Source organism: Lichenostomus cassidix, chromosome 9 (assembly GCF_008360975.1).
Source record: "Lichenostomus cassidix isolate B80296 chromosome 9, HeHo_3.0, whole genome shotgun sequence".
In the NCBI taxonomy this organism is placed as follows: domain Eukaryota; kingdom Metazoa; phylum Chordata; class Aves; order Passeriformes; family Meliphagidae; genus Lichenostomus; species Lichenostomus cassidix.
This window is the reverse complement of record NC_139490.1, coordinates 2,652,769-2,724,857: the sequence shown is the minus strand read 5'-3', so window position 1 is coordinate 2,724,857 and position 72,089 is coordinate 2,652,769. Positions and strand designations below refer to the sequence as shown.

Below are 72,089 nucleotides of genomic sequence, written 5' to 3'. Positions count from 1 at the left end.
ATTAAAAAAAAAAAAAGGATTTTAAACTGTCAATAAAACAAAAAAAAGAGATTTTGCTGTGTCTTCTGATGTAAACAGGTTGATAGAAATAAAACTGATTCCAGTTTTATTTCTCCAAGCAGAAAACAGCAATAAACTGCTACTTTTCGTGTTATAACAAATTCAAGGTTTAATGACATCAGTTTAAAGTAAATAAAAAAATCTAGCAGCAAAGCACTAAACCCAAAGAAGAACCTGCCACCTTCTTTTCAAAACTGCTCTCGTTATGATTCAAAGCCAATTAAACCTCAGTAGATGTGCTAATTTCAGAAACAAGGAAAAGTTCCTTCCCGTTGCTCATTGCTGCTTGTTCACATTGCTTCTGTCAGAAGTTAATTTGCAATTATTGTGAATTTCAGAGCAGTTTGGAGGGAAGAAGCAGAGGCAGCTCTGTACCTCTCTGTAAACTCCTTTTTCCAGGCACAGCATCTGTTGCTGAGCTCTAAATACACAAAAGATTTTCAGGTAATATTTTCTCATCCGTGGCAATTCTTCATTTGCTCTCACGTTCCAGAATCTCTCCTATCATTTAAAATATTATTTATAATATTAAAATATTATTTAAAATATTAAAATGCTAATCTTGCTGCCTCCTCTCCCTGTGTGAATGCAAAAGTCTTCTTGTGAGCAGCCTGGTGTCACCCAAGCTTCTCAAAGGTGGGAGTTGTGCTGCTTGTTCTGCTCTTAAATAAATGAATAAAGCAAAAGGACCTTTAAAAAACAAAATAATAAAGCAATGGGACTTTAAATAAATAAATAAAGCAGTAGGACCTTCAATGAGTAAATAAAGCAATGGGACCTTAAATAAACAAATGAAATAAAAACAATGGGACCTTAAATAAATAAATAAATAACAAAGCAATGGGACTTTAAATAAATAACTAATGCAATTGGACCTTAAATAGGTAAAAAAATAAATATATCAAGCAATGGGAGATTAGATAAATAAATAAAGCAATAGGACTTCAAATAAATAAATAAACAAAGCACTTGGACCTTACATAGATAAATAAAGCAATTGGACTTTAAATAAATAAATAAAGCAACAGGACCTTTAAATAAATAAATAAATCAATCAAGCAATGGGACCTTTAACTAAATAAATAAATAAAGCAATGGGGCCTTAAATAAGTAAAGAAAGCAAGAGGACCTTACAGTCTGATCATTAGCACTTAATAGCCTCAAAATGTATTTCAGTGCAGTGGAAAAGGAGCAGCCAATGTAAAAGTCTCTCTGTGATGTACAACAAAGGCAGTGTAACCGAAGCCCAGTGAGCAAGGAGCTTCCAGAGGCAGTTGGTATCTGCAGCAGAGATCTCGATTGGGTGGCTAATTGCTAATTGGGTGGCTAATTGCCCAGGTCCCATTGTGTCCCTGCCTGCTGCAGTCCCTGGGTGGAGCTCCTCAGTGGCACTGCTCTTCCATGCTGTCCCCATCCCAGCTGCCACCAGCAGCACCCACCAGCTGCAGAGCTCAGCTGCTGCCCCAGCACCTTCCCAGCCCCTGGGGCCACCAGGACCCCAAAGCCACCAGGAGAATCCATCCCCTGAGCTCACCTGTGCTCCCCTGAGCTCACCTGAGCTCACCTGTGCTCCCCTGAGCTCACCTGAGCTCACCTAGCGAGGAGGATGAGGCAAAGCCACCCTTGTTCCCTCCCGGGTGGCACTTGGGGACAGCAGCACTCGGTGCCACCCCCCCTGACCTGCTGCTCTCCCATACAACTTTAATAAGTGCTATTTTCTCTCCATTATCGTGGGCAGAACATTGTGTCCTCATAAAAAATTGCAGTGTGATGCTCAGGTTCAGCCAATTTGCTTTGTAAATTAGCGAGGCTAAAGCCCTGCACAGCTCTGAGAGTTCTGGGGCTGCTTCAAGGAGAACTCTGCCACTCCCCACAACCTTTCCAAGCTTTGTGTTGTACCTCCCAAACATTAAAAAACATTTAAAGGGGGCAACAGACTGCGGGCATTGCAGGTAGAAAAGGAAAAAAGGGAAAAAAACCCAAAAACAAAAAAAAGAAAGGAAAACAAACCCCAAAAACCAAAAAAAACCTTCCCAACTCGCTGAGCATCAGTGTGTTTAGATAAATCTGGGAGTCTCTGTGTAGCAATTTATGCTCCAGCAGCCACTGCATAGAAACAGCTTTTGTATCCAATTTAAAAACATGAATGTTCCGTCCTTACCCTAGAGCTTAAAGACAATTTACAGAAGTAGGGCACTATGAAGTATTGCCACAATAAACTGTTGTTTTACTTCCCTTTTACAGCAAAAATTAGGGGAACACTGCAACTGTTGTCAAGCCTTAAAATATGTTTGCAATAAAACAGAAGCCATTGGCTTTCTTTAATTTCAATGGGTTTCTTCATTATTCAAAAGCCTCTTTAAATCTTTCATCGATTCAAATTTGGTTTTTTGAGAAGAAATACATAATCCTTCAGTAATTAATCTAAGTGTCTGGCTACTGGAAAACTGGGCATTGATGGTCTTTTTGTATTTTTCTCATGGGAGGAGAAAGCATTTTAATTCTTCAAAACTTGGTTATTGGTTCCTTTCTGTTGGCAGGAGTTTGAATATATTAGAAAATGCTTTTCTGGTAATACTCTTCTAGAATTAATGAAGGAACACCTTATAACGAGTTACTCTGAATTAATTTGAAATTCATCCTGCTGGTTGGAGATTTACTTGGGCATGAATGGTAGGAAGTTCATAGAAAGTTGCTGTTCATTTAACCACATAAAAGTTCATTTAACCACATAGAAGTTGCTTAGCAAAGAGTGAGGATGCAGTGCATTCATACAGACAAGAACAATTCTTTTCATGGCTGTTTTCAGTGAATGAAAGGAATCAACTAAATGTTAAATAATATCTAAACACAACACAGAGTAGCTCCAAAATGTCCAGGCTGGATTATTTTAATTAACAATAAGCAGCACTTCTCTGCATGATTAGTCCCTCTGAAAGCACCAGAAATAGAGGATTAATGTACAGCAGTGAGATTGTCAAGACTGAAATCCTTGGACCCTTTGAGGAAGAGCCCCTGGATTTAGGAAGCCTGGATTTGGTGTTTTGGGCACACCATGGGTGCCAGGTGATGGCTGGAGATGGAGAGAAATTTCCCTCATTGGCATGAAAATCAGTGAGTGGAATTACAGCTTCATCTGCTGCTTTTTGTCTGCTGATAAGGAATGGACAGAAGGTGTTTCTAGCTGTGTAAATTAAAATAATGGAGGGACTGGGGAGTGTGAGAGTGGATTCAGTCAGAAAATCCTCCTTCAGCTCCTCATGCTCTGCAAAGCTGAGCTGGGTGGGCTTTGGACAAGCAGGGAGCTCAAATCCACCTTTGACAAGCACAATTCCAAAGTGATCCAGACATGGAATAGCTGTTGATGTCTTTGTGTGAAAAATTAGCTAAAAAGAGGGAGTAAGGGGAAAAAAATGGGAAATAAAACCAGAAAAAAAATCTCAGTATGGGAGTTGACAGATATTTGGATTTTAGTAAAGCATTTGACGCTGTCTCATGAAATCTTAATAGTAAAAATTAATTCAATTCGGCTTGGCTGCAGACAATGGTGTGTGGGTTGAATGTTGGCTAGAGCACAAATGGAAATAATGCTGATAAACAGCTGGTAACAAGAGGGGTGGAAATGTCCAGTGGGGTAACACACACTGATTGTTTGAGTTTATATCTTTATTAATGCCTTAGAAAAAAAAGACATAATCAAGGTCTTAATTAAGTACACAGATTATGCTCATCCTAGAAGGTTGGAAATGTCAATAAGGAGAGTGAAATTAAAAAAGGATTGATGAGAAACATGGATAAAACATGGCCAAGCTAGATCCATCAGGGGAACAAAATTATTTCACTGCAAACACAAAACTAGCATAAACCAGGGCAACTCAAAAGACAAAACCAAAGATTTATCTTTTAGGAAATGGAACAGTAGCGACGAATAAGAGTTGGAGGGTGATAAAGAAATTATGAAAAGCAAAATGCAAGTTCAGATGGAGTGTCCTTTGCATGCAGTGGAAGTTCAGCCATGGACTTCAAAGGATTCTGGCCAAGGCTGGCAATCCCAAAGCAGGATTATCTGCAGCCTTGCTCTGGGCACTGCATGCAGCTCCAAGAGATGCTCTCCCACAAAGATGGGGAGCTGGCAGCGAATCAGAGAGGAGCCAGAATAAAAAATGCAGGGGCTTTGTGAGGACTGAAGTGGGAAGAAAAATGGAGAGAATTAAGCAGTTATAATTTGGCCAAATAAGGAATAAGCAGGAGCACAATAACAGCTTTCAAATGTCTGAGGACATGAGCTGCACAAAGGATAATGATTATTCACTCTCTTCTATGGCAGAGAGATTTGAACAGGTGAAGGGAATATATTATGAGGGAAGAAAGACATTTGATGTAAATATCAGGAAATGCTGCATATTAAACTGTTGAATAATAGAGGAGGTGGAAGTCCTGTGGTCTGGGATTTCTGAGGCGCAGATTGAATGTCAGCTATTGAAATGCAGAGAGGAATCTTTTCCATTCCCCAGGACACCAGGAACTACATCTGCCTTGAAAAGATTGGGATCTTCTCCCTGCCTCTTCCTGGGCCAAGCTCCATTTGTGTTAAATCCCACGGCAGGAGGTGCAGAAATATCATAGGATAAACTGTTCCTAATGATGAGTAAACACTCCTCATATCTCCTGGGTGTGGAATCTCCTCTCTGCTCTCACCCCTCTCTGGCTGAGATCACAGCCTTTGCTCAGATGTGCTGCTCAAGTCGGTATCTTCAAGCTGGTTTGGTCCACTCAGGCAAAAAAAGGCTTTGCTGGGGTGGAAATTGGGGATATTTGTAGCAGTAACCCAAAGATTGGTTAGTAGAGGACATTTTTTACCTTGATTTGTCTCAGGCTACTCTTGTTTTCTGATAGAAACATTGTGCAGAGGTGGTGTAAGACTTCTTTTCAGGGGTTTTTCCTCTCTGGAAAACATCTAAGAAAATAAAAACATTATTTTCTTAGATATTTAGATAATAAAATTACTGACAACACTAAAGACCATCAGTAAATTTGTTGATTTACATGTGCCCACTCATTGCCATAGCAAAGAGTTTGGCTAAAAAGCATCATGCAAAGAGAAAAACGTGAAAATCTGACTTTTATTCCATCACACAGTTCATGATAGGAGAGGGAGCTATTTCTATCCAGCAATTCCTGCCTTTTTCCACACTCTGCATTTTGGTTCCCAGCTCTCCACCAAATGTAGGAAGCACAGAGACATTTCAGATGATAAATAAGGAAAGCTTTTTTGTTATTTTTCCTTTCAGCGCGAAAAAGTCAATTTTAAACACAGCTAAATATTTGTAAACACAGGAAATGCCAATTCTCACTCGGTGTAAATGATCCTGGATTTATTAATTTTGATTTCAGCAGGACTGTTTACACCAATGGAGGATCCATACCCTGGAATATTGCAGGGTGTGTTAAAGTGCAGGGCTTGATTCACTTTAGCACCAGTTTGAATGATCAATAACGAGCTTAGGCAATATTAAATCAGTTTTTAGACATTAGACGCTGCTACAGTCTATAGTAGAACACTCTGAAAAATATTTTTTTGGCCTTTTCTGTCTTGATTTAATGCTAATGCCCAATGAATTGTGGCTTAAAGTATTACTAGGGAAGGTTTTCCACGTCGAAGTGTAAATCAAGATAATTTACTACAGATAAAACACGTTTTGCACATCTGCAATGCCATAAATTGATGCCTGGAAAATCAACATGTTCTGCTCTGCAGGAATCAGAGCTGAGGAGCTGAATATTCCCTGTCAGTCCTGTGCTGCAGGAAAGGCAAGGACTCAACACCTGAAGCAGAACAGGATGGAGCAAAAGCAGGGAAATGGTGCCATCAGCCCATGGAGCATTGCTGAGACCTTTATTGGAACAATCTGTGAATTCTGCAGCCTAACTTCCAGAGTGAAACCCTGAAAATAGGAAATATTCCGAAAAAGGAAGGGAGGATGCCTGGAAATGGTATTTTATGGAGAGAAAGTTGTGAAGCTGAATGCGTTTGGTTTATATGAGAGTGACTTCCCTGAAGTCAGGGGAGCACTGATGTGAGAAATCAGGTAATAATCAGTTATTAAAAGCAGTAACTCTTCTGATCCTCACACAAGCTCTGAGAGCACCAGTGGAGCCCCACAATTCTGTGAGTTCTACTGGGGGTTCTGTGCTGGTGGTTTATCCTCAACAAATTCAATCATTTCTCTGATTTGCACTTCCTGAAAAGACATTCAGGATCAATCCCAATTCGGACTCCAATTGAATTCAATCTTGGATTGATGCACACATTATAAATACCTGGAAATAAACAGATTAAGGATTAAGGCTAGTGAAATAAAGAATTAGCTCAAAATTAAAGGGAAAACAATACATAAACCATAGGCTGTAAAATGCCCTGACATCCTTGAAAACCAAAATTCTGTATTTCTGCACACTTGTTTTGTGAACCCAAAAGCATGAATGTGTTTTATTCCTTGCCAGGTTTGCTCCTCTACTTGGGAAACATTTATTCTGCTTCTTGTTTACACTGAATTTAGAATTAATGTGGCTGTTCTGGTTGAGCAAAAACAACCTTGACTTGTATCAGACATCACTTTATCATGCCAAGATATCTTGTGTAAAAACATAACATGAACAGAGTTCTCAGAATTAAGCTGGTTAATAATTGCTATATAAACAGGTCAAGGATCAAGAGAGACAGTAAATTCTTGTGAAGCGCGTGTAGATTTTATTTCCAAATTACAATGCTGAAAGCCAGAGCTGTCTTAATGGGAACAAAATAAGTCTGATACGCAGAGGTGAAATATCGTGTCTCAGGGACCATTTTTCACGGAATAATAATCAAAATAAAAATGCCAGCAGTTACTTGTATAAAATAATGCACTGTTGGCAGCAGTGAAGTATTTCTGAGGTGCAATAATATTGACTGAAAACATTACATAATCCTGGCCCCATTTAGTTGAAAACTGTAGAAATACAGAGAAACTCCAACAGAGAGGCTCCAGCCCTGTTTCCTGATGAGTTTTTCACCCTAAACTCTATTTTCCAGGTCCAGCTTTGCTCCCAGATCTTTGCTCAGATGCTGCTCTCACCACCTTCCCCAGGATTTCCACAGGGAACATCCTTTGGCTCTTTTATCTCCTCCAGCCTGGCCCTAAACCCTCCCTGGATGTTTCTCCTCCGTCCAGTTTAGGTCATAACCACCTTTGAACCCTTTAAAGTGTTTAATGTTTCATTTCATGGAATCAAGAGCACAATAATAACAAGCTCCATGAACTGGGAGGGATGGTGGGAGCAGCTGCAGCCAGCCAAGGGCTGTCTCCAGCTGAACTTCCCTGGGTTGTTTGAGATGGCCAAAATTCAGGATGTAAATGGCTCAGCCTCCAGATTTGGTGATGCAGATGGGAAATCCACACAGGGCTGAGGATACAGCCAAGTGACAACGTGAGAGTGACAGAGTGACAGAGTGACAGCACTTCAGGTCTGCTGAGAGCTGAACGGTGGAGTTTCTTCAGCTGGAATTATTCTTCAGATGTTTTCTGGAGCAAAATTTGGAGATTTTATATTCAATTTTTTTACTCACAGAACACAGAAAATAGTACTTAAAAACAAACAAACGAACAAAAAAACCCCTATTTTCTTTTCATCAGAATATGGGAAGTGGAAAAGAAAATCGTTCAGTGCTCCAGCAGCTCCCTGAGCTGAACCAACCCTTTCTCCCTGAGCTGATGTCCCACACTTGGACAGCCAAGCACTGCCAGACATGAAAATTGAAAAACTGAATTATTCTAGACCTTAATACTTCTTTATTTCTAATGAAAGCAATGTGGGATTCTAAATTCCATTCGAATGACAAGCCGACCTTGTGAGTTAAAGCTGCAAACAGTTCTATTAAACAATTAAATTAACACAAATGTACTTTTTCAGGACCTTGGCAAGGATTTCAAAGCAAACCAAAAACTCTAGTCCTATCGGTAACGACAAAAAATATGCAATATGGAATAAACAGGGAAAGGTCTCAGCAAAGTGGGAAAAGCACAGATGTGTAAACACAGCTGAGCAGAAACGTGTGTGTGATTCACTCCCTTGTTTGCCCAAGTCAGGACATTATTTACAGATAAAAAATAGCACATCCTCAAAGTCATGTGGTGCTGCTGGCTCCTTCACCTCCTGCTTATCTGACAGGTTAACCAGCAGTTCTGGGCAGAAATAAATTGGCTACTGTGGTAGTGAGCTGTTGGCCCAGGAAAAGTCTTTTATTCAAAGAAAGAAGGAGCCGGACGGGAAAATCAAGGTTGGTCTTTTCTGCTTCTTTTTCAGATCCAAGAGTGTGAAAAGTGGGAGGGGTGAAAGTAAATCAACACAGCCCTGCTGTTTTCTGGGTTAATTTGGTGTAAATCATGGTTACACCATGGTGTCACCACCATGGGTTTGACATTTCTGTGAGCACAGGATGAGAGCAGCACAGCTGGAGGAGCTCTGGGTGCCTCCGTGGTGTCCTTTGAACTCTGCACTGTCCCCTCAAAGGTCCCCCAGGGCTTGTGGCAGTGCTGGAGCAGAGCAGCTGGAGGTGTTCAGAGCTGCAGTGAGCCAGGGAATCCAGGAAAAGGGATGGAATTGCTCCCAGAGCCTGGAGCAGCCCTGAAAAGCAGGGAAACCTGGAGGTTCCTGCTCTGTAGGAGCCCCAAATGACAATGAACTGATTGCTGATGGGGAAAATGTCATGGTGTTAGTCCTTTTTTTGATGTAAAATATAGAAAGGAATCCTAGGAAGGTTTGGGGTGAAAGGGAACCCCAGGATGATCTGATTCCAAACCCTGCCAGGGGTATGGGGTGACACTCACTGGCTCAGGCTGGTCAGGGAATGCTCTGGAGAATGGATGAGCACTTAATATATTGCAACACTTTACGGTTCTGTCTTGATATTGAGAAATGTCACCTCAGGCAACCACAGGAAGGATGTATGAACACCTCTGTCATACTGAGAGACTCCCCAAAATGCAGAGGCACAGGGAAAGCCCAGCTCATGGGGTGTCACCCCTGAGCAAAGGGCACTGGGGGAGCAACCAGCAGGGCTGCAGAGGAGAAAAGACATAATCTAAATCCATCATGGTCCAAAAACCCCAATGTAAAACCTAAAATTGCACAGGAATATTGGAGGGAGAATTAGCATTAGGTGGTGTAAACTAAAAAAGATAAATAAACTGCTCATATTCCTTTCTCTTTAAAGTGTTAGTGGGCCATAAAGGTAGAATTAAAATACACCCCAGAGCTTTCACAGTTAAAAATTCCAATAATTAATCCATCATGCCTGATAGCACTGAGGAGTGGCTCCTGCTTCTTCCCCACCTTCCTCAGGGCACAGGAACTGTGCTCAGCTTTTCCCTTCTCCCCTCCCTTTCCTCTCCCAGTGACCCCAGGGCGCTGCAGCAGCCAGGGTTGGCACAATTAAGTTAATCAAAGTTAATCATTACCTCTGCAGCCCCGAGCTCCATGCTGCAGGGAGCTCAGCTCATGGACACATGTGGTCCTGGAGTGGCTGAGAGTGAAATCTTTGCTTTCTTCCTCCCATTTTATAGTTTTGTGGAGCCTGGAGAAGCCAAGCTGCTCCAGCATCCCAGAGCTCCTCATCTTCTCGATTTTTTCCCTAAAAAACCCACTTTTCCCTAACCACCACTCTTGTTTCAGCAACAGCAGCAAAGCATTGCATTTCTAAGAATTTTGGAAAATAAAGTCCCCAGGCTTTCCCAGCTGTAAAACCCTTCAAAAGGCTTCTCTTCCCTTCTCTGCACTCGGCTTGCTCTGGCAGGAGTGGGGATGTTGCACAGCAATTTCCTTTCCATGTTTTTAAAGTGGCTGATTTTAATTTGGATGTATTCCCCCCCCTGCAAATCCTTTCAGTCAATATGGAATTACATCAAGCAGCTTTTTGAAGAGAAATTATATCTGGAGAAGTTTCCACCGAGTGTGTGTGTATTTTACACGATTTTTTTTTTTTTTAAAGTCTTTGCACTATCATTTTTGATGGCCTGAACTCTACCAGCCTGACCTCAAAGGAATAAAATGAAACAACAATATAACATTTTTGATCTCTCCACATGAAAAGGGATGTCTTCAAATAGGGACAGAGTGGGCAAAGTTTGGATGACGGAGGGAAAGTAAATTTTTTCTTATCCCCAACAAGCTGAAAGTAGGTTGGAGTGGCTTAGAAATGTGTTTCCTTCATATGAGCTCAACATAAAGAAAGAAAAAAAACCATAAGAAATTGTAAAATTTATAATAAAAAGAGGTTTATATATATTTATGTGGAAAGGGGAGGAAAGTTTCTAATAATGAGTGACTGTCAAATGCTCTTCCATGAGATCATCAAAACTTCCCAACTGCTAATCTTGAGTAGAAGGTGAATTCTTTGCTTTTGCTACCTAAAACCTGAAATAAAATACAATTATTGACTTTAGTTCCATGTTATCCTCAAAAGGGCAAAAGTACTGTGTAAGTTGGGAGAGTTCCCAAACACATTTTTAGAAAAATGAGATATTTTAGGTGTCCTGCACCAGGCAGCATTATTCCTACTGTAAATGAAAATATTCCAGAGTCCCATATATCAGTGCAGCTTGGCTTAGGGCAGCTGATTTTCTGACATCATGACTTCATCAGCTGACAATGGAAATTAAATGTTCAGCTTTGTTTTCTGCCAATTCCTGCTGCTGTGGCGTCCAGGAAATAACACCTCCAAGAGAACTTTTTGGCTGGACTGACCATTAATCAATTGATGTTCTGAATCATGAGTATTCATCATATGCAGTATTTTTACCTTGATCTTTGTGCCCAGAATATTTAAGTCAGGTTTTACTTTTACACTTTTCAGAGCTCTCGCTGTCTGGAAGATATTTCTATTTGCTCCTTCGGAATTTTTTCATGATTTTCTCTCTCCTGACTGAAACTGAATGCAAAATCAAGAGGATGTGCAAGAACAGCAAACTTTTATTTGGGGTTTAATTTTTTTACCATGAAACACATTAACCATTTCTGGGTGGTTTTGAAGAATAAGATGACACTTTTACTCTGATGTTTAATTTTTTTTTTAACAGTCAAACATCCATCTCTGCATCCACTACTATCTCTGTTGGTAGATTCATAAATCTTCATCTGGATGAAAGTTCCACTCCTATTTTTTCCAGTTGGATATTTCTGCTGGATTATTTTCATGCTCAACATCTGCACAGATGAATGGTATCACTTAAACCTTCAAGCTTATTTCAGATGTAAAGAATTTTTTTGGTGCTGATGCCATTCACTAAGACATAACAGCAACATTTCCCACAGCACAGCATGGTCCCAAATTGGGATTTTTTTTTTAATATATACACAAAGGAAAAATATGTTTTATCTACCTTGCAGAGCTTCAGACTGGCAGGAGGTTTAAAAGAAAAAATCGTCTTTGTTCTGATTTATGAGAAATCACTAGAAACACAGATTCCCCCCGTGGGGATATTTCTAACGAAGTGGAACCACATGGAGATTGAGCTCCCTCCCCATTGTCCTGTGGGTGCTTTTACAACCTGAGGAGCCTCAGCTAAAGCAAGATGAGGATTTATTGCAGGAGAGAAGTGCAGAATATTTGCTGAGTCAGCCAGGACTTTTTGCTTTATGCCAGGGATTGAAAGGGACAAAAAACCCATCCCAGCAGCAAATCTCAGGGCACTTCACATTAACCTCTCTATATGCTAAGAATTAGATCTTTTTTTCTTCCTCCTTTGTTTTCCCTGTCTCATCAATGGGTTTTAATCCATGGCAGAAATTTACCTTTTGCCCTGCAGTTTTCAAATTTCCCTCATAGGCTGTGGGGATGGATTGGGTCAGAAGCCTTTTAAAACCACCACTGGATGATTTCCCTGGGTTTGCTTTTACTCTGTGAACCTTCCTGATGGCACTCAGCGGGTCTGGGGGGCAAGATTTTGTACCATTCCAAAGGCAGGGGAGGATTTCCCCCTCTCTCACCACTCTGTCAGCATTCTGGGGTTTAATATTCCCATTTTTCAGCCCATCTGAGACGTTGAGCTCAGCCTTGTCGATAATTCAGGCAGGAGGAAATCCGAGGATGTCCAACATGGGATTACCCTCTTTGTGAAAGGACAGATTCTCAGCGAAACAAACAGACAGCAGCAGCCTGTAAAGCACTGCTGTGATTTTCAGGAGCTAAAAATCTGGTTGGTATCCTTTGGGAGACTATTTTAGGAGAGAAAGGCACAGTGCAGCACATAATCTGTCACTGCAGTGCTCCAGCAGCCAGGACAGCCCCAGGTCCCAGCTGGGAGCTGAATAACCTGAGCTGTGTTCCTCGTGTTAGAACAACTCCTGATCTGCTGTATTCCCACTGAGCTGCAGGAAAGAAAAGGAGATTCTTTTTTTTTTTTTTTTCCCTTCTTCTTTCTGAGCTGAGCTAAAAGCTTTTTTGTTTCTTGGAGTGCTTTGAGGGAAGGCAGGGGATGGTGTGTGTTGCAGCAGTTGAGGAGGGAAACACTCAGTGGGGAAAAGATGCTCAGAATGAGGGGAAAAGTTGAAGGGGAGTTGAGGAAGAATCCCAAATTCTTTGGGAATATTACAAGGAGATTAAAAAAATCAAATGCTTGATGACGTAAAAATTCACCCAAATCCCCTCCAAATAGGACTGGGAGTGATTTGATCTAAATGTAAAGATTTGGGGTTGAGGAAAAGATGCTCATAATGAGGGGAAAAGTTGAAGGGAAGTTCTTCTTTTAGGGAATTCTTCTTTTAGGAAGAATCCCAAAATCCTTGGGAATGTTAAGAGGAGAATAAACAATCAAATGCTTGGTGATGTAAAAATTCACCCGAATCACCTCCAAACGTGACTGTGAGTGATTTGATCTAAACCTAAAGATTTGGGGTTGTAGAAAAGATGCTCATAATGAGGGGAAAAGTTGAAGGGGAGTTGAGGAAGAATCCCAAAATCTTTTGTAATATTAGGAGGTTATTAAAAAATCAAATGCTTGGTGACATAAAAATTCACCTAAATCACCTCCAAATGGGACTGGGAGTGATTTGATCTAATTGTAAAGATTTGGGGTTGTGGTTTGGGTTGGTGTGGTGGGATGGTCTCATCCCTCATGCCACAAACCCATAAAACTGCATTTATCCAACTTTTCTGAGGGAAAGGATCAGGATCCAGCTGTGAATCTTAGCCAGGTTTGCCTTTTCCTCCCTCACCTGGAAGGCTGGCAGGAGGTGGGCTCAAAAGAGACCCAAAAGGAGCAGTTTTTCATGGCTCATGGAATTTTTCACTAATGCCAGATGTTCCTGACACTGAATGTTCACAAGTTTGGGAAAAGAGCTCAGGTGAATTCAAGGAAGGAAAAGCTCTGTGTGGCAATAGGAAGTAAAAATATCACTTCTTACCGAGATGCAGGTTTTGTGGACGGAAAGTTTTACTTTTGTAATTCTAGGCTTGTCTTGCTATCCTACTGTCGCTGTTGAGCCGCTAGCAGAGAAAAGGACCTGGGTTCTCAGTGTGACAAGAAAAAGAGGACTTTATTATTTTGATTTCAGCTTATATAGACTTTTCAGAGGTCACCCAGATTGGTCAGTCAGAAACCTCCCCCAGGCCTGATTGGCCAGGCCTGAACTGTCCAAATCCCAAGACACTGTTTTTATTAACATCCAAACTTTATCTTTGTTTATAAAACACAGGATAAATTCTCATGGGAAAGTCCTGTGCTAGCCACATCCTACTTCACTTTTGCAAATTTCCTTGGCATTTGGAGAGAGCCCAGAGGAGGAGCCAAGATGATCAGAGGGAGGGAGCAGCTCTGCTCTGAGGCTGGGAGAGTTGGGATTGTTCAGCCTGGAGAACAGAAGGCTCTGGAGAGACTTTCTGTGGCCTTTCAGTAGCTGAAGGAAGGCAGAAAGTAAGGCTGGAGAGGGAATTTTTATAAGGATGTGTAGTGGCAGGACAAGGGGAAATGGCTTTAAACCTAAAGGTGGGAGATTTAGATGGGATGTTGGGAAAAAATTCCTTTCTGTGAGGATGGGGAAGAGCTGGGATGGAATTCCCAGAGAAGCTGTGGCTGCCCCTGGATCCCTGGAATGTCCAAAGCCAGGCTGGACAGGGCTTGGAGCAACCTGAGACACTGGAAGGTGTCCCTGCCATGGCAGGGGTGGCACTGGATGATCCTTAATGTCCCTTCCAACCCAAACCATTCTGATTCTATGATTCTATGATTTGTTGATTTTACTTTTGCTCAGATTCTGCATGGCCATCCTTGCACATTCTTCATTTAATTAAAACAATTATTATTCCTCTGCAATTAATACATCTCTTTCGCCAGATGTAGTGGAAAAGTAATTTTGGGTCACTCCACTGTCTGAGGTGTTCAGTCCTGCAGGAAAAAGTCTGCTCAGTTTAGCTGTGGTTTACCAAGAAAACGTGCAGTGGGGAACCTGAAAAGTTTGCATTTGTTTAGAAGTTAGGAAGAAAAAAATAAATAAATAGGTTGGGTATAAACTATCAAAAAAATTATCAATTTTTGGCTGAGCTGTGCAGTGTTTACAGCCTAAGGCTGTGCTGATAGATAATTTATTTTTAATTTTTTTTTAATAGTTTTATTTTCATTTTTTTAAATTCTTTTATTTTTACAGTGTATTTTTATTATTATTTCTACCTGAATTTTGTGGCCACCGAACACTGCTGGTGGGTTTCAAAGTGAGCCAAAATGCACCGAAAAATGAGATTTATAATCAAGAGGCAAAATGATTCTGAGGGATTGGTTTTCCAGGATTTCGGGGTCTTCCCAGCCAAACTGCAGCCAGGAGCTGAGCGCAGCTCAGTGGTGATTTCATTGCTTCAGGGCAACAGCACAACCTGGTGGTTTATGGTTATTCCAAAGCATCAGGAGCTGCACGGGAATTTCCCTTTCTCAGATCCCAGCCTGGGCTCATCAGCTCGTTTGTGAGATTCCATTTTACCCGAGGTTTTCAGGGTGAATAGAAAAGAGCAGACTGCAAGGACATATGTAAAAAAGATAAACTAACAGGTCCTTCACAGCATCCCTGATTCAGAAACCTCAAGGTGCTGGATATGTCTGATTTTTTCTTTCAAGATAAGATCTGGAGGGATATAACTGAAAAGAAAATCTTGCACTATGCACTAGGCAAAATTCTGAAGAAAAAAAAAAAAGAGACAAAGGGAAAGTGTGAGCAGAAAAAAAACCTCTGAATTTTGCCTTTCTTTTTCTATTATGACAAAGCCAAGCGAAGTATATAATGTGTTTACACAGACTGAATATTCAGACACCAATAATCATATTTATTCTCTATCTTGTGCGTCTTCAGGGTAAGTGGTGCTGGTCAGAGTGCAACTTCTGACGTGGCAGTGAAATGAAACGGGTGGCAAATGTGCTCAGCCTGAATTTTCAAACAAAATTAATTACATTTTCTGTTTTGCTGGGTGGTGAAGCCCAGGCTGTGGGATTGCCAGCCCTGCAGCTGGCACTGCTGTGGGTGCTGAAATGATATCCTGCAAAGTACATATTCAGGTCATTTCTTGATCATACAGGAGGGGACAAAAGCCACTGTGACTAGAAGGGTTTGTGGTCCTGACACTGTGCAAGGCTTTTTCATGGAATAATGGAGTTATGGAATGGTTTGGGTTGGAAGGAACCTCAAATTCCATGTTGTTCCACCCCTGCCATGGACAGGGATTTTCCTCTATCCCAGGGTGCTCAGAGCTCCATCCAGCCTGGCTTTGGACACTTCCAGGAGTCCACAACCTGTCTGGGTTATTCATCCAAACCAGACTGCTCAGTCCTGCTCCACCTGTGCAAAGAACATTTGATTTCCCCTGCATGGCTTTGGAGCTGAGAGCAAAGGGATTTTCAAAGGTGTCCATCAAGGCACTGAAGGACTGAAGTGGTTTGGGGCAAAATGATATTTTTTGCAGTGAGTATTCCTGTAGGATTGTCTGCAGAAGGAAATGCTGAGGTGTCTCATCGCTTCATCTTTGTCCTTTAGCCCAAACCGTGGCTGAGGAATGACTCACAAGCATTCTCCAGAAAGCACTGCAGTCCACGTGGGCTGTGACTCACGAATTTAAACTGACTCTTAAGCTTCCTTTTAAGTTTCATTTATCTCGTTGTGATCCAATGGACATGAATTCTGCTGAAATTCGTGAAAATGCTGATTTTATTCTGTTTTCGTTTCTTAGAGAGGAAACACTTTGTTACATAAATAGGACAAAATACCCTGAAGACCAGAGAGGATGTTTCTGAAAAACTGTACGAAGAGCTTTGGAAAAGTGTAGAATGGGGATGAGGAAAAAAAAAAAAAGAGAGAAAGAATTGTCTAATTTTCCTTGAGTGCTGAATTAGAGGACAAACTGATCAAAGACCTAGTGCTGCTGCTCACAACCTTCCCCTGCATCCTGCTGGAGCACAGGGAGGTGGTGCAGCTCCTGAATCCCTCTGGAGCAGACGTGGGAATCATGTTGAGTTCACCAGAGCTCACCCCAGCCATGGACAGAAACCAAACCCCTGGGATGGGAGCTGTGCCAGCTTCCCACACATCCTGCTCCAGGCTGGAGAAACCTGAGGCTTTTCCAGCTCTCCAAACACCTTTGGTGAGCACAGGGATGCCAGCTCTGCCTGCCTGACAGGCTTTGATCACTCTGTAATTATCAGCCATCAGCTCAGACACTGATTTGTGCTTTGCTCAGGAGCAGCAGCAGGGTTGATGAGTGGATGGAGAAACTCAGATCTGCTGGGCTGAGCTGACATCTCCAGCAGCCTGGGATGTCTGGGGCAGCACTGACAGGGTTAATGCTCCACTCTCCTTCCCCTGCTGCTTCCCAAAGTTATTCCATGTTTTCGTGTTAGCAGAAAGGATTTGTCAGCAATAATTTAATTTATTCGTGGGGACGAGTAAATTAAATTATTGGAAAAGCCCTCCAAGATCCTGGATGCAACCATTCCCCAGCACTAAACCATCTCCCCAAGGGTCACATCCACACATTTCCTGAACGTTTCCAGGGATGGTGACTCCACCACTGCCCTGGGCATTCTGTTCCATTGCCTTTCACCCTTCCAGTGAAGAAATCTTCCCTGTTCTCCACTCAAACCTCTCCTGGGACCATTGGAGGTCATTTCAGGGACTTGCAGAGAGCAAACTCTTGACAAACAAGTGTCAAACTCAGAGAATAATCCCAATTTCCCTGCTGGGGTAAAAGAAAACTCCCCTTTTTCCCATGCTAAACTGAGGGATCACAGGGAGGGTCTGTACTGTATTTGCCCCCAAAATGAAAGCTGCATCATCACTGACAGATGGTGAATCATCTTTTCCCCAGAGGAGTAAAAATTCTGCAGTACAAATTCGCTGTGTTCCCATATTTGTCCACCAAATTGTGTTCTCGTTGCTGTAAATTTTGTATTAAATTATTTAGGTCAGCTTAAATTTGGAAGGCAACAAAACAAGCACCGTTTTTTGCCTCATTTGCATGTCTGTGGTTGTTGTAACATGGTTTGCTTCCTAAATTAAAGTGATGCAAGCAGTCTGCCAGGGAAATGAGCGGCAATATTTTTTGGTTACATTTTTTGAAAAGCTGGTTCTAACTCTCAGTCATTCACCCAAGAAGAGGTGGACACCTGGAGAATGAAAATTCAGGTTTCTTTCAGCATCCACTGGCTCTGTGGATGATCTGGTTTGAGGTTCCATAATTTTGCTGCGAATTAAGAGCATTTTGAGTCTTTGCTTGATGGTTTAAGTATATCAATATCCATGATGTGGTGACTCAGGCCTGAGGGCAGGTATGCTCAGGATCCAGGGGGATCACATTAAAAGCCATTAATAGCTGCATCCTGTGCTCTGAAATGAAGCAATCCAGCAGCTGTCCTGGAAAAACTCTCCAGGCATGGTGTCAAAGGGACACAATGCTAATGGCTGGGTTAGGGCTGGGTTGTTACACCCTGCTGGTGCCAGAGCCCTTCCCGTGCCTTTGGAAAAGCTTCTCCTCCAGGCTGCCCTCATCCCACCCCTGCTCTCAGTGCTGGGGGGATTCCAGCTCCTGCCAAATCCTCCAGACCCCATTTCTGGCTGGTTCTGCCCCAGGCAAACACCTCTCTGTCCCTCAGTGCTTCCCATAAACATTTCCACTCAGCTCTGTCAGCTCCTACTGCCCGGAATTCCCGTGGGGTTACCCTGGATGTGCTGAAAAATGCTGCTTTGTGGGTTTCCCTGTGTGGCTCCCATCTCTCTGCTCCCACCAGGCTCCTCTGATCAGAAATGGAAAGGTTTTTTCCACTAAAGCTGCTCCTAGCTGATCCTCTTTGCATAAATCCAGCCGTGGAGTGACCCAGTACAGCTTTCCAGGAAAAAGGTTCTGATGGTGGAAGCACTGCAGGCCTTTCACTTTTTAAAATTTATTTATATTTTTAATTTGTGTTTTTTCTCCTGTTCTGGAGAACCTCTGTGCTGCTCCCAAAGACTGAATCCCCATGGCATCCATCCTGGAAACAACTGTCCCAGCAGCAGCTGAAAATCATTTGCATGGAGACACCCTGGGATCACCTGAGACCAGGAGGACAATAATTTGGGAAGCTCACACAGAGCTGGATCTGTTCACTCACATTCCCTTCAGTCAAACATCTTGTTTTCTCTCTGTTCTGGTATAATTATCCCAGCCACATTTGATAAATTTTCCTCCTTGCTCATCTTCTCTGGAAATAGCTTCCAGGTTTGCCTATAAAACACTCAGATTCAGGCCCTTTTCCCATTTCATGCACCAATACTTAATTTTTGTACAGATTTTTATTGATTGCTTTCCTCGGTGTTGTTTTATTTTGCTGTTTTACAGCCGCTGTTAACATTTACTGGAGGAATTATTTTATACTCTGCATGTAAGGACATCACTGCAGATTTTTTGCCAACATGAACAGTGACTAAAATTGGGGAGGGGGGTTGTGGAATAAAAGGAGGAGGAGAGGAGAGGCAGCATAGGAGGGTGAGCAAATTGCTTTTCCCTTTTCACATGGTTAAACCCCAAACACTGGTAAATGCCCTTTCAGTGGGGAGGGCAGCTCATTTGTGATACAGAAACAAATGGCTTCATCAGAAAGGCAACCCCACAGGCACTTCCATTTCTTTGTGTGACATTCCAAACCTCCGATGTTTTCAGCAGCTGGTGATGGGATTTACTTTTCTTTTTTTTTTTTTTTTTATTTTTATGTGAACACGAAAATTAAAATCACTGGAACACATTCACTGAGCAAGTCCTCACCGTCATGCTCTGTTCCTCCAGGGGCACTGGGAAATAGAGTCTCTGCCAGCCTTAATGGTGCTGTGATTGTGTTTTCTGGGAGCTGTGATCCCACGGGAGAGGAGAGGGAAGGCAATTCCTGTGAAACCCAGCAGCACCAGCCGCCCACCTGTGGGGTTTCTGCAGGGGGAACGAGGTGCTGCTTCGGCAAAAATGAAGGTTTGTGCTGGGAGGTTCCATCTGTTCCTCCTGGATCCATTTCCAGATGGAACCCTCACTGCAGCCTTCATTGGGATGGATCATTAGGATGGATCATTGGGGTTGATCATTGGGATGGAACATTGGGATTGATCATTGGGATTGGTCATTGGGATTGATCATTGGGGTTGATCATTGGGGTTGATCATTGGGGTTGATCTTTGGGGTTGATCATTAGGATGGACCATTGCAGATGGATTATTGGGATGGATCATTGGGATTGATCATTGGGGTTGATCATTGGGGTTGATCATTGGGATGGATCATTGGGATTGATCATTGGGATGGATCATTGGGATTGATCATTGGGGTTGATCATTGGGATTGATCATTGGGGTTGATCATTGGTGTTGATCATTAGGATGGACCATTGCAGATGGATCATTGGGATGGATCATTAGGATGGATCACTGGGATTGATCATCATTGGGGTTGATCATTGGGATTGATCATTGGGGTTGATTATTTGGATGGATCATTGGGGTTGGCCATTGGTGTTGATCATTGGGATGGATCCTTGGGATGGATTGTTGGGATGGATCGTTGGGATTGATCATTGGGGTGATCATTGGGATGGATCATGGGGGTTGATCACTGGGATTGATCATCATTGGGGTTGACCATTTGGGTTGATCACTGCACACACAGGACTCCCAGCTGTCCTGGTGGCTCCAACAAGGAGCACTGGCAGCTCCTGGGTGGCTGATCCCGAGTGGTTTTCCTTCCCCAGGGGTGGCTGCCAGCTCAGCTCAGGAACATTCTGCACAACATCTTTTGGTTATTTATTTATTGCCTGTAGTGACTTCTAGAAAATGCAGTCCCCAAATCCCAAGGGCTGACTTCTGTTTGCTGTGGAAAATGGATGGAAATGCTGCTTTTATTCACAATTGCTATGATAAAGTCCTTATTTTAGTGATGTATTGATAGAAAACCTAGAAAATTGCAGCTATGAAAGTGGGATATTAAAAACAAACCAAAAAGGACAGTGATGTCCTGAAGTTCTGGGTGTCTGAATGCAATCCAGGCTTTCTCAGGATCTTGGGCACATCTTTCAATTTCCCAGAATCCTTGCTCTGACAACTTAAACAGAAAGTCTTTCAGGTCCTGGACTCTCTTCATGCATTTTGTTCTCGACCTGCCTTCAGGCAAAAGGCAGAAAATGAGCAGAGAATCAGAACATTCCTGCAGCCACTAAAACTCCTCTCCCCAGCCGAGGTCTGTGAGCTCTGCCAGGCTCTCCAGTGCTGCACTGAAGTTTTCTTCTCCTCTTTTGGCCTCCTGTAACTCCTGCTAAGGAAAAATACACTCACAGATCATTTTTGGATTTAAAATACTCCAAGAGGGCAAGAGGTTGGGAAAAGTTGGTGTTGTTTCAGATACAAGTTCTATTTGAGAGATTCAAATGAGCTCATTTGTCCACCAAACTTCCTAGTTATTTGCAGAGTTTGGGTGTGGGAGGACATAAAATTGTGAATTTCGAGCTGCTGTTGTTAGGTGAACATGAAATTCAAATATCTTTATTTTAAACAAGTAGAGCTTTACTACCCATAAGAAAGAAATGGGAAACAGAAATGGAAAATGTTATACAGTCAATTAATTAATTGTCTGCAGAAATCTGGGAAACCTACCTTAAAATTTAATTGGTTTTTTTCTTACAAGCTGAATACCAGGCTGTAATAATGGTGTGCAAATCATGTTGAGTACACATTAATCATATTTTATTTTCTTTATTGAACCTGATCCCTCTATGAACCGAAATACAGAATCATGCAATGCCACAAGGAATTAAGAATATGTGAACATTCAAAAGAAATAATAATAATGATAATAATAATAATAATAATAATAATAATAATAATGCCTTTATCTATTCACTGGCTGTGTTTTCTCAGTGACTCTGATTTCTCCAAGACATTTATACAAGTACAGACAATAACTGGGCTAATAAAGAGGAAATTATACTGATCTATAATTAGAGTAATAAGGAAAAAGGTACAGCAGATCATAATTGAACCAATAAGGGGAAAACATAATCATGTTTAATGGCTTACATGAGTGTTAGTGTCTTCTGTATACTTAATAAATTGGTCCCCATTTTCATGGTGTGTATCTTTCCTGTTATCAAATTACCCTTCAGATCTATTGTTGGGAACTTCTGCTGCTCCTGGAAGCCCCTCTGGGGTGAGGCCTCTTGGAATAATCAGAATAAAAGCAGAATTTCAGATGGGTTTGACCATCAGCCCCAACCACAATCACAGTTCAGCTCTATCCAGGTTTATTTCGGCTGTCCCTGGTTTCCATCCATGGATACACAGCTGGGCAGCCTCCCAACAGGGGTGAGATTTGAAAAAAGAAATACAGAAAGGGTTGAGCAGTGTAACCCTTTGGGGTCACTGTGTTTGGGCATGAAATGATTCTCTGCAAGCAGGATATGCTCGAAGGACAAGGCAATGATTTATTTCCTAATATTCACAGTAGTGATGCCTGATGGGTTTTTGTCCTTTTTCATCATGCTTTAATACTTTCTTTATATATATCCTTTTACCTTTCCCCATTCCTGTACTTTTTACTCCCTGTATCTTAACCCCACATGTTTATCACCGTAGTACCCTTGCCCTGCTCAGAATTCTTTGGGGAAGACGAAACAATCTCCACAATCTCAAAAACACGAGGCACCAACCTTGAACAGAGCCCCATCACTCAGACATGTTTTTGTAAACTAATTTGTAACCTTTTGGGGGGGAGGTGATTTTAATAAGGGGGCAATTAATTCATTTTTAGGCTTCTCATTGGAGACTTTTAGATAGGTATGCTAATCTAGGCTGTCCATAAATTGTATATGAGGGATATCATCAGGGTTTTTTTTGGTCTTTGGTGTGCATCTGGGATCCTATTAAACCAAGGTAAAACCCTTTTCCTATACTGTCTGTCTGAGTCTCAAAATTTTTCCCAGTGATTTAAGGCACCAGTAGAATAAGGTGGCTGCAAGCCCCAGAGCTGAGCATCAGTGTTTTTTTTTTTTACCTGAAAACATCCCAGCTTGCAGCTTTGATGTGTTTCCCTGCGAGTCCTCGAGCTGCTAAGTGTCTCCTTCTCAGCAATCTTCCCCCTGCCTGCAGTTTCACCTTTCGGAGCTCACAGAGCTCGAGTTTCCTTGTTTCCCTCGCAGCTTTTTCTCCCAACGTGCTGGTTTGCTGGGAGGTTCCAGCCAAGGTCACACAGATGCTCAGCATGAAAATCCAGCCAGGGATCAGAGAGGGAGCTGAGCCTCCCCAGGGGAGTTTGCCAAGGCTGGAGTTCAAAGCAGCTTTCCCATTTCTTCAGACAAATTACATCAAATATGGTTTGGCTGTAATTTGCCTTTTGATTTCCCTCTCAGCCATTAAAAAAATAAGGATATTTGCTGCTTTTGCATACTACGAGCATGTCAGTATTTCCTCAGATATTGCCCATGCTTGGTGTGTGATATCCTTTACTTTGAGGTGACACATATTTTTATGCATTTCCATATATTTATTTATATATTTATATATTTATATATTTATATCTTTATATTTTTATATTTTTATATATTTATTTATATATTTATATATTTATATATTTATATATTTATATATTTATATATAAATATATTTATATGTTTATATATTTATATATGTGTATGTTTATATATTTATATATTTACATATTTTTTCATTTATATATTTATATATTTATGTATTTATGTATTTATATATTATACCTATCATTCTGTAAGCTTCTTACCCTACTAAATATCAGCCCTTCCTAGAGCTGAACTTGTTTTTGTTTGTTCGGACACTTGGACATTTATTTTATCAAAATCCCCATGTCAATGTGACATTGATTTCATGTATGCATATGAAATATTGGAAAGACACTTTTATATTTTGCGGTGATTTTTAAGAACCTTGCCCTGAATGAAAAAGAAATTACATAACCTCAGAAAACCTCATTAGATAGATGGAGTTACTTTTTAAAAAAAAGGTAAAAAGTAAAAATAACAGTATAAATACATGAATGTATGTAGGTGTACAGCACTTATATATATATATAGATATAAAAAAATATATATAATATTTCACCCACTGGTTTACACCTCCATTTCTTTCTCTCTCCCATAGCATCACTGAGAAAATGATGACTCTCCACACAATTACTGAGGGCATTAAATGTATTTAATCTCTAATTTTCGCCCAGGTATTTTTAGCAAGCTAAGTAATAACCAAAAGAAGTGTTTCCTCTCACAGCACACAGTTGTGAAACTTTAATTTATATGTTAATTTTTTTTTTTAATTAAATGGGAAAAAAATCTAGAAATGGGCTCAGCTTTCTTTAAAAGTACAGCATAATGGTCTAACATCAGGCTGAAGCATTGACAAGTTTTGATCAGCGAGTGTTGTCCCCAGAAATAACTCTGAATAAATCCCATTTTATTATTAAATATTTCCATTACATGGCTGGGTTAACAACCCTGGCTAAGAATTCCAAAATCCCACTGTATTGGACATTTCTGTGCTGAAAGTTTAGGGATTTATCACAGAATCATGGAATCCTCAAGAAGCCTGAAGGGATCTTAAAAATCAGCCAGGTCCAAACCCTTGCCGTGGTGGTTTGGATTTGGAGTTGGACAAATTCTCTCCTGTGAATATATCCATGCAAAATACCTGTGGAGTGTCTGATCCTAAAGGATGCAGTAAAATTACCAGGAGAAGTGAACTTTCCTCTCTTAAAGCACTGATTCCCCTGCTGGCCTTAAAACCCCCCACTTGTAATCTCCATACTAAGGTCTATAAACTCCATCCTTAACTTTTTTATTTCTGCTTTATTCCTGTTCTACGCATTGCCAAATATTGCTTTTGTGTAATTGAAACAGAGCTGTAGTTTGATTATTAAACAGGGAAGGTAATTGTATTCGGCTCTAAAAGGGGAAGCAAAAGTGGACAGCAGGAAAAAAAACCTTAAATTGTGGAAAAACTGCTTTTTTTTAAGAGTAGAGCTAGAGAGCAGATTTTGCTGGGGGGCAGCAGTCCCAGCTCCAGGGACATTCTGCTCCCATGGGGTGGCTGAGGGAAGTGGATTTCACAGGACATTTTGTAGGGAATTTATTCCTCCTCTCCACCCCTCTGCCTCCATTTGTACCTTGCAGAATATTTGCATTTTAAAGCTGTGCTGGAGGTCACATCCCCCAGCTGTGCCGCAGCCCTGAGCTGTGCTTCAGCCTGGCTTTGTGGAATTCTGGTGGGAACAACACTCAGGAGGCTCAGGGAAAAGGAGGATGTCAGGTGTGAGGAGCACCACGGGTGATTTCCTGTTGGAAGGCCAAGAAAAGAGAGCAAACAGCCTGTGACAGCACACAGGTCCCATTTTTAACCCCACACAGATCTGTGCTGGGCCTGGGTGGGCAGCAGCCAAGGGATGCAGCTGGAGCTTGCCAGATGTTGACACATCTGGGCAGGGCATGCTCCTGTTTTATCCACCAGAGTTGGTTAAACCAAAAATAAACACCGATCTTGCAGTGAAAATCTGAGGTTTCAGTTTGAGGTTGAGGTTTTTGAGCAAAAACAGCACAGGTGGGAGAGTCCTCTAAGCAAGACGAAAGAGATTTATTCCATTTGCATTTCCGTTCATTCCTATAAAACACACACCCTATGCAAAGCACAAACCCCCGCCCTGTGGATGTACATTTTCCCAGCGTAAAGGGTTTTTCCCTGGAGCTTTCCCGCAGCAATCCCGTTGCTCTGGGAGCAGATGTGGGATGGGAGGCAGAGCTGCCTGCAGATCAAGCGGCTGCTGCCAACTCTCGCGAGCTCCATGTCAGAAAGAGTTGATTATTATGTCAGCAGCGGCCAATTTACGGGCTGAGAGCAGCAGCTGCACCGCTGCATTTCCCACGAGGGATCCCAGGATCCTGACTCTCACAAACTTTGTACTTCTTGCAATAGAAGTGGGGTGAGTGATTCTCTCTTCGCTCGTCTCTGCCTGCCAGGATAATTTACAGCTCAGCTTGATTTGCGCGGGGATTGGGGTCTTTGAAAGCGTTCTGCTCTGCCCATTTGTTGCTCTCCGGGGGAAGCTGCCTCTGCTCTGCAAATGGAACAGACCTCGGCATTATTGAGGGGATCCTGGGCTAAGTAAATTAAGCTGGGCTAGAAATCACTTATTAATTCAACCATCTTTCCTATTTAAATCGTGATTGTAACGTCTGGTGTATGGATTCTTTTGCGCTGGGGAAAGATTTGCAAGGGGGAGGAAAGAGGCATTGAAATAAATGGTGTTCCCTCTCTGAATAAGAATGCAAAAGTAGAGTCTGTTTAACTTTTGCTGGGGGAAACTACTACAGCAGCAGCTTTTTAAAATATGCAAATGCACTGCATGATCTAACTGTGCTGGGTGAGTGTTGATGAGCTAAAGCAATCTTCTGACCCTTTCTCTCTCATTGGAATAATCAAGTAATGTTTGTTTTGCTCGGTGTGCTTCACGTTGCTGAGTTTGGTTTAAAGGAGCATTAAAAACCTTATTAAATGTAATATTTGCCAGGCATTCAAGGTGTAATAATAATCCTGTGTCACTTCCTACTTCTGTTAATATTAGCAGAGTGACCTGAGAGTAGATGAGTCCTCTCAGTCCGTAGCACAAAACTTCTGTGTTTTTCAAGCTTGATCTATTTCTAACTTTTTTCTTTGAAATGCCAGAGCTAATTTAAAAGATTCAGAACTGAAGTTTTTGTTATTTGTTTTTCTCACTAATATTATTGTCTAAAACTTCTGCTTTTGTTTTGCAATGCTACAGTGTTTTCCTCCCATCCCATCCCTTTTTAATTAACAGGAAAGTAAATGGAGGAGAATTAATTTTAATTACTATTTAGATAGAAAAAGTTTTGGGAACTTTAAAGTCTCTTGCTTTCCTCTGTGTCATTTTCTCTTCCCAATGGCAATATTTGAAATAGCTGATGATTTCCAGCTTGTTGTTGAGGTTTGGTCCTGATCTTCCTTCACAAATTCAGCATCAGTGCAACAACAGACTTAGAGAAATAACTTCTCTCATCTCCCAGTGGTTTTTGGTGCTCCAATACCCAACTGGATCTCTCCTCCATCCCTTCTCCATTTCCCCTCCATCATTATCCTTCTCCCACACAACGCTGGTGGCTTTTCAGGCTGTTGGGTTTGGTTTTGCAGAGGGGCTGAGAGAAGCCCTGGGATGCTCAACACTAATGAATTTTTAAGTGCAGATGTACAGAGCAAACCAAATTACTCTTCTCACCTCTCCTTCCGTGGGCTTTCCTAAATCTCCTAGACAAAGTTTGAAAATGAAATGTGCTGTGTTAGAAAAAAAAAATCCCAAGTGAGAATGGGATCGTATTGGTTTAGCAGGCTGGAAATATTCAGCAAACTGGGTGAGTTATGCCCATTTCCATGAAAGACAGTGGGATTTAGGCTTGAATGTTTGAGCAAACTGGGTAATTGTAAATACAGGCTCTTGGTTTGGTCTCTCTGAAGGTTTGGGTTGGATATTTTCTCTCTGTTTAGATAAATGCTAAAAATATTGTCCCTGAAGATTCATCCCTGCTCCTTTGATGCTGCCTCAAAGTTAGGAACCCCTCTGCACAAAACCTTCCCTTTCTCCCCCTGCTGCCTTTTCCTTCCAAGAACAGGCAAGCAAGCAGGAGGAGCTCAAATTAGGCCACAGCTGTATTTTCCAGAGAAATTATCCTCATTCCTTTTAAGGACACAAGTGCTGCTCATTAACAAAGAATGGCCTGTTTAAAGGGACAGCACGGAGCACGCAGTGTGTGACAGGGCAACAAGCAAAAAAAATAAAAATAGAAGGGAGCTTTGTTGAGCATTTTCAGATATGTAAATCATAGGAATGGATTTGTGCAAGTTGTCTTTCTGTGGCTTTTCAGTTTCAAGGGGGCAGTGCTGAGGTTTTATTTGAAAAGGTTGAGGTAAATAAGGCTATTAGCATTCTTCAATGTGATATATAATCGACATTTATATCCTTTTCTTCAAGATAATACTGATTATCACTTGGAAAAGTTCTCAGGAAGAAAAGAGCAAACCAAACTAAATACCCAAACTGTTATGCACCATCTTCATAAATTCGAAAATCCTTGACTTTTTAACATTTTTAATATCCATTCTAAATAGTAGAAATGTGACTGCTTCATATGACTCTGCTGGTTGTAAACTTGGTTAAGGTGCTCTAGGAAAACAAGATCTGAGAAGAAATTATTCATTTAGGTTTCGGTAGTGCATAAATCATCTGCAGTGGTAAGAGCCTGCTGCTAGGACTTTTTCTCTCCTGCTGTGGCTCCTTCAGTTCTGTAGTTTTTAGCAAGAGGATTTTTCTGAAGCACTGAGTTAACACTAAATACTGAACACAGTCTTTGAAGCACAAATAGCAAACAAGAACTTCCAGATAAAAACTTGTGTGCTTTGTGCAGCAGCACCATCTGATTTTCAATGTCCCTGGGATGACCTACACCCTAATTTAATAAATATTGTGGCCATGGTACTAATATACCGTAACATTAATTCTGAATTTGGTTTTTTTCCCCTGTGTTTCAGGCATCATGATTTGGACAAATGGTTCAAGCCTCTCCATCAGATTCCTGATGGGGTTCCTTCTCCTGTCCATGTTCATTGGGAAGGTTGTGCCTGAAGAGAACATCGTTGCCACCAAGAAGGGCAAAGTCAGAGGGACAACCCTGCAGGTGCTGGGGGGCACAGTCACAGCTTTCCTGGGAATCCCTTACGGCCAGCCCCCCCTGGGGAGGCTGCGATTCCAAAAGCCAGAGCCTCGGGAGAAGTGGTCAGACATTTGGGATGCCACCAAACACGCCAACTCCTGTTACCAACCCATAGACACAACGTACCCGGGGTTCGCTGGCACAGAGATGTGGAACCCAAAAACCAACCTGAGTGAAGACTGCTTGTACCTGAATGTATGGGTTCCTTCTCCCAGGCCCAAGAACGCCACTGTCATGGTGTGGATTTATGGTGGTGGCTTTGAGTCGGGGTCCTCCTCCCTGCCTGTCTACGACGGGAAGTTTCTGGCCAGGGTGGAAAGAGTGGTGGTGGTTTCCATGAACTACAGGACTGGTGCATTGGGATTTCTGTCCTTGCCAGGAAACCAGAAAGCTCCTGGAAACGCAGGTTTGTTTGACCAAAGGTTGGCACTCCAGTGGATCCAGGAGAACATAGCAGCCTTTGGAGGCAATCCCAAAAGCGTGACTCTGTTTGGGGAGAGCGCTGGCTCGGCCTCTGTCACCTACCACCTCCTTTCCCCGAAAAGCCACCCTTTGTTCACCAGGGCCATCCTGCAGAGTGGCTCTGCCAATGCCCCCTGGGCTGCCATCACAGCTGCTGAGGCCAGGAACAGAGCAGTGGCTTTGGCCAAACAGCTCCAGTGTCCCACCAGCAACGAGTCGGAGCTCATCCTCTGCCTCCAAGACAAGGACCCAAAGGAAATACTGGAAAATGAAATGTATGTTGTTCCATATGGCTCTTTTTTGCAAGTGTATTTCTGTCCAAGTGTGGATGGCGATTTTCTGGTGGACATGCCAGAGGTGTTGATTGAGAATGGTCTTTTCAAAGACACCCAGATCCTGGTGGGTGTTAATAAAGATGAAGGGACATCGTTTCTAGCATATGGAGCCCCTGGCCTCGACAAGGACAGCGATGGCTTGATCAATAAAACCCAATTTGAAGCAGCTTTAACTCTGGCCTTCCCAGGAGTGAGCAAACTAGCGATAGAATCGATCACCTTTCACTACACCGACTGGGAGAACATGGAAAAGCCAGAGCACTACCGCGATGCCATCGATGACGCTGTCGGGGACTTCAACATCATCTGTCCTGCCGTGGAATTCGCCACCAGATTCGCCCAGCTGGGGCACCACGTGTTCTTTTATTTCTTTGAGCATCGCTCCTCCAAGCTGCCCTGGCCAGAGTGGATGGGGGTCATGCATGGCTACGAGATCGAGTTTGTGTTTGGGCTGCCCCTGGAGAGGAGAGTGAACTACACCAAAGCTGAGGAGCTCCTCAGCCGCTCCATGATGAGATACTGGGCAACTTTTGCCAAAACTGGGTAAGTTTGCTTGGCAAGTTTGGTTGGAAGAGATACTGGGCAACTTCTGCCAAAACTGGGTAAGTTTACTCTGGAAGTTTGGTTGGTTGGATGTTGTTTCACCTGGGGAAAAATCATGCCTGTTTCAGTGTTGCTTTTGGAGGCTGACTGGAAAAAGATTAATTGTTCAGTTCTCCAGAATTCCTATTTCAGCTCTGACAAAAGCACTGCTTTAATAAAATAAACTGTTGATGTGTTGCTGCCTGTATTGGACAAGCTTAAGAAAACAATGTTTATCCACCCATAAAAGCAAACCCAAAACATTTCTTTGCCATGGCAGCAGTTGTTAAAGGCAGGTAATGGTTTCAAGCGTTAGAAACAAAATATTTCAAATGCCTGAAAAGACTTGCAGCAGTCGAAGGAGGAGGAAAAAGCCCAGTTTCCTCGAGGATGTAATTTGCTGGGAACATTCAGGTGTATAATGTGGCAGTGGGTTGTGTTCACATGAGGAAGGGGTTGGGATTTCAGGACATGCTGCCCCAAAAACCTCTCCTCCCATGTGTGCTGGGACTGCCAGCCCATGACAAATCCCTCTCCAATTCCAGTCCTCTCTTCTTGCAGTGCAATGTGGCCCAGCCTGCCCAAGGAGCAGACAAGAATATTTCATTTGGGTGCTTGGAATGGGTTTAATCCAAGCTCTCTCCAGCTGGAGTCGGGAGAAGTGAGGCAGCCTTGCTCCTCGAGGGCTCTCCATGTGAGTCTGTTTGAAATGAAAACATTTCAGAGCAGTAACAAAACCAAACCCTACCACACTCGTGCAGGATTAGTCCCAAGCCTGGTGGGAGGGGTAGTTATCCTCTTTTCCAGAAGTTTGGGTTGTGCTCTCTCGTGAGAAAATTGTCTGTACAAAAATCTGTGCCTCTGAGAACACGCAACCAGTTAATTCACACTCCAAAAACATTTCTTTAATGTAGTTGTTAAAATCCTGCATCAATTCTGTTTCAAAGGTGGACCTTTGTTTTTTTGATTTGTCAAGGATGTATAGATTTGTAAGGGCTAAAATCAACACTGGAACAGGATCTAATTAATTTTTTAATAGATTAGAAACCAGAGGGGCAACTGTACTCATTTAGTCCACTCAGCCTTGTACATAACACAAAACACAGGTAGGATTCAAATGTTTCCACAGATAGAAATGTTTCCACTGATTAAAAATCCAGAACAAACATGGTTAGGTGGTTTTAAATCTTAATTTCACTTAAAACACTACATTCTAAAAGTTAAGTGTTGTTTCTAAGCTGAATTTGCCTATTCTACTGCTGCATTTTCCGGGTATTATATTTTGTTTGACAGTTTGTAAGATTTATATTACGATTGTTGTTCCATACAGAGATTGATTATTAAGGATCTACTAAACTAATCCTTAATAATTTTGTTTCAAATTGTTTGTCAAACAAACCAGGTCACACCTCTGAGATTTTCACTAATGTGCTTTTTCTCGGATAATAACTCTCCACCTCTAAACCTGCGATTCCTCCACACCTCGTCAGAACTTTCCCTGTCAGAATTCAACACTGTCATCCCCAAGGAGTTGCAATTCCAGGTGCCATCCCTCCCTTCCTGTTCCACCTGATATTCCCTGTTTATCCACCCAAGGAAAGAGCTGTTTGAGCTTTGTGTGTTCTTTGGGGGTTGCTGTGTGCCAAGGGCTCCACCATCCACCCCAAATCCGTGTTTCTCCCCCAGCTGGGTTCTCTCCAGCTCTGGGACACCCCAAGCTTGGTGGCTGCCAACCCCCAGCCCTTGCTGTCCCTTCACCTCTCCCTCCGTGGGGAACTCACAGCTCATTTTTATGCACATCCCTTTTTTAAAAGATTTACTTACCAATAGGTGTGATTGATTGATTGATTGATTGATTTGATTTGTAGGATTAATTACCTTTGACAACTCCCATCCTCTTGCTGTGCTGGAGCTTGTGATATTTCATTTATCATACGAGATGAGCATATCAAAACTCAGAAAATAGCTACACCAATAGCTGTACTCTATTTCTGAGTGGAAAAAGAGAAACTCAGGTCTATATTTGATTTTTCAGAGCAATATTTACATGTCTTTGAACTCTCGGTTTTCACTGGATTATGTATATATTTAATTTCCATGTATATAACTTTTACATGTATATAACTTTTACATGTATATATATATATAAATCTCAATAACGTGCTCTGCAAAACACTGTTCCTGTATCTCCCAAAATTAGACAACATGAGTTAAATTCAGGTTTCAGTCCTTCACCTCCTGTGATCATCATTCACACTATAATTAGATTACCCCACAGGTTGAATTCCAAGTGGTTTCCACAGCAAACAGCAAATAATTCCTCCCTCTGCTCCCACCACGAGGATCCAAACCACCACTATCGGGATAAACAATCCAATCCTGGAATTTCTGTGTCTGTAAAAGATCAAATCAGGATTCACCCTCTATGTGACCCTTTTCTCATTACCCAGAACAGGGACACTCATTATTCTGAATGTGCTAGGAGTGGGGGAAGTAATAAAAATCCCTAATAATCCCAATATTAATCAGTGATCCTTTTTTTCCTGGCGCATTTGAGCACAGCAAACATTTATAAAGAGCTGGGGAAGCCCTGTTTTGACATGATGTTTATAGGAAACTCTGGCATGATCAAAGGGCAAACCTCTGAGGGGGAAATTACCATTGATGTCTCCAGCAGATGAAGAGAAAAATCAAGCGAAAACGAGAAATATTGTACAGCACAATTTTCAGTGAGGGCGTTTGACCTAATATTCTAATGTGCAGAAGTACAAAAGTACAGGGGAGGGGAGAGCAGCCTGCAGAGGAGAGGAGATGAAGTAGAGGCAACTAAACTGGAAGAAATCAGGTTTTTCCTGGTGTTTTCTGGCTGGGAGGGACTGAGAGGTGCCAGAGCTGCTTCTCATGAGGCTCGTTCAAGCCCAGACTTTGACCTGTGTGGTCTCTGGGCTTTATTCTCATGTGGAGAATGAAAATGCTGCTAGGAAAAGTTAAAAATATCCAGTTAGGAGCATTTTTTGGTTTTGTCATGGTTTAACCAACCCCAGCCAGCACAGCAACCCCACAAACTGCTGCTCTCTCCCCACAGGGGATGGAGGAGAGAATCAGAAGGAAATCTGTGAGAAATCCCTAATGTCAGGTAGGGGCAAAAGAAAAGGTGTTAGGGACAGAAAGAGAAGTGACTCCTTCAGAGCATCCCAAGAGTGTTATCCTCAATTTCTGCATTTCTCAGTCACTAAAAGGACGCTGTCAGCCAGCCCAGGGGTTTCCCAGTCCCCTACCACCTCCACAAGTCCTGGATTTTCCAAATCTTTGGGCACTTCCTACTTCACATCCTGGCTCAGAATAAACAGCAGTGAGAAATGACTGTTTTTCCTGGAAAATCACAGGTGTAAAGAATTTCTTGAATTTAAACAGGGAATGGAGATGTAGAGGATTCAGTAGGAGACAGGAGCAGACATTTCTCCTGTGAGCCAAGGAGCTGGGTGCTGCTGTTATATTCCAGTATTTCTCTTCTGGATCCCAGGAAATATTGTCATTTTTAGGAATCTGCCATAGATTTACACAATCTGTGAAGATCTCAAGTAGTCTTTTTTCATGATTGAATTTGGGTATCAAGTAAATTTGACCAATGTCCCAGCCATTCCTAGTGCTGTTAAAATATTTCATAAAAACTTCTCTTTTTTATTATTTTTTAATGTATTTGAGCCTTGAAAGTGCAGTATTTTCCTCACACCCTGAAAAATCCCTGTTCTATCAGCAGGGGAGGAAAGAGACTTATTACTCCTGCTGTCTGAATAAATCAAGCTTAATAAAATACTTGGGTTATGAGAAAGAACAGATTCCAAAATCGATGGTCTTGATTTACACTTTGAGTTTAAACGTCTCCCTTCGCCTTGACCTAGGGTGTCCTCAGCTTATTCTTGCATTTAAGAATATTGGCAGTTAAATGTAATTACATAGCCTCGAAATCATTTGATAAAACACCAGATATCATCACAGCTAGACAAAGAGATGTGGTCAGATTGGATCCAGCAGGAAACCATAGTGTGGTGTCGTATGAAAAGTGCTGGATCAGGCCCAGTATGATTATGTTTGTGTGAAAATAACATTTATTTCAACAATATATTTAGTTTCCAGTGGCCTTCTCTTGAATTCTCTCCAGCACAACTAATTTTAAGTAACACCCATGGTGAAAAAAATCTAAATTTCTCTTTTTAAACATTTTGGGAGTCCATTTCCCTGCCACACTTCTGTTACTCTTCAGGAAGCTTTTGACAGCAGGCAGGTGACACTAACAGGTCCCACCAATCCCAAGCTCCAGGATGCTCTGCTAGCTCTGGTAAAGGGAAATTTTATTTCTCCTGACAAACCAGAGGGTATCCAAAATCCCTGCATGCCTTTTCAGTTCCTTTATCCATTCCATTTGTAATTCTGTTCTTCAGTCACAAGTGATGCAAAGTGACAGGAGACAGACAAATCAGATGAGCTGGAAACTCAGGCAAGAATATAATGGAGCTCACAAAGATAATATTTTTTAAGGCTTTGTGAAAAATGTTTCGGATAAAAGGAAACGGGCAAAACTTGTCTCCCTGCCAGTTTTACAACTGCTGAAACAAATCTTTGCAGCTTTTCCTATAAAGTGAAGCCTTTGAAATATTTCCTCCTATGTTTTAGGGGAATTTGTGAGGCTTTGATTGTCCCACTAAAGCTGTGGAGCACTTTGTCTGGTTATTATTGCCTTTCCCTGATGTTCCACCGGCAGACACAGAATAAATTTCAGCGTTTTCGTTACCAACTTATCACAACCTGTTTATAGAGAGTCGTTTCAGAGCAGTGAGAACAAAACCAACAGCCTCGTATAGAGTCCAGGCAGCACTTGAACTGGGGACCTATATACTCTGCCTGTGGGGAGGGCTGAATAGACTGGGAAAAAATAAAAATAAAAAACTCCAAGCACTTTTAATTCCCTCCTACTTCAGGAAGTTGGAAGTTTTATGTCCCACCAAGCCATTTCAAGGGAAGAAATTTACTGTGGGTTGTATTTCTGCCAGAGATTCACTCGTGTTTGCAGGGAGAGAGGAAAGTTTTTTGGGTTGGAGCCACTCTGCTCCTCCCAGGGTCTTCAAACACATCAGAGCTCAGAGCTCATCCCATGCTCATCTAAAAAATTTCATTTTTCGTCTTAGTTGGTGGTTTTTCCTGATCTGGTCAAGAATCCAAAAGAAAAGATTTCTGGATAAAAACAGGAGTATGAACGAAGCACAAGAGAGGTTCCGTACAATACAAAATTGGATATGGGAAGTCTTTGCTTCCCATGTTAGGGAAAATCAAAGTTTTCATTTTGACCACAAAAGAGCACATTGATTCTCACATTCACTCCCTTTCTTGTGAGTAATTTCTTAACCATTAAAAAATGGTGGAAATTGTAGTCATTAACCCAAAAAAAAAAAGGAGAAAAAAGGTCAATTTTTAAGAAACTTTACTCCTATTTCTCCACCTTCAGGTTCTTAACAGTGACTTATCATCTTTACCAGGGTCTGTGTCCATTGTTATATTCAGAAAGAGTAATGGAAACACCTTTTCAGCAAACTCTCAGCAAAAAATGGATCATGGAAAATATCAGCAACCAGAGACTCACCTTGGCAGGCATCTCCCTCTCTCTCTCTGGCTTGCAAGCTGACAAGCTGTCACTGAATTTCAAAACTGAAAACACGAGTATTTGATTCAGATGTGTTTTGAAAATAAGCCTGGATACAAATTGATGAGATTGGTTTAATACTATTGCGAATATTGCAAATTACAAGAAGAGATCTCATTGCTTTCCACACAGAATGCAATTCTGTCCACGCAGATTTTTCTCCCTCCAACAGATGAGTCAAACCTTTATTTTCAAACAGGAGATGAGAACATCTATTACGGAAATGTCCAAATATTGTAGGAGTCGTTGAGTGAGAATAAAACGAAAACCTAAAGCTAAAATGCAGAGGTTTGCCTGGAAGAGAACACAGGCAATGCTTTGTGGAGCAGGGTGAGCTGGAATTCAATTGTCAAAGGCTGTGGGATCAAAGCCATCAGTGGTGATTCACAGGCTGAGCAAGGTGAACTCCTGAGCTCTGCAAGAGAGGAGATCTGAGGGGCTGCAGAGAGTCTGGAGAAAGAAATGGAGGTGGGAAAGGTCTGGAGAACCAGGAGCAGCTGAGGGAGCTGGAAAGGAGCTCAGCATGGAGAAAAGGGGATCAGGGGGACCTTGTGGCTCTGCACAGCTGCTGACAGGAGGGGACAGCCAGGCTCAGGCTGTGCTCCAGGGAACAGGGATGGGACAAGCAGAAATGACCTCAAGTTGCACCAAGGGAGGCTCAGGTTGGATATTAGGACAAATTTCTCATGGAAAGCTTGTCCTGCCTTGGTAAAACTGCCCAGGGCCATGGTGGAGTCCCCATCCCTTGAGGGATGGAAAATCCACATGGATGTGGCAGTTGGGGACACGGGACACTGGTGACCTTGGCAGGGCTGGGACAGCAGTTGGACTCAGAAGTCCTGGAGGTCTTCCAAGTGAATTGATTCTGTGATTCTGTGGATCCAAATCTTGGAAATGACTCTACCTTTCCTCCTAGCTGAGGCAGGTTGAGCAGCCTGGACTGGACACATTTATTTCCCTGCTGTCCCTAGTGTCTCCATGGACACATTCCATGGTAAAGAGGGGAATGAGGAGAAACAAATGCTTCAAGCATTGAAATTAAAGTATGGTGTGATTGCCACCTAAAATTGGGAAGTGGGAGTAATAAGCTTGGGTGGAAATAATTTTTTTGATTTTCGTCAATCCTTTGGTGTTTGATGGGAAGCACATGAGTAAGGGGAATGGAAAAGCCAGAGAGGGAAATGTAACTGGGGCAAGAGGCCAGGTGACCAAGAGATGCTGAGAGAAGAGAGAAAGAACAAAAAGAGAATGAAATATGAAGGAAGAAAACGTCAGAAAGACTTGCAAACAGTTTGGAAGGCAGTGAACACAACTGGGAATGGGGAAATGAAGGAAAGGCAGACATGGAATATTTATGAGTTGTGTCTAAGTCAGATTTATGTGTAAAAACAATGCCTACAAACACATGGTTTCAAAAGGCACTGTGAAATTCCAATTAATATTCACCCACATTTAATCCCCCTTTTAAGGTTCACTCCTCTTCCGTGCTGCTTTTCTGCAGCTTAGTCCTTGTTCCATCATCAGAAGGCAGAAATTGAAGTTTCAAAGGTCTGCAAACCCCATTTTTCCAGGTGGTTCTGGAACACTAATCTGAAGCGATGCTGAGAAGTTTGGCAGGAAGAATGGAAACCTTTCAGTGCACATTTTAATTTACTCCCCAACGCCAGAGATTGGCTGTTTCAGGGAAGTGGCAAAGGGGAGAGGAGAGGAAATGAGGAGCAGCAGAGGTTACCTAATACCACATTTTTGAAGGGAGCTCAATATGGTGTTTAATTCTCTTTTCAATCAGCTGCAAGGGAAGGCAGTGGTGGGGAAATGTAGTTAGAAATTCAGTCATGGGATTTGGGAGATTCTGTCCCCAAAAATCTGAAGCTGTGCTGGTAGAAATTGGGAATTTTGGGCTTAAAATTGGTGATGTTGCACAATTCTATAAGAATATAAAATTAAAATCTGTCATTCTCTGCTTTCCCAGACACCTCTGGCCACCATCTGTGTCCTCTGATTTTCCTTGCAGGAACATAAGAGAATTTCTTAATTTCATAAAATACAAACCCTAAAGACCATTACCTCAAATTTACACCTGGGAGATCCTTTTCCTACTGGAACAGCAGTTCAAACACTGTGATTTTTTAATTCTAACCAAGTTTTTCATTTTAATGAACTTTTAAATATCTGCCTCTCATGCATTGAATTCACAGTGCAACCTCCAAGTGAATTTTCTGTACAACTGGAAATGCTCAGCGGTTTAACAGTTGCTTTTTCCTGGTTATAAAGTAATCTGAATACCATAATTGCCACAAAACCCCTCTCAATTTTGAAAGAGAAGAACTTTAAGCAGGTTCCTCCTCTTTTCATATTGTTTCTTCTCAAAAGCACCCCTTCCATGGCTCCCAATCCATTTGTTGGTATTTGCAGATCTCCCTCTTGCTGCAGCTCAAATCAGATTCAGAAGATGTTTCAAGACTTGGACATAATTTGAATTTGTTTATCAAAGGAAATCACATGTGACTTCCACTTGTAGATGTCAAACCTATGATGAGTTTATACCATAAGGAAATATTATTATTGTTCTTATTATTCTTATTATTGTTATTATTGTTCTTGTTGTTCTTTTTGTTATTATTATTGATGATAATGATGATGATGATAATAACAATGATTGTGGTTTTGAGGGTTTGAGAGCACTCTATCTTCTTGTTTACATTTCCCAGCATGAAGCTGCAGTGGCTCTTTCTCTGATGAAGCAATAACACACACTGCCCCTCCTGAAAGCTACCCAGTGGTTTCATTTTTAGGGCTGCTCAATTTGGCCTAGATTGCATGGTCGTGAAAGTTTGTGACTCATGCACTTCCTCCCACTCACAGAAATAAAAAAGTAGTAGGAAATATAAAGAAAAATGCCACTGTGATGAAATCCATCAGGACACGACGAATCCAGAGGGTTTGGATTGGGGCAGGGCTATGTGGAGCATCTGTCCTGAAAATAAATCATGATTAGGGCAATTTCCATTGAAAACAAATCTCAACTATCATATCCTGCTGTAGTTTCAACTACACAGTCTCTATTGAAAATTTCGTCTCTAGAGATAAGGAAAGCCTTGAACACATTTATCCAACAATTTCTGAGTGCCTGGGATGAACTTTATTAATGACGGAGAAGAAAAGGGATGGAAGCAGCAATAATATCCATGAGCACAGTATTTACTCTTTTGCACAACCAGCTGGGCTGACAAATTTTACCAAAGTCACTGGGAATTTAAAACGCAGTATTAATAGTTTTACAGCTATAAAAACATTTTTCTCTCCCTTCATGCCCTCTATTTTGTTCCCAATGACGCCCTGGTTTGTTCCAGGGAGTAATTCTGGTTAAGATATTCTGTAAGTTTGGGTTTTTTCCAGGTCATGGGGAGGAAAAGACATAGTAGAGGAGATAAAACAGCCTCAGAGGATGACTAAAAGGGCAAGTGACCTGTGCCTTCCTATCTACTTATTCTTTTACTTGCCTGTTGTGGAAAGTTCTTCCTCTTTCAAGGTCTCTGTGGGGTTCAGGACCTTCTTCCATTTCCAAATCTCCCTCTTCAACCTCTACAGGTTAAGACTAAAAACTATGGTTCCATTTGATTTCTCGCTGCAGCCAAGAGTGTTAGGAAATAACAGCTTTGGAAAAGTGGCCCTTGAAAGCTGAAATTGATACCACAAAAAAGGGCAGAAAGATCTTACAAAGTCCTTTACAGGAGCATTGGAAAAAGGAAGGCAAAAGTGTTCCTTTACAGTAAAGCTTTGTGTTGCCTCTCACGTCATCCAAAAGTGATGTAAATACGAAACGTGAATATTCACACCAGAACTGAGTCCTGGAGGAGGTGGGAAACAACCACTGTGGCTCTTACACAGCACTGTGGGACAGTTCCAGACCCTGTGTGATAAAATCCCATCTCATCACATTCTCTGTGTGCAGTTTGGGGTCCCTGGAGCAGCCAAAAGCCTGGCTGGAGCATTGCAGAGTGAAGGAGATCCATGTTCAGAGCAGGCCCAGGGTGTTCTGCAGGGCCCAGGGTGTCAGGGGTTGGCTGGTTTGGGACTTTCAAGGTGTCAGAAATGCAGTCAGGGCTAGAAGGTTCGTTAGCTCTGCCTCCAGCTCGTTATTTCTCCTGGCACCAAAGCAGCAGCCAGGGGCTGGGAGCACCCAGCTCCTAAACACACAGCAAAGAGCTAAGGCAGAACCTCCTGGGTGGAAATGTCTCAAATACTCCATTATTTATGGTCAATACCTGTTGCTGTTGAGCTGCTAGCAGAGAAAAAACCCCGGATTCTCAGTGTAACATAAAAAAGAGAGCTTTTATTATTTGATTCCAGCTTATATAGACTTTTCAGAGGTCACCCAGATTGGTCAGTCAGAAACCTCCCCCTAGGCCTGATTGGCCAGGCCTGAACTGTCCAAATCTTGAGACACTGTTTTTAATAACATCCAAACTTTATCTTTGTTTATAAAACACAGGAAAAAATTCTCATGGGAAAGACCTGTGCTAGCCACAAGTACCTACCCTGTGTATAACAGGAATTCATGACATGCAACAAGCAAGAATCATTTCAACTCCATGGCAGCTCCACGAGGCTCTTTGGAACACAACAGAAGACAAAAAACATAATAACAAACAGCAGAAAATAACACAAACAACACCAATAAAAAGGGGTGAGAGCTTGTTGCTTCATTTCCTGAAACTGATATTGGTCATAATAGCACATACCACGATAATTTATAGTTTAAGGCATTTGGGCATGCAGCTGCTGTCACCAGGCTGGAATCTGGGAGGAATATCCTGAGCTTTATTTAGCCTGGGAAGGTGTAAGGAAGCCTGGCTGCAAAGGTTCTTCTCCAGTTTCTGTCAGGGAAAGGCTTTGCCAGCTGGATCCTGCTGCCTTCTTCAGGGATCAGCAGGAGGAATAATATTTACCCAGGCTAGGACTTGTAAAGAAGTTTCCTTTCTCTCTGGCTCGGGGACACTCTGCAGTCACTGGATTATGTGTGTGTGATTTGGGAGTGAGAACTGAGCTCTGCAGGGGATAATGAACTGCCCAGAACCTGCTGATTAAAAAGGGAGTTTGAAGGATTCGAGTCTGCACATCCCTCAGACTTGTGGTGCTCATCTTTCATTCATTGCTGTGGGAATGAAAATCAGGATTTTTGCACCTTATTAAGGAAAAATTATATGAGGAAAAATTATATCATTGCTTATATTTTCAGAAACTGGGAGCTATTTTCTCACAATTAAATCCTAATAAATAAAATGCTTTTAAATAGGATTTTTTTTCCCCCCAAATTCCCCAGTTCTTCATAGTGCCACAGATACTGATGCTTTGGGAACAGTGAAACTCCAAGGAAGTGTATGAAACAGATAATCATGGATGCTTTCCAATCCCCATTCCACATACTGCCAATCCCCCTGCCTGAGCTGTTACCTTTCAGTAGGATAGTTTTTAAAGCTTGGCTATTATAAATAATAACAATAACAATATCAATATCAATAGCATTATTAGTATTATTATTATTTCAGCTGTCCCGTCATACTCTCTGTCCCGTCATTCAAAGAGGATAAAGGCCTTAAGAGAATATTTTCCAATAAAATATTAAGTGTGGCAGTGCATTTGCACTGAGAATCCATCAGTTCAATAGACAGGCTGCTCCATGATTAGCTGATATTAAGGCAAGCTCTGAAGGGCTCCTCAAATTAAAATTAAAAATTTAACTTTTTTATGCAGAATGATGTATAAAAAAGCACCAACTGGTAGCAGCAGGGATATGAAAAGGAATATAACTTCCCCTGGCTGGTTATTCCAAATGGGCTAACTCATAAACTTTGGGTAATGGGCAGAAAAGTGTCCTTGACATCTTTGCTTTTGCATTTTCTAATAGCAAAAAGCCTCAGAGTGCACAATTTAGTCTAAAAGATTTTGGCATAATGTAAGGATTTTATCCAGGGAAACCCATCCAGTCACTTCAGTAGGTGGTAGAAGAGTAGCAGACTTGGGAAAACGTCCTGAATAAATGTCTGAATTTTTAAAAAATCTAAAAATAAGTTCATTATACTGAATCATAGATATATTGACCCAACTGCTGCTGATATTGCATCCAATTCAATCTACACCTTCACGCAGAGAATTCCTGATTTATGGAGGCTTCAGTCTCTGAATGAAAATCTCATACAGTAATTAGAGCTTCAGGGGATGTTTTACAGCTACCATGGTTTTCTTATTGATGTTACAGATATTTCTTCATCCTTTCCCTTGCTAGCTTTTCTAAGGCAAGTTTCCAGAGCAGGTTCATTTTCTTTTTTCCAAGAGCTTGGGCTTCTCCTCAGGTTAAGGACTTTGGGTTTCCAGCCTCGTGCACCTCTCTGGTGCCTACTTAGCAGTGAGTCATCTGAAACCAACAGCCTGGAATGAAAAACTGGCTTGGAGCCAAATTGTTGGAGGGTTTGAGAAGACTCAACCAGTAGTTAACAGTAAAATCTGCTTTTCTTTTTAATGGGACTGGGCTGGAAAGTGTCTGTTGAGCTCCCAGTGGTACCAACCAAGCAAAGCTTTACCCAACCCTCTGCTGTCACTGTCCCATCATCCCCCCAGCACCCAAAATTGAGATTAACCTGGCAGTCAGCGTGCTGCAATGGGAAAATGAGCAAAGGTATAAATATCCCACATCCTGGCCTTTGGAAATGATGTGAGACATGTGGCTGGGCTGGCCTGACTAATGCCACAAACACTTCCCGTGCCCCTGCCCAAGTGGGAAAGAGGGAAAACAACAACATGTTTCCTTCCAGAATGTGGGAAGGGAAAAAAAGTTCATCTGTTTGGTTTAAGATCACCCAACCATCAGAAATGTGCAGAGCCACCCCTCCCTCCCAGAGCTACCCTTGGGGTGAAACCTTCACACTGTGCTTCTGAGTTGATGCTGGGCTGAGTGTTCTGTAATTCTCAGAGGGTTTGTGCTACAACTGTAGGAATTCCACAAAAAATGGGATGATTTTTGCTTTGCATTCCCTCCAAGGCCATTCCCCATCCCAGTTGTCTTGTGCCCATGGTAACTCTCCATAAAATGCCATCCATAAAATGCCATCCCACAGAAACCAGCTGATTGCCAGTGCTGCCCAACAGCCACCAGGAATCACAAAAGCCAATCAAAACCCTCACATTCCCTCTCTCCTGCCTTTAAATCAGCTTTTAAAAGAAAAGGGGCCAAATTGAAAATGAGTGGCTCCAATCAGGGTGAAGCCAATGCAGTCACACCTGGGAGGGAGAACTCCCTTGGATTTCAATTCTTCCTCAGTGGGAGCAGAGGGTGCAGCAGAATTATCATTAATTTTCATTAATTTTAGTGGGTACTGAGATGTGGGATTGTTTTTCTTCTCTGAGAACTGAACAACTTGTTAACCTAAGTCACAAAGAGAGCAGCTAAATAGAAATATGGTGAAAGCTTGGGACAACCTAAGCTGGAGTGTGGCACAGCTGTTTTACAAAGGTAAATCCTAAAGCAGCCTAAAAATGTTTTCAGGAGAGTTAGCAGGGAAAATTTTCCATTCTGGCCTTCTTCAAAATACAACTTACCAGTACAAAAGAACAACCTCAATGGTAAATGATGGAATTCACTCTGTGAGTTTTCACTCTGCTATTCAGAGCTCACTCACAAAAATAAAGGGAATATTTCCCAGGCATTTTATATCATGGATGTTTACCAACAGCAGTCAGATGATGAATTACAATTTTTTGTGTGTCTGTATGATAAACCATTTGTAAAAGTAACGCTGGGTGAATATGAATAAAGATGCAGTGAGCTGGTATTGTATCTCAGGCTGTATTGATCATATTAATGAGAATGGTAATGGATGCATGTTTATTATGATTAACAGAACTCCGTTCATGTTGCATTTTCCATTTGAATGAAATTAACTTTCTCTTCCTAAAGTTACTGAAGAGGAATATTAAATACGGAGAAATGATGGGTGAATAAGCTCCTGTAAAACCCTCTTCACTCCTGCATCAAATCTAGCACTCTTACTACAAATTAATCTTGAAAACTAAATGTTATTGCCAATTGTGGATGTGAAAACCCAAAGGGGGAAGAACCTAAGCTAAGTAACAACAAGCATGACAAAGAAACTTCCACTTATAGACATATCTGAACAAAATAAATTACTGTAAATGAGCTGCTGTAGCAGCACCAGAGCAGAGAGAATCCAGCCTGTAATTTCAGGGCATATGTGAAGAAATAACATAGCTGAAGGAATGAGACAAATTCTGTTTACGCCAAAGTTTAAACACAGGTGGTTTGAGTTTCTTTTGTTTTGTTTTTTTCTCTTGCATTTGTTTTCTGGGAGCAGTTCAAATTATTGTATTTCTTCATTGTCTTGAGAAAGGGGTAGAAAATGAACCAGATTCTTCCTGAGATTCTCATATTCCTGCTCTAGCTGAAGCTGTCCCTGCTCATTGCAGGGGGTTGCACTGGATGACCTCCCAAGATCCCCTCCTAGCCATACCATTTAATGATTTTCTCCCAACAAAATTAAGGTCTTCCCTGACTGAAGCCTGTAGATATGGATAGAGGGGCAAGAAAGGTGACTTGGCAAGATAAAATCACAAAATAGAGGCCTGAAGAAGCACAGCCCAAACCATTTCAGGACAGTATTCAGGCCCCAGTGCCAGCAGGGAAGTTGCAAAACTAGAATTACTGAAACAGAGGTGATTAGACAGCACCAGAATCTGAAAGAGCAGAGGTTTGAGGCATTGAGAAAGATGACAGAATGGAGGTTTCCATGCAAACTGAACTTTTATTTTCAGTACAAATGAGTTTCTGTAATCGATCAGAAAGATTGTCCATCCAAACATAAATGGGCAAAGACAAGTTTGTGGAGGGTATTGGATTCCTGTCTGCTCACTGGAGATATTCCACCATACTCTCACTGCTCTACATGAATATTATTCGACTTTGGATTTGGTGCAAAGAACAGGGAATTTTACAGCCTATTCTGGGCACTGCAATTCTCATCATGAAGTTATTAGCAAGGAGGAATGAGCAGTAATTGTGAGGGAACAAGGAGGTTATAATCATAACCTGTTCCAAATTATACACCTGTGATCTCCCTTTCGCTCCAACCGGGAGCTGCTTTTTAACTTGGGAAATTTTCAGTAATGAAGCTAAGAAGGAAATTACTGGGCATTTCTCTGAGCAGCAAACTTCCTAGAAATGCAGAGGGATTGTCATAATCAGCAGGTTCATGGGCTTCAAAGTGCTGTGTTCACCTGACAGTTCTTTCAATCATTTTTTAGTAAAATGCATCTGTAGCCATCGAGGCATTGTGTAATCCCCCCACACACCTGTAAATTACAACGTGGGATGTCATGATTTATTTCATAGCATAAAAGCTGTTAAATGAATACTGACAGCACCATTAGCGTCCTGATCTTGAACTGAAGTGCAAGTCAGCTCTGCTTAAGTCATCATTCTCAGGAGCCACAAATAAATGTGCACTTAGAAAAGGTGCCAGGGGTTAATCAGTGCTGAATTAGTCAAGAAAAATCCGTAAAGAAGGGAGCAGCTCAGGAAATGATGGCTGAAGCTCTTGTTCCAGCAGTGGTTCTTGAAGCAGCCAACACCAAAGACCCCAGAATACAAAAACATGGGCTGGAAACTGGATTATTTGGGAATTAACTGAGAGATATCGATATTGCTTCAGCACTTTGTGCTCTGACAGCTCCCACCCACCCCTCCTGCCTTGTTCCCTCCCTTGGGAAGCAGAACCCAAATGGGCTCCACACACCTTGGAGTCCTCTTTGCCTTCTGCCTTGCAGGAAGATCCTGGTGAAAAATAAAACAGAGAAAACCAAATTAACTCAGCTCATAGTTAATTTATCCCACCAAGAATCATCAATTACGGTTGTTCTGCCCTAAAGCCCAGATTCCTTGATATCAGCTTCCAGGAAAGAAAATGGCTCCTTGTGCTTGCACTGAAATAAAATGTTTAATTTCTATTCTTAGCCTCTCCCGAGCTGATGGTGATTTGTGGCTGTTTGAAGCACAGTTCTACTTCTTTTTCCGAAAATCGTATTCTGTCTCATCTTTTCCCTAGTGCAGTGCTGCCTATTTTGTTGCTCTTCTACACATCTAAACCATTTTTTTTCCCCCTCATGCAGTTCCTGTCATTTTCGGAGGTGAAAAGCTGGATGCCTGTCCTTAGAACCTCATGAATCCTGTTGTATCATAAATATTTATCACAACTCTTTTAATACCAACAGCTGGGATCCTTTCACATGCAGAGCTGGCTTTACAAAGGGTCGAGCACTCTGTACCTCTTCCCAGTCTCCAGAAGATTTCAGATTATTCCCATTGGTCCCTCCACTGCCAGGACTCAGCATGCCTCAGGGATGACAGATCCTCCTGAATGAGGAATAATTGTTCTCTCTCCCAACACAGATCTCACCCCAGTTTGGACATTATTTGTACTTTGACTTGCATGTTTGTCCAATTTATTCCAATCTGGTTGTCCATCTAAAGGGATCAAAAGCTTTCAAACTGAAACACAAACCACTCAGCCTCTCACAGTGCCTGGTTGGTTTGCTCCTGAGTCATGCCTAATCATGTGCAGCTTCTGTGAGAATCTCCAGGTTCAAAAAGTGGTTTGAATATGACCTTTTATTAAGTTTTTCCCTTTGATGAACCCAGAATATCTGAAAAGGGGAATGTTTTTTTTCTTCAGATGAGGGTAAATGAAATTTGTCTGCCTTTTTCCCCTGTTACTTACAAAAGGGTACAGCAGTCATTCCTGACTAACACACTTAAGCTGAATAACTGTTAAATAAAATAAGTTATTTAAACAAATAAAATATTTAAATAAAACCAAATCATATTTTATTGGTGTGCTGAGGTGATTTCTCATTCTGAATGAAGTGTTTCTTTTCTCATTTAGAGCTCCAAATGGGACCCTGACCAATGGAATAAGATGGCCAGTGTTCACTAGCACTGACCAAAAATATCTGACACTGAGCACCAACCCTTCCCAGGTACTGTCAAAACTACGAGCTCAGCACTGTCGATTCTGGAAATACTTTTTCCCCAAAGTCGTGGAAATGACAGGTAACAATTCTTTTCTAAATGCTTTTATATAAGACTTTTATGCAATGATTGTTTGCTGGATGTTAATGTGGTACCTGAGTTCAAATTTTTATGTTCCTGTTTGTCACTGAGATGTTCAGGTGTTGGATAAAACTGAACTATTGTTGGATAAAAAGGAATTTGTGTTGGATAAAACTGAATTATTGTTGGATAAAACTGCCCATGGGGTGCTGAGGGTGGAAAGCCCAGAACATTCCCTGTGCTCTGGCTTTGGGATCACCACCCTGTTTTGTAGGACAAAGCCCAGGGACACAGCAAGGGCCAGGACTTTGTGATCTGGAGTTTCTCTGTCCCAAAATGCAGATGCAGCCACGCTGTGAAGACACTGAGTGCTAAAACCTCTGTTTTCAGTACCCCCTTGGTGCCACCAGGATCTGAACTCCTGGTGCTGGAGAGAGCAGGAAAAGCAGTGCTAAAGGAGGGAATTCTGCACTGAGAATTCTGGAGGCTTCAGATATTCTGTACAAGCCGTGGGACGTTCTGGGATGTTATATTTGGATTATATTATCTATTATTTATGGGATTCTATTTTATGCAACTAATCCCCCGAGGATATGAAGTGCTTTGCCACTGCCAAGAGGGGATTGTGGTTTCCAGCTCACGTGAGAGCCTTGTGTTTTATTTCTGGAGTGTCACTGCTGACAGCCCAGAGACTGCAGGATCTGCCTGCAGAAAACAGAACTGATTTGTGCCTGGCCTTGTATGCGATGGATTTATGAGATCTCACTGCCTAGAAAAAGTATAATTGTTTGAAACTTTAAGGTCAGTTGAACACAGAAGACTCAAATTTTTAGAAGACTGATAGCACTGTTTTCACAAAGCCCAGCAACAGATGAAGCCTCTGTGCTTTGGATTTCAAAAGGAATTGATTTTATAAAGTGATTTTGCAGCCCTGGAATCACATTCTGCAGCTTGACTGAGGGAAAGTCTCATTTCAGAAACGAGATACACTTTTAAGATGTTAATTAGTAATTTAAAATCTTTCTCTAAGACTCAGTGTGAATGCTCCTCTTAAAAAACACATAAGCCTTAAAAATATGTAAACTGTCACGGTGCACAGATGATTCCTTCTGAAATAATTTATTCCTTCCTCATTTGAGTCTGTGACTGTATTATGGCTCAACTTTTATCCCCTCTCAACTCAACAGATGTTTTTCAATTAAATCAAGAGACGCGAAATCAGTAGGTAAAATGAATAATTTATGAAGCCTACTGTGTGATTTTAAAATCACAGCGTTCCCAATTACGGGTGGATTTTAGGGAGGTTTCAAAGATTCTGACAAGCTCTTTGCGCTGAGCCAGGAGAACTGAGCTCTTCCACATACCCCTTTCACCTGGCTGGGAAAACCATGGAAAAATGTGGATTCTGCAGGTGGGCTGAGCTCAACCTGCAGGTCAGCAGAGTTCAAGAGGTCCTGGCAGGAGAGCAGAGCTGCTCTGCTGGTCCTGGGGGGTGAGGGATGATGCAGAAACACTCAGGAGCTGCCAGCAGACAGCAATGCATCTCTGTGCCACATTCGGTAACTCACAACAGCAATTTACATAATTTAATTAAAAGAAATTCACGAACGTATTCTTAGCAAAAAGAGAAGAATCATCTCTGGATCCCAATATAGAAGCGAGGCTAGGATGTTGTCAACAAGTGGCACTGCCTTGTCATGTGCCGTCTGTCAGTCCCTGAAACATTGCAAATGTAAACACACAGCGTTTCCATTATGTTCCTTATACAATACTGTACAATTCTGACTGAAAACCCTTCAAAATTCTGCATGCAAACATTACATAATAGCTGATCTTGCACAAATTCTCTTGGCTGAAATATTGTTTTGCATCTCCCCTCTCCTTTTATGCCCAAAGGACATTAATACACAGATTTCTTCCTGTTCTAAGGGTCTCCCGTTTCTATTACTCCTTTCATTGAAATATTCTCAGAAAAAGAAGGTTGCTTTAACACGAGGTGATATGAGATGACAGAGACCAAGCAAGGAATTTTTATGCTCTCATTATTACAAGTTCAAGCAGGGTTCAGACAGGGGAAGTAGAATTCTAGCAGGTAGAAGCCAAAGAGGATAATCAAAACAACTTATTTTGCAGAAATTAGGAATTTTCAGTGTTGAAGGGTCAGGATTTGCTGTGGATGTGCTTGGTTAACCCTTGCTTAATTCCTGACCTGCTCCTACCACAAGCCTTGCCACCCACTGAGGGATTCTAAAACCTTTAAAGTCCAACTCCAAATGTGTCCTGGAGCTGAACCAGCCTGTCCCCAACCCAGGCTGGGCAAGACAAGTTCCTTGAGGCAGTTAAATAGGTGAGAGAGGAAAATATTTAGTTCCTGCCATGTTTATTGCTGGATAATTTACATTTTCCTCGAGCAATCATATCAGATATATGAAAAAAAAATTTGCTGTGGTTATGGATTGGGAAAAGTAATAAGGAAAAAATAAGGCTCTCTCAGTAACACAGGAGTAACAGCCATATATAAAATCTGGCCTCGATATCTCTGGAGTACTAAGTACGATTTTGGAAGATTTCTCAATGTCTCCTTGATTTTCAATACATAAATCAATCAATCAAGGCCTGAGTCAGAAGCTGCAGTTTTGTGTCCAGCTCGATAACAATCACTGGGCAGCTCAGTTGGACTTAGCCATGGGCTCTCCATCCCAGCAGACACAATTCCTGCACAGATTTTAACCCAATTTCCAACGCCCTGAGCCCAATCTCCAACCTGCTCACCCAGGACAAGCTGGGAGCACTCAGCATTTCCCATTTCCTTCTGAAACCAGCAGGGTTTTGCTGGCTGCAGCTAAAGGAATCGCACTGGAGGGACAGTAAACAATAAATGACTTTTGAGGAGCTTTTAGAGCAATCCTATGTTAATTGTAAAAGCATCTGTGTTAGACTTTACCTCCTCAACACACCTTTAATGCATCTAAAGCTCTTCCTATTTATATTGTCTGTTTCCTCTTGATTGTAGAGAGCTGCAGGCAGCCAAACTTTCCATTTACTCTTCCATTACTATTTTAGTGTGCCTGAGGCATATTTTTCTATTTCGTTTGATATTACTGCATCATGGATCATCTATAAAGAAATCAAGCTTGGTCATATAAATACATTACATTTTAAAACCACCCTAAAAAGATTTTTATTTTTGTGGAGGCAGAGAAATGTTCAACCTCTTGACCAATGAGTAATGAAAAATACTGTGTTTGTTATGATCCTCCAACCAATACCTAGACTGGACACAGCTAAATATTCAGGGTGGTAAGAATATTAAAAAATTGACTAAATAGAAAATTCATCATCAGAATTAAATTAAATTTCCCCAGAGCTGAATCCATGGAGAAATGTAAACTACTCAAAAGCAACCTCACCAATACTACTACACCTCCCAGCAAAGATTTTACTCATGGCACCTCTGAGTAATAAGTTTCTCTACCTAAAAAATCTGATTTATTTCCAATCTTTCATCCCATATCATTGGAAAGATAACAGCCCTTAGAATAATTCATCTCCCAGAGAGCTCGGCTGACTTTTAGAAGAAAGAAAACAGTAAAAGAAAATAATCTGAAGTCCTTAAAAACACATGTGAAAATGAATGTTCTGCTGTGGGTAACAATCTTTGATATCCAGAGAGTGTGATTAAAGAATATTGAATATAGACATTATTTGTTTTCTCCTTTCTGGACGTTTGTGAAGAAACTCTCACCATGAGCATCTGCAGCATAAACCTGTAGCATTGATCATACTAATGAATCCAGAAACCTGCAATCCTGAGCTTTTGAGGACAGAACAATTAATTCTACCTTGTCATCCCTCATTAATTAACAGCTATATGGCCTTTATCCCAATCTTAAATGATTTTTGTGTGTTAACATGAAGATTAGCACTTTATTGGCACATCCAGCAGTTCAAAGGATGGGATGGTGATAAATTTAACTTTGCTGTAACACCATTGAAGTGAGGGATAAACAGAATGATAGGAAATTCCAGCTGATTGCACTGGCACTGCTGGAGAATCAAAAAATCCCTTTTTTTGTGGGTTTTTTTCTGTTAAACTGGACTTTTCAGAGCACTAATTCATTGCCCACAGAATGTCCCTTTTTCTCCCTGTCAACCTCCCTGGGCTTTGGAATGGGAATGAAGGTGGATTTTGGGATTTCCCCAATGGCTGCACACAGAAAATTCCCTATTTTTGTGCCCTGCCTGTGTCTCCATGGCTCTGCAGCCACCCAGGGCTCTGAGCTGTAATTATCAGGCAACTTGGACTCTCTAATCTTTTTCTTTTCTGCCTCCCAGCCATCAGCTCGTCCAAGTCACGGGTGGTTGCTTCCCAGAGATTGATGATGTTGGTGATAATGGGATGCATCGACTTGTGACTTCAATTTGGATCTTATCACTGCGAAAAAAAGCAAACAAATGGGAATCCGAGATCTTATTTCAGCATTTTCCTTCCCCTTTTTGTCTTTTAGATTCATAATGGTGGCTCCTCTGAGTTTTTGGATGTCTTCTTTCTCTAGCTGACTCACTTCTTCACCATAATCTTTAAAAAGGACTGAAAAGCCCCATAATTTACACTCCAGAACGGTGACTTTTAATTCAAGATGTGTCTATGGTAGAGATATTCCAGGGTCTAAAGTCTTTGGGTAGACTTCAAACGCGTCTACACCTGAATAATTAAAGAAGGAATGGTTTTGGGTTTTCTTTTTAATTCATAAGTGAAGGTTTTGCCTGGATAAATAAAACTGAATACCCAAAATCAAGAATAAAACGAGAAACACAGTTCAGGCAGTTTTCTCTAAATAATACTGCTGCTCCTCAATACACTAAATTACCAATGCATTTGACTTAATATGGAAAATTTGGCTTTGCCTGACACTAAATTACCAATCCATTCCACTTAATACGGAAAATTTGGCTTTGCCTGAAACACTGTCTACATCTTTAAATTAAATATGTGCAAAGGAGAGTTCTCAGAATCAGGAAAGCAGAATGCTGTGCATGTCTTGTCCCCATAGTTCTGAGTTCTGTCTGCATAGCTTAGCACTGAAAATGAGGTTTTATTGTTACCAGCACTTCCAAATCATCTTTGAGTTAACAGCAGTTGTGGCCTGCAGAAAAAAAAATTTAAATACCTGAACATGACTTTGATATCTGTTGTAACCAAGCTTACTTACAACTTTGAGCTGAGAAAGAAGGACATGGTTAATTTATTGACATTTTTCCCCATGTTTGTTCTTCACACTTTTCCTTCTGACTACATGCAAAACTACAGGACTTCCCGAATAAAAAGTACCTTGGTTTTATTTCTGGTCTCACCGAAACCAAGAAGTAAATCTCATTTCAAAGTCTCATTAAATTGCCATCTGGATTTCCAGACCAAAAAGGTTTGGAAACGTCGAGCTAAACTGCAGATAAGCGACCAAATTACTGGATGCTTCTCCGAGCTAAATCTCGGAATCTGTGAACCTTCTCTCCCGAATATTTTCTCTACTGATGTGTAAAACACAGAAGTATTTCATTTTTGCATCAGCAACCACACTTGCAGTGCTGGCAGATCATAAAAAAGGGGGAAGGGATGTATTGATGGAGGGAAAGGGCCCAGGCTGTGCTGCAGCAGAAGATCGTAAAGCCAAAGGAGCATAAAGAACCGCGGAATTGTCACCTCAGGAACACAATGACCAAGTTTGTCTGGGAATGAGCTGTGCCAGGGTGGGACACCATGAGAGAGTCCAGAATGAATAAAGATCATGGACCATCAGTGCTTTCTGAACTTTGTCCTGAAGCCTACAGCTGATACAAAGAATGAGCCCAGGAATTGATGCAGCCTGCAGGGGTTGTCCACCTCTTTGTCGGATGTTCCTGCATGGTGTTCATCACCTTCTGGGGCTGCAGGAAGGGATCCCTGTCCCTAAAATACTCTGGGAACCCTGGGAAATGCTGTGTTTTTATCACTCTTCTCATCCTCACCCTCTGCTCCGGTACCTCTAACAAATTTGGCAATAAGTATTTCCTTGGCACGTGGGATGACTCAGCAAAGAGTAGAGGTGTCATGAAAAGAGAAGAGGTTTCATAGTCTACATTTTACAATATCCTGCTCCAAACCTGTGCCCTTTATGCTTGAAACTTGGGGATTTATTCCATGGGAGGGTGTGAAATCTTGGACATCCACTGGAATCCATTAAAAGAAGCACAATCCTGCTGTTGCCTTGGACAAAGCTGTGATTTCACTCTATCTTTACAAACATCTCTCTCATTCTGCATGTTTTAGTCTACAGGATATGTGGGTTTCCATGCAGGGGATATTGAACCAAAGGAATATTTTGAGGAATAAAAAAAAAAAAAGTGTCTTTAAAATGATGAATTTGATGTTCAGAAGTATTATCCAAAATATACACACAAATATCTATATTTTTAAAAATCCACAGTATATTTATTACCCTTCCTGAATAAGATCTTTGCAGTCCTTCCTTTCTGATGCAAAGACAAAATACTAATCACTGAATTTTCAGTCACTCCAGGTTTAAGAAAAGAAGCGAAAGACCATCCCGTAATGAATTTGGAGCAGATGACATTGATAATCAAAATTATTTTTCAATTAGCATACAAAGAGATTCAAATTTAGATTAATGTAACCCATTTCATGTTTTACAGGAAATACTGATGAAGCAGAACGAGAGTGGAAAGCAGGATTCCATCGCTGGAACAATTACATGTCAGACTGGAAAAATCAATTTAATGATTACACCAGCAAGAAGGAGCTGTGCAGTCACTAATTAATATGTTTACTCTTTCCAGTATGTCCCTGTAACTGTTCATCAGGCAAATATCCAGGTAGCTTCCCAACATGTCGAGCATTAAATATGTTATGTGGATTAAAAGGAAATGTTACAGATATAATTTGGATTCCAGAGCTTTCATTTATATTTTACTTCCTCTCTCAATAAAAAGAAAAATTATATATATAAGGCACCTATAACCCTTTGAAGCTTCACTGGGTTAAGTAGGACTGTAGAGATTAAAGGCTGGAGATCAATGATGTACATATTATTATAAATACTGAGGCTTAAATTCACCCTTCAAAGAAACAATGCAGTGTGGTAGAGGAAAATGGATTTTTTTTGAAGCAGAAATAGCAGTTTTACAGCATTGCCGTGCGAAACACAATCAGATTTAATCTTTAACTGCAATTCCACAGCACTCAAACCTTGTTTCAGGCATAATTTCATCGACATAAACATAAAGATACAATAACTTTGCTGGACACACCAGACAATATTTGCTTGTTAGACCAAAAAGTTTTAAGACTGCCATAAAAGTGTGAATGGCTGCTTCTTCCTGGCCAAATCTGTAGGACAAAGCCATGGCAGGAAAGGATCTGAGTTATGTACTGAAAGCCCAAATCAAGTGCTACAGTGAAACAAGCTGGAAAACTCAAAGCCTTTTCCACCACCCTCATTTTGCAGGGAGTAAAGAATTATAGACTCTCAAAGAATGAATTCACAGATTTCTAGCTTCTAAAATCCCTCCCATGGAGGGAAGCTCCAATAATGATATTTTTTGTCCCTCCTGGCTGAGGGACACCCCACATTTACAGGAACACCAGGAGCAGGATTTGCACCTGCAGAGGAACCTCCATCCCTGTGTCAGCAGATTCTCACCCCAAAATCGGTGACAGGAGAGTGGGGAATGGCCAGAAACCTCCTGGGGGGAAGGCTGGGAAGGGATCAGGGCAGAGGGACATTGTCACCTGGTGGGAAGGACACAAAGGACTCTGTGCCATGTCCAGCTGAGCTCCCTGCCCCAGGAGGTGGCACCTCCCACCTGCTTGAGCTGAACCTACCCAAAGCTTCTAAAGAAACCCGTGGATAATTCTTCCTACTTCCCTGCTCCTGGATGAGGTTGGAATTTTTCTGCCTGAATAACACCTTAATTGGTTGCTTTTCACTGGCCCAACTGGGAAGAATAAATGCCAAGAATTTGATGAATGCAAGTAGTATGTAAGAGCAACAAGCCATCTCATAAATAAATTATCCTGAAGCTTTCTGTAAATGCAATAGCATCTCAGTGCATCTATTTTCTGTGCTGGTGATTGCAAAATGCCTCCTTGGATTGAGCTGAAGAACTCCAGATAATGAACTGAGAGTGTTCTCTTCCTGGCAATCAGTTTGACCACACAGGATCCCTGCACTGAAAGCATTTATTTATACAGGAAGGCCAAATTCTGCAAGAGAGGATGGCTTATCATCTTTTCAGTTATTTCTAGGAGAGCACAATTATTTCCCTGACTACATTATGGAAAACCACCTTTTAGCAGAGGATTTTCAAAGGCTGCAGTCAAAACCTGCACAGAGAAAAAGAAAAAAAATCTGACCATTTGGATAAGGTGATCAAAACTCAAAATTATCCAAAAGTCCTCTTTATGTAGCACTACTTATACCACAGGTAATTGATCAATCACATGCATTATCATAGTATTTATCAATTTTTCTCCATGCAACATTTCCCTATCCATCTGTCTGATCAGCCTAATCAATGAGGGGAAAATATCTGTCCCAATTAAAATGTAAAATAACCTTTGGGAAGGACAGGTGGTGAAGGAGTTTATAAAATACTTGGCTGTGAGGGTGGTTTTTGCCAGAGTAAAACAGAGGTGAAACCACTTTTTGAAGTGTGGTTTTACTGATTTTCTTGGTGCGACTTGCTAGCTTTGTATTTATTCACCTGCTGGGAAATAATATCTCCATTTATCATTCAAATGGAATCAATAGATCATGTAGTCATTTTTGTCTTGTATCTGCAAAAAAATAGGAAAGCCTGAAGTGTTTGGATGTAAATGGTTAAGGTAATGAAGAGCAAAAAAAGACTGTGATTGCTGAAAATGATGATTATATATTAGAGAGATCTCTCACCCAGACCTTCCTGGAGATGGAATCTTGTTAATTGATGTTTTATTTTCGCTCCTGAGAGCCAAGAAACACAGGTTGCTCTGTGAAACCTGAGAAAATGTGTCGATTCTTTCTTACCATTCTTGATCCCCAAAGCAAGAATTCCGAATTTAGGCGCAGAGCTGATGAAAGATTCGAACAAAATGAACTGCAGTGCCAGCAAAAATGTTGGCATTAAAGCAGTTGTCATCGGGTTTATCATCTCCCAGGTTTAACAACAGATACTTCACACTTATTTTAGATATTGGAGGACTGAAGTCAGACATTTCCCAGCAAAAACTGCTTAATTAGACCCACCTTTTTTTCATTTTAAAATGTTTTGTCTGAAGAAATGTCTGTTAGTTAAGATTTCAGTGAAGTTAAGCATTATTTGTGTGAAATCCAGTCTTTTCTCCTGCTCGAATATCAGATTCAGAAGGGAATTTATTTTATTATTTTATTGGGATGTTGATGGAACCTCAGCAGGGCCAGGCTGCAAAGCTGGCCCAAGCCACACTGAAGATTTATGGCTTTGAACAGTGGCCAAAATTGTCTCTAACACAACTCAGACCCTCCCAAAATTTCCAGGCTTCCTCCCAACTGCAGGTTTTACCCTCATAACTTATATCCCCTTGTAGGCTGGATTTTTGGAACAGGTGCTCGAGCCTTGCTGTCCTGAGCCTTTGGCCATCACTCCAATTTTATCACACTAATAAAGACAAATCTCTGCTGAAGTGGAAGCCTGGATTTTGGCCTTCTTTGGTCAGCAGAGGCTCAGGGTATTTATCCAGCAGAGATTTCTGCTCTGTAAACACAAGGATGGATGTACCCAGTGAAATCTTCACGAGCAGACAGCTCAGCCCCACCAGCTCTGAGCCAAAGAGGTGGTTTTGCAACAGAAGAAATCTAAATATTTTTGAAAACAGAAAAAAATTATTTGAATTCGAATTTTGGAGAGAAAATGACCATAGTTTATAAAATAGAATAGATCCTTCTCCTGTCCCAGCAGATCATCCCCAAGTGGTTTGGCTTTTTCTCACAGAGATTCCACACGGATTAATCTGAACACAACAGGGGCAGAGTGGGGATAGAAATTTGTCTTCATCAACATTATAACAACATCTTCTGGGGCTTGATTATGTTTTATCATTTCTCCTGGCTCAGCACCAGTTCTGCACCATCAGCAGAGCTATTTAGAGGGACATCACCAACGTCACTGTGCTTGAGTTACACCTGCAGCCTGTCCAGCCTGTCCAGCAGTGCCAAATGCCACCATGGCCACTGCAGGTTCCTGTCCTTCCTTCCCCTCCAGCTGAGGGGGAAAAATGGCACAAGAGAGAAAATAAACCCTCCAAAAACCCCTAAAAACAAGGAGAGGAAAATTAATTAGGAGGAAAAAAAAAAAAGAAGAGAGGAAAAGAAAACATTAGAAAAGTGAACGCAAAGGACACCAAATTAAACAAATAAGAGGAAACAAAAACCCAACAAAACAAACAAAAACGCCCTGTCCCCCCCAAAAAAAAAAACCCACTAAGAAAGGGGTTAAAAAATAGAAATAAAAAGGAAAACAAACAAAAAAAAATTTAAAAACAAAGAAGAGGGGAAGAAAAAATACATGCCCCAAAAAAGGGAGGGAGGGAGGGAGGGAGGGAGGGAGGGAGGGAGGGAGGGAGGGAGGGAGGGAGGGAGGGAGGGAAGGAAGGAAGGAAGGAAGGAAGGAAGGAAGGAAGGAAGGAAGGAAGGAAGGAAGGAAGGAAGGAAATGGAAAACAAAACCCACAACAAAGGTGGGGGAACCAATGTGGGGGAAAATGGGAGTGATAAAAAATCAGGTGTAAAGAGAACCCAAACAAATAGGGGAAAGGAAAAACAAGAAGGCCCCACACAGGAGCACCTGCCCCAGAATGATCAGCAGTGGAAGGGTTTAACAGCACCTACTCAGTATCCCAATGTCTCTGTTCCAACAACTCCAGCCAAAAATTCCTCCCCCTGAATTGCCAAATAAGTTTAGGAATTTGACAGTGATGCAGAGCACGGAGTGAGGAATGAGATGGGCAGGTTTGGCTCAGGCTTGGGGGCTGCTCTGGAAGGTGCTGCTGCCAGCTGACTCCTTTCTCCCTGTCTTTTCTCTTCCAGCCCCTGGAATTCTGGGCATCTGCCAAAGCCCCAGTGCCCTTGGCCAGGCAGAGCCTGAGCCCAACACCTGTGTAGCAGCTTTGCCATTCCTGCTCCATCTGCACTGCATGCCACAGGTGTGTTGATTTACTCCGGGTGGATTGGGAGCAAGAATCCATCAGGAAAAAAAAAGTTCCTGGCTGAATTACAAGTATTTCTCTCATTCTCCATGCTCTGTTTTTATTTATCCTCGTCCACAGCGCTAGGTGGGTTTTCTGTTGCTGCTGGATAAGCATAAAGAAACTTATTTTAAAAAATCCCTGGTAAAATATGGAATTTTAGACTCTTTGGATGCTGCAGCTCTGGGATCTACAGCAGGAATTTGGCAGCTGTGTGCACAGGGTGAATATTGAGCAACCCTGACTCTGTGGCGTGGGATGACCACACCATGTGTCTCTTAGGGAATATGTATCCTTGTGCACTGATATCCATAAAAATACAGGCCCAACAGCTGTTACCAGGCTTTGTCAGCAACATGGAGATGGAATTTTATGTCACCCTTTGAAAACACAACCCCAGTACCTCAGTCTTCACTGAAAAACAAAATCCTCACAAAACTTTCTGAAATAAATCAACACCTCAGCCAAACGAGTTATTCACAATTATTCAAAAGTTGTGAAGCTTCTCCCTCAGATTTTGGTTGTTTCCAGGCCCAACTTTTCCGAACAAACATAATTAGCCATCTCGAAATGCTTGGTGAGACAAGATAATTCCTGCCTGACCCCTGCTGAGCTCCTGAGGCGCGCACACTGATTATCGCGGTTTAGCGCGGGAACCTCGCCGCACCGTGTTGATAAACCAGATTAGCTGCTCTCATCAAAACTTTAACTCATGGACTTAATGACTGCAAAGCAGCGATGTGAATCTGCAATTAGTGCAGGTGCAGAGTTCTGAGAGGCTTTTAATTGGATTGCAGGTGAGACTAACTAAGGCTTGCAGGCATGTTGGAAGGAGGGCAGGCTGGGGAGGGTTTGGCCGCGCTGGGATTTGGGTTGGTTTGGGGACAAGCAGCAGGAAAAACAGAGTTTGGTTCCTGCTCAGAGTCTGCTGCACAAAAGTGAGCAATGAAAAAGTTCCCTCCCTGACAGCTTGAGACTTCCAGAGGCTGTGGGCTCTGTCTTTTGGGATTTACTGAATCTGGTCATCACTTTTTAAAAACCCCAGCACTGTTTTCAGGGATCTGGAGCAAAGCAGGAAATTATTATTGTACTAAATCATTGTTGTATTGCAAATTATCCTTCTGTTCCTTCCAAACCCATATATTCACCTGGAAAAGAGCAACAGCTCCTGATCTTTTTGACTCTGCTCCATTTCCATTCCTGGTGCAGGAGTTAATGTTTTGTCCACTATTAACAGAACCATGTGTGAAAGGTGGAGGTGATCCTCATAGTTTGGGAGTGCTGGGGTTAATTTCTTTAATTTATAAAATATTTCCAAGTCCTCAGCTAGACTGAGAAGTGGTAAAAGTGTGTAGGAAGAGAGGAGTTCTCATCACAGCTCTCAATCTTCCCAATGAAATTCCTTCTTGCAGGATGTTTAATCACCTCGTCAGCCTCTCTCCAGCACAGCCTGTGCAGCACCATTTCTCACCCAACAGTTACATTTCAACTGCATTTCAACACTGATCTGATTTTATCATCCCAAATGTGACAAAATTAAGGTTTTAACCCAGAAAAAGCAACAAAAGATGTGACCAATCATCATTTATCAAGGATTGTTCACAAAGTGTGTAATAGGACCTTATTTAGGGTTGTAGGAACCAGCTGGAATTACACATTCCAAGTGATACCTCTGAAATATTAAATTTTTCTCACTCACTAATTACAGAGATATAAATTTTATAGGTACCTCTAGCAGAAGTTACATCAGTCATTAAATAACCTTAACCATGCCCCATTTTATATGACCTAAAGCAAATATTTAAATTATTTTATTTTTTAATTAAGAGTGATAACAGCAGAAAAAAATTTTCTGCTTTTTTATCTTCCAACATAGTTTTTTTATCTAGACCTTCATCCCATTTCATGTTTCATTTTCAGGGCTACAGCAATGATGAGCATGGCTAGAATTTTCCCCATCTCTGCTCTTAAAAAGAGCTTGACCCTGGACCTCTCACTGCAGGTAGAATTCTGGTTGCAAAAAAGATTATTAAAAACCAAAACTGCAATTTTATACATAAAACTCACCATTTCCTCCATTCCACAAATTCCTATATCCATCTCTCTCTGGGAATGACACAGCACTCCCAATTTTAGATCACTGGGTGACTTTCAGTTAATTAAAATTTTGTCATTGCCTTCAGCAGAAGCACAAAAGCTCCTTTGAGTGACATTTTCAATCTTCCCTATCACTTAAAAATCTGGGAGGTATTTACTATTTAAGAAAAAAAAATTCCACACCTTAGAAAACACTTTTTTTTTCCAACAGATGAAGATTTAGCTTAATGATGAGCTAAATGGGAGAGTAAAGATGTGAACAAATTGAATTTACCTGCTCCTCTTTGCAGAGCAAATTCCATTAGGTGCTAACTACAAATGCCATTTCTTTTGCATATTCCATGGTGCTGTTATTTGTGAGGCAATGGACTCTGAAAAATGGAAGCAGAACCCAAAATTTTCCTCTGGCAATCCCTGGAAAAACTGGCACTGTCTTCTGCCCACCTGAGGATCCTCTGCTCCTTCACGAAGGTTATTGACAGATGGGTGTCATTGTCCCCTAAATCTGATCCACTGAGGCATTTCCCATCCTTATCCACACTCAGAGTGTCTCTTTTTTCAAATATTGAAACCAAAATATGCAAAAATTCATTTCCAGAGAGGGGCCTTGACAGCAAACCTCTCCAGGAGCTCCCAAGTGCAGGAATTGTTAGTCCTGAGTACAGAGAGGGATCTCAGACAAAACTCAGCCTGCAGGGAAAGGAATAAAACTCAGAGCAGAGGAGGCTTTAGCCCAGCATTTCACCCACTCCAGAATAAACCCTGCAATTTCTGTTGATCCAAGAACAAAACGCCAAAATCCCTGAAAATCCCACTCTGTGTTACCTCTCCATTTAGAGGAAGATCCCTCGACCACAAATCCAAGCACTGCAACCCAAATTCCTTTTCTTTCCCACTGGCGTTGGTTACAAACCCCTAAAAACCACATTACAGGCAGAGCACTCCAGCGAATTCATGGCATTTGACATTCATAACTCCACTTTTATAAAAACAGATTAGTCCATTAAGAGCCTTCTTAATAATGGCTCTATCCAAGCAGACATTGCCTGAAGCAATACAATTATTGGTCAATAATTCCTCTTTAGCTGTCTCTATTACTACCACTTTATTTCACCACTTGGCTTCTCACCCTTTGATCTGCTAATTATCTTCTTACCCTCTGATCCTCTCTACAATTCCCTGGCAATTTGATCCATTAATTACAGAGCCCACTTTCCCCATTTCCCACAGAATGTGCAGTTTTTGTGACCTTCTTCACCTTCCTTCATACAAATACTTGCCATCTCTCTCCAGGGTATAGGTACTTCTGTAAATATATAGATAATGATTGAAATGCTATAATTAAAAGTATTTTTTTGCATTTTCCTTGCGATCTTTTGGGCTTCATAAAAATGTCTTTGTAGTTTGCCATTGACTTCAGTTTCAATGGAAATGGGCAGTCTGGTAAATTCTTTCTAGTCCATGTTTAACACCATAAACACTCAGATTTTTTTTCCAATATTAATGTATATTGATTGTATTTTCTGGACATTCTATTAAAAACACAGTTTCTGCTATGTTTTGTATATGTTGTATAAAAAAATGTATTTTCTGATATAAAGCTTTCCTCACTTTATGAGAACATGACCCATGAATTCCTGAATATTCTGCACTGCCAATTCCCCACTCCCTTCTAAGCCAGATTCAGGCTTTCAGTGCAACCTGAATATGTCTCTAGAAAGGAGAATTTTAGGAAGATAAACTCAGGCTGTTTGCTTGAACAAACCAGAAATGATGGTTCTATGGAATTTGGGCATTTTTGGGACTGGGGAGGGAAGGTTTGGCAGCTGGAGCAGAACCTCAGTGTTTGAAATCTGGATTTAAGGAATTTACTGTGACCAGGATATCCCATAAGAATTCCAAACAGCATTTTATTCTACCAGGAAGTCTCTGACACTGTTGGGTTTCTCCAGAGTTTGTGCAAAAGAAGAACATTCTCATTTGAACCTCCTGTGTCTCAGTTGGTGCTGTGGCAATTCTTCTGCTAATATTTACATTTTTAACCTCAGATTTGGTTCAGAACTGAGGACTTGCTAAATCCCTGTCAATAAAATGCAGCAAAACACAGGCACTGCGGTCAATTTTATTCAGATTTTCTGTGCAAATGCTCACTTAGTCCTTTGGCCAAAGTTACCAGCTGCCTAAAGTAATGGCTTTGTGCTGTGTCCACTCAAATGAACTCAACAACTTCTCATTCCAGAGAAACCTGGGCAGAGTTGCCAAAGAACAATCATTAATGCAACATTTTTCTTTTTGACAGCATTTCTGCTTGAAAAATGATTGATTGGGCACTTCTTGTATAAATAATCTTTGCAGTTTTTAATATAGACAATCCATTTTAATATCTACATTGTAAAAAAAAAAAAAAAGGAAATTCTCTTTTCTGTGCATCCAATTCTCCTCAATCAGATCATTCCTATAAATATGAGGATTGCAAAGGCAAAACATATCTTGCAGAGCAGAGGTAACTTCTATAATCCAAAGGAAAACCTGCTAAGGAATAAAATTCTTCTTGCACAATTTCAATCCAAAATTGTGCTTATTGAATATAGCCCTGTCTAATCACATTGACTTATTCCTCCCTTTTTCCCTTTCAGACCGAGCTGGTAGCATATAATTTGCCATTTTTCACATTAGCTCTTCAACAGCTCACACTTCCTTGCATCACCAGGCACTTAACAGCTCCTCAGTAATCTGATTGTTCAATTGTCTGAAGGTTTCTCGACACCAAAAAGCGAAGTACAAGATCAGCCTGGAATACTTTGAAATACAGGAGGCCATTTCGGCACAAGTGGAGCAAGTAATGGAGAATTTGTGAAATAAAACACAAAGGGATGAGTTGTGGTTGGCAATAAGTAGGTGAGCTGCTCCGAGGGTGGTTTTGGGTGAGTTATGGAAGTTCTCAGGTGCTGGTTGGGAATCAGGACTTGTCTGCTTGGCTTCTCATTATGGTCTCCAGCCAGGTGGCTCAGCTGTGTCTGAGCTCTGGAGAGGTTCAAAGCCCCAGCAGGAGCTCAGGGCCTGATTGATGGAAGATCTCAGCCCTGCCAGACACAGCCACGGAGGTGGCAGAGCTGCTGACACCACAGTTTTCCTTCTCTTCCACCTCCTTGAGGGAGGAAAACTTTTTGCTGCTTCCCTCGGAGGAGCTCAGTCCCATCAAATATTCCAACAGCTCTGACAATCACATTAAACACCTCCTGAAATTCAGATCTGTGTTTGTGACTGACCTGAAATGGGCAATAGTGAAGGAAAAACTCATTTATCAAGAAAATCTTCAGAGAGAAGAAATCATTCCCTCAAATTAAACAGCCTTTCTTTTGTGTGTGTGTATAATAGTTATCCTGGTCAATATACAGATTATTAAAATCCAGCAAACTACATAATATGGACACAGACAATAAGAACACATCCATTTTTTTCTGCATCAGAATCCAGAGTTCACCTGACTGTGATACTTTTTAATCTCCAGTTCCAATCCAAATTCACATAACAAAAATTTTTGGGTAATCTTTCCTTTGCTCTTAATTAATATCTCTCACCAATCACTGAGTAATTTCTCTATTTTTCTTTTGAATCTCTGTAGCAAATTGCATCAGATAGGCTTCAGTTACTCAAGGTATTTTTACCTTTTCCTTTCTGTTTCTTGCTTTTCCTCTCCATGTTGCCTGAGCTGTTATTTAGTGTTGTGAAATTGTGAAAATCAATTCTTCTCCATTGTTGTGCTTTATGACAAGAAAAAGACAAGGTGATTTTCCCCAGTGGTTGCCAACCAGGGTGTTCCCATACACAGAATTCAGCCACAATTAATTTAATTCTTTCTTCATTCTGCCTTTCCTACCTCTCCAAGTTGTTTGTAACTATTAAACCTTCAGCCTAGAAGAGCTTTCCCTGTCCCCAGCTCATGTTTGCCCTTTGAGCTCTGAATAGCAATTAAACCCTACGATTTAAGAAAACTTTGGGATTTCATTTTCAGTCATCTTCTAATTTCATTCTCTAAGATTTGTTTGCTTCAACATTTTGCACTAGAAACCTCATCTGAGGAACATGGAAGTGTGAAAGGCTCTCAGTTGAGGTTTGTGGGCTTTACAGTGAGCCCTGATTGAGCAGCTGAGGCAAGCAGAGCTCTTTCAGCAGTGGATCCTGGGGCTGTGCTTTGACTCAGGCACACACAGGCTGCAGAACAATTAGGCATTTATTTATAGCTGAGGCTGGATGTGTGAGTTAATCCCACACGCCCAAGAATTGCAATGCTTTGTTGACCATAACCTTCCCCAGGAAGATTTAGAAAGGACTGAGGTGCCAACTTCACTTCTGCAGCACACACAGTCACCTCTCCTATTTCTGCACAGCCTTTAAATTTGGTTTGTCACTGAAATGTTCACCTATCTTTCCTCTCCTCTTTTCTCCCTGTGCTATTTAAGCAAGGAGCTTTATTTGAACAAGAGCTCTTTAACCTCATCATGGGGATGTGGCTAGCACAGACCTTTCTTATGGGAACTTTTTCTCTTTTCTTCCTGTGTTTTATAAACAAAGATAAAGTTTGGATGTTATTAAAAACAGTATCTCGGATGTGGACAGCTCAGGCCTGGCCAGTCAGGCCTAGGGGGAGGTTTCTGACTGACCAATCTGGGTGACCTTTGAAAAGTCTATATAAGTTGGAATTAAATAATAAAAGCTCTCTTTTTCATGCCACACTGAGAATCCGGGTCTTTCTCTCTGCTAGCGGTTCAACAGCGACACAGGGAGGGGGTTTTTTTCTCATCCCAAATTTGTGATCAATTAATACAAACCCCAGCAATCCTGCTGCCCCTGCCTGGAGAGGATATTACAATTTGCCTTTTGATGAGGAGGAAGCAATGTCCAAACAGAGCTGGGGCTGCTCTGCCTGTAGAAGGGAAGGCTGAGGTGTGATCAGTTGGTAAATCACTGAAGGGAGGGTGGGAAGGACAGAGCCAGGATTGGTCCAGTGGTGCTCCAGGACAGGAGTCTATGGGCAAAACCTGGAACCCAGGAACATCAGGAAATATACATTTATTGTGAGGATGGAAACATGGATTTACTGTGAGAGTGGAAACACAGATTTACTGTGAGGGTGACCAGACCCTGGAACCAGCTATCCAGGAAGGCTGAGGAATCTCCATTCTTGAAGTTACTCAAAAGCTGGCTAGACACAGTCTAGAATCATGAAATATTTTGGGTCAGAAGGGACTCTAAAGATCATCTCTCCAACGCTCCTGCCATGGGCAGGGTTGGCACTCACTGGATCAGGCTGTCTGAAGTCCCATCCAAGCTGGCTCCTGGCTCTGGGTGGTGCTGCTTGAGCAGAAGGGTTGGACCAAGTGATCTCTGGAGGTTCCTTCCAGCCTGGACCACTCTGGGATTCTGTGAATGTGTCCATCACTGCAGAGCATCAACGTGAAGCACATCAAACCTGAAATGTGAGGATGGCAAGAGCCTCTGAGACCATCCTGGAATGAAAATGTGCTGCCAAGAACTGTGAAAAAAGAGGCATAAGTCAGATTAGATTAGGTTCCCCACATCAACGAGGTTTCTAAACTGTGTAGCACCCCAAATTTCATAGCATTTAGATCAATTTTTGGATGTCTTTGCTCTCTTAGGAAACCTCTCATTTCATTCTTTATCCTCCTATTTCTCTAATAAGAAATAAACATTTCTCTGCCTGGCCAGTTTTTTGGAGCTGAAAAATAAACCTGTAACTTGGGGCACGCTTGGAAGTGTTTACAGATGCTCAGTAACCCCGTGAAGACTCTCCTGTCCCTTTGAATTTAATGGGAGCTGACACCGAATTCAATGAAGTGCGAATTTCCCTCTCGATTTCGGGAGCTCTTTCCCTGGATTTATTATGCCTGTGATTTCACACAGTGCCTGTAAATAGTGCTATAATACAGCCACCAACTCAGCCAGGCTATTTCAATCGAGGAGTTAAGAGACCAAAATCTTTTGCCATCAGCTGCCTCCAGTCCTCAGCTGGGGTGGGTAATCTGGATTTAACACCCCTGAGGTCTGCCTTTTATTACTAATTGGTTTCATTCATTTTGGAGCAGTTTCTCGCTGTTAGAAAGGGGGAATTCCCTGCTTTTAGGGTCACATCAAGCTCTTTGTGGCTCATCCTTGGAAGTGTCCAAGGCCAGGCTGGATGGAGCTCTGAGCAGCCTGGGATAGTGGAAGGTGCCCATGGCAGAGGGGTGGGATGAGAGGAGCTTTAAGCTCCCTTCCAACCCAAACCATTCTGTGAGATCAATAATATCCTATAAGATGCTGCAAAAGGGTCTCACAAACCAGAGAGATCTGTGGATGGTATCAAACCCCTTGGTGGGACAATGCAGAGTTTTACCCACCTCACAAACTGGTGTGTGACACTGCCAAGCCCAGGGTGACAGCTGGGGAGCCTGTGGAGATCACCTGCTGGGCTGTGAGCTCAAAATTTTGATTTTTATTTGTTCATTTATTCATTTTTTAATCCGGTGTGTGTGAGCAAATTGCCATCCCCAGGATTACTGCACTCCTGGATCGCGTGTGGGACAGAATATTTGGACTGTAAGTTCCTCTTGCAGACCTGGCAGGGGAAGGTTGAGCTTGTTATCCTTCTAATCCTGCTTCAAGCAGGTGCCTGGAAGGAAATGGAGTCAGAGATCTGATGACTGTCCCTGCTGTGCTCCCAGAGTGATGAGAGAGTTATCCTGGGCTGGGGCGAGCGGGAAACGGGAGGGAATGGCAGGAATGCCACCGCCTGGGTCACATAGCAGAAACACCTCCTGCCCAGGCTGGCATGGTGACAGAGCTGTCCCCTGGCCAGCACACGGGCTGAGGGCTCAGAGAGAGCACAGGGAGCAGAATCCAGGCTGTGGGGAGAGGGCAGAGAATGTGAGAGCTGAAGCCTCTGCCAGGAGAGCTGCATGGCTGTTTCTAAACTCTCCTCCTGTTTTTAGTTTCAACAAACATCCACCCAGCAAAACCCTCTTCAAATCAACCAGCTGGTGCTGGTGCTGAGAGACACTCACAGCAATTCTGCTGGGAAAGGCTGGGCCGGAGCTGAAGCCCTTTGCTGCACAAAGTCAGGATTTTAACCAGGCTGTGGAATTTAATGGGAGAATCCTCCTCGTGCCTTCGGTTCCAGACAGCCCTGCACATCTCCGGGATGCTGTGCTCATCCCATGCCTCACTACATCTTATTATAAAATTGAAATGCCTCTCCCTAACCTTGCTGGAGGCAGAGTTCTGAGCAGAGGCAGCAGAGCTGGCTGCCCATACTGATGAACGGAGGTTTTATGGGAGATATCTCTGAATCGCCGCCTCGGCCAGGCAGCTGCAGTGGATTTCTCTCCGTTATCTGAAGAGAGCTGGAGTTTATAGCTTTAAATATCACCAGCCCCAAAGTCTGCTCAGAATATTAGAAACTTGGTTCTCGGGGGTTTTATCTTATATGGCGTTTGTTATGTTGCCTAATCGTGTTGTTTGCACATTTCAGCCCCCAAATTGTACAAAACTGTGGCCTTTCTAGAAATCTCTGGGAAATATTTTGCCTCTTTGTTTGCTTCTGATAAAAACTGGCCAGAAAAACCCTTCAGCCCCGCTAGTCAAAAAGCATTAAAATATAAAAATTAAAGCGTCAGGGCTTTTGAAAAGCCTAATCTGGCCTGAGCTGTTGGAGGCAGAACTTCCCCAGTGCAATAAAGAGTCAGAACATTCCCTGTGAGCCTGATAAAACCTGCTGACGTCTGCAGGGAGCTGTGCTGCTGGAGAAATGCTGTAACTCCTCCATCACTGCTCCTGTTGCATACACAGGGCTGGAGCCAAGTTCAGGCGAGTTATTCCCAGCCTCGTTGACAATAACCACTTGTCTCATGTAAAATCTCCACTCCTATAGGCACAGCAGTTTCTTTTCCTAGGCTGGGATATTCAGGATGTCGTATTGTCTGAGTGATTTCCAAATATGTGCGAGTGGAGGGAGAAGGGAGATCTATGGAAAGCTGTAAAAACACGGCGTGCAGTCCCTGAAGTCGCCGAAATAATTCTGTGAAAATTATTCCCCCTCTCTTCGTGCAGTCCCAACCTTTCTATTTCAGTACCAAAAAAAAAAAAAAAAAAAAAGTATATTTGGAAAGCAGACTGGCATAATTACAGCAGGGAGAAACTTGTGAGAAATGGCAAAATGGCAATAAAAAAAGCCGCTGGGAATAACAAGCAAAGGCAAAAAAAAAAAAAAAGAATGTTACTAGTACAAAGTTTGTGTGTAACAAATGCAGAAAGGATTCTGCTGAGTAAATTCAGAATTGTCCTGCTGGCAGAGTTCAGTGAGGACACTCACAATGCCATCCGTGCCTCTGTCTCTGCTCTCTGGCTGTGCAGGATTTATGGGAAAATTTGGATTTTGCTCAGAAGTTGGTTAAAATAAAGTGGGTTATTTTCAGGGCTCAGCAGGATGGCAGTGTCAAGTCTGGGCTGTGCAGAGGTGTTGGAAAGGTGAAGATCAACAAATGCCTTTAAAATCCTTGGTGCTTTTACAGCTCCAATTCTCATTCCATGCTTCCCCTTACTCAAGCAATAGGAAACACCAGAGAAGAGGAAAGGGAATATTTTCCAGTGCTGGTAAGGTGGATGGGTAATTCCCACCCCGTTTTCCAAGGATTTCCCTTGGCACAGAGCTGAGGATCCTTCCCTTCCCACCACCCTCTGATCCCGTAACCTGAGCAGCTGCAAGGTTCCTCAGAGCCCTTTCAAGTGGAGCTCAGCTCTCCTCACACCTCATTTGGAGCTGTTCCTGCTCCCTCCACGTGTGCTGGGAAGCAGCTGCAGATTCCTGCTCCTCTCCCAGGGATTCTCTCAGTGTCCTCCCTCCATCCCAGGGACACAGGGGTGGCACGTCCTGAGCTGCAGCAGGAAATCTGGCCGTGCTGGGGCTCCTGGGATAACTTAATAATTTTTGGGTTTTTTTCCCTCGCCGTGTATCTGTAACTCAGTGTAGTTCTGTGCTCTTACAGAACCTCTGTTCCCAACACATTTAACCAAAACAAAGCTCTCTGGATGGAGATTCAAGGACATATTTGGCCAAAAATATGTAAAAAGTGGTGGAAAGGGGGGAGCAGGGCTGGGGTGATCAATATCATCACCTGAAGGTGTGACTGGAGAATCAGGGACCAATATGCTAATAAGACAAAACTTATAAAAGGTGAAGAGCTCCTGACTCAGCATCAATTTTGGGTGTAATCCCCAAGATGGGGGACTCTGCTTGCCTGAATGTGCCTTGAAGGCCTTGAATAAATTTTTCCACTTTTTATACACCTAATTGTTTTAACCTCTGTTTCCAGGTAGCATCTCAGGCACCACCTGTTGGATCTGTCCCACTGACATCCCCCTGCTCTGATCTGACCCAGAGGGATGAGCAGAAGGAATAAAAATCCCATTTCTCACGGCTGCAGGGAGCACTGCTGTGCACACAGCTGGAACACAGCAGGTTCAGCCCCAGCCTCCCGAATATTCACACCAGCGAGAGCAGTCAGCTGAACAAGTTCATTACTGGAGATGTTGTAAGCTGGGCTTTGCAATTAATTCTCCTTGTCTCTCACACGAGCCCTGGCTTACTTGACCTGTGTTTCAGTGCACTTTCTCTGACAGAAACACCACAGATAAGCCTCTCAGCAGCAGTGGCCTTGGTTATCTGGCTCTGTTTGGGAACAGAAATGTGCTATCAGGATGTAAAAAAAAAAGTCTGCTTAATGTCAGCCTCTGTGCCAAATTATGGCATGGAAAAGGGAGAGCATCTCTGATATGATTTTCTTTTTTTTTTATTCTTGCTCTGTGCAGGGTTGGTTTTGAGAGGGTAAATATTGACCAAGCTGCAGAGAGAAGGGAGCAGAACAAGGAGGGCTTTGCCTTTCAGATGTGCATCAAATTGAACTTCTCATAACATTTTCCAGATGGACGGAATCTTCGTCATTCACAAATTATCCTTGTGTTTTCTGGGCCCAATTCCCCTGGCAAATTCCTGTTTCCATGCACCCTGAGAGATGTGTTCCTGTCTACCCTTCACGCATTTCAATTTCTATAAGATTTTTACATTACATATGAGATAACTGTAATCTGTGAAGGGATGGAGAGATCAAGAGAAGAACGAGATTATTCTCTTTGCTTGTCAAAACAAACAGAAATAGCATTTCTTCTTCTCTGCAGTGGGTGATAGAAACAGAAACGCAGGAAATATATTCATTTTCCTGTCTCTTGAAGCTGGATGTGGTTCTTATGAAAAGTTCTCAGTGGCTGCTAGCTGATAGAAGAGTTTGGTCTAAAATATATTAGAGTCACTTGTAACCATTAAAGGTAAAAAAGAAAAAAGCAGTGGCAGCAATAAAAAATGCTGACAATAACAAAGTGTCTCAGTCCACTGAGATTTGGCAATAATCAATACATGATGCCCTCTCTAAAAATACTTTGGCTTTTGGCAGCTTGAAAAGTTTTTTCCTCCCCATAGGTGGAGATCAGACAAGTCGAAAAACTCGGAGAAACTTTTGAGAAATTACTGAAAGAGCAATAAATATTTAAATCTCGGAAATCCAGCGAACACCTCCAGCTGGGCAGGAGCAAACAATATTCCAGATCTGCAGCAGCATGGAAAATCAATAGGATAGAAGCCATGGCTGCTCCTGCTGCAAATACACTCCTGGCTGCTTTATCTTCAGGCAAAAAGCAGAGTTTATTGCAAACACTGTGGGCTTTCCTTTGTCTCAAGGATATGAATGAGTGTCTCCACTGAACCTGAGAGAATTTCCCCAGCTGGGGGAAAATCAGCTCCTGTTTCTGCAGGAATGAGGTGTCTCCAGTGTGGGTGTTGAACTCCAGCAGCCCCACTGAAGCTCAGCATCAGTTTTGTCCTTCTCATTCAGTACAAAGGGTCAGAGAGCATCACCAGAGGTGTCTGAAGTCCTCCAGCCAGGAAAACCTGCAAAAAAAAATCTGATGTTGGGTTCATTTCCTTCCTGTAATTTAATCATTGTTTACAAAGCAGAGTCGCTTGAAGTATTTAGAATAATTTATCAAAACCACTTCTCTTCATCCTGTTGAATCTCAATATAATCAGGTTTGGAGCACTGGAATATTTTTCTCACAGTATTTTTTCCTATGATTCTTCTCTTCTGACTTCAGCTATCATGGCAAGAATTGTCATAAGACTCTCAGTCCATCTAAAACCAAATCCTGAGCCAGAAGTAAGTCCAAGTCTGAGTCCTTGAAAACTGATGGTTCCTTTTTGTCAGAACTGCTGTCCCCAAAACACCACAGCCATTCCTGCTTGTGTTTGATGAGCTGTAATTAGCTTTAACCAGCTCATACAAAGCATATCCTTTAGCTCATGGAGCATCAAACCTTTGGGATCTCAGTTCCCTTGAAGAACACAATATTTTTAGGAATTTCCCTGCACCCCCAGAGAGCTCTTGTGTAGATGCGAAGAGAAAAATGGTTTTGCAGGGCAGTTGCAAAGTGTTTCGGAGAATATTGTGCTGCAGAGCCTCAGCAAGGCTTCAGGATTTGCCCAAAAATAGTTTGGTCATCACAAGGGAAGAGATGGCTTTGTATCTCCCAGTGTTTTGGAAACAAATATCATGCTTGTGTAAATGATGAGGGTGAAAAAAGTGTTATCCAAGAGCAGGAAATTTAGACAAACATTTCTCAGTGTGATATTGGATTTTAGATTCCAAAACAACGACTGTAGAAAGGACTTGGTTGTTTGTTCCCATTAAACATGTCAATCCTTTTCATGGTGAGATGGAGCAGCAAAAGTTTTTAATATTCAGCAAATCTCTTGGTGGCTGTAGACTGTTCATGACTAATCAAAAGCCCCTCAATGAAGCATTAGTGTGAAGCTCTTTGGTGCATGGTTAGTCACAAACACCCAGACTGGGAGGGGAAGGCAGGGTGTGCTGGCAGTCACTGCAGTCTGTGTGATGGAAATGGTTCCACTGTGGGCCAAGCAGCACTTCCCCTTCAGATCCTGTTGTTTTACACTTACAGCAAGGGTTTGTTTTCATCAGATAAATGTAAGTAACACAATCATGAGGCAGTGAAGGCAACAGCTTGGAATTTTCCATTTTTTTTAAATTTCATTGCAA

General features: G+C 41.8%; 1 protein-coding gene across 3 annotated transcripts; it reads left to right on the top strand.

The window, feature by feature from the left end:
• The first annotated feature begins 18,958 nt into the window (after positions 1 to 18,958).
• On the top strand, positions 18,959 to 57,874 carry BCHE (butyrylcholinesterase). Of its 3 annotated transcripts, XR_014853981.1 has the most exons (5): positions 18,959 to 19,024; positions 28,192 to 29,713; positions 46,406 to 46,572; positions 53,263 to 53,442; positions 57,671 to 57,874. XR_014853981.1 is itself a non-coding variant. In XM_085068960.1 (4 exons), the coding sequence occupies exons 1-4, from the start codon at positions 19,018 to 19,020 to the stop codon at positions 53,382 to 53,384; spliced, it is 1,818 nt and encodes a 605-aa protein (XP_084925086.1). In that variant the 5' UTR covers positions 18,959 to 19,017; the 3' UTR covers positions 53,385 to 53,508. The 3 variants fall into 3 exon arrangements, 2 of the variants coding, with proteins under 2 accessions (XP_084925086.1, XP_084925088.1); XM_085068960.1 differs by lacking the exon at positions 57,671 to 57,874 and having other exon boundaries at positions 53,263 to 53,508; XM_085068962.1 differs by lacking the exons at positions 18,959 to 19,024; positions 57,671 to 57,874 and adding an exon at positions 25,416 to 25,573 and having other exon boundaries at positions 53,263 to 53,508.
• Positions 57,875 to 72,089: the final 14,215 nt, after the last annotated feature.

Coding starts and splice junctions, on each gene's coding strand:
- BCHE (XM_085068960.1), top strand. Junction 29,714..46,405: donor GCAACTTTTGCCAAAACTGG/GTAAGTTTGCTT, acceptor TTTCTCATTTAG/AGCTCCAAATGGGACCCTGA. Junction 46,573..53,262: donor CAAAGTCGTGGAAATGACAG/GTAACAATTCTT, acceptor CATGTTTTACAG/GAAATACTGATGAAGCAGAA.